At 40.8% G+C, this 72,089-nt stretch overlaps 1 protein-coding gene across 1 annotated transcript; it reads left to right on the top strand.

The window, feature by feature from the left end:
* Positions 1-16,950: 16,950 nt before the first annotated feature.
* On the top strand, positions 16,951-42,390 carry HMGA2 (high mobility group AT-hook 2). Its single transcript, XM_015832039.1, has 4 exons — positions 16,951-17,070; positions 19,469-19,555; positions 41,179-41,229; positions 42,361-42,390. Exons 1-4 carry the CDS (start codon positions 16,951-16,953, stop codon positions 42,388-42,390), a joined length of 288 nt encoding a protein of 95 aa, XP_015687525.1.
* The last annotated feature ends 29,699 nt before the right edge of the window (positions 42,391-72,089 follow it).

Raw genomic sequence — 72,089 nt, 5'->3', positions numbered from 1 at the left:
AATAATAATAATAACAACAACAACAACAATAATAATAATGACAATGACAATGACAATTCCAATCAAGCTGCAGGACCCCTGAAAGGCATATTACAAGTATTTTTTAAAAAATGAATTGTGGCTCTAATAAATGAGTCCATAAAGAATTTTTCTTAACTGTTAATAGGTAAAATAAATGGATATCTATACCAGGCTGAGAGCCCCTTTTAGTGGATAGATAACACAGATGTCAACTTTCATAACAAATACTTTCTTGTGGGAACCAAGGTCAAGCTACCTAAGTTTGGGTGGGCTGGAGCTTCCGTGAGAAAGCTGGCCAAAGTAGTTAATTGGGGATTGTGATTTATGACATATTACAGGGGTGAGAAGTTCAACTTGTTACATTGTAACCTTGGAGGAGGGAACTTTCAGTTTTGGTTTCACTTTTGTTCATGCTGATATTATGTAGCCATTAAAAGTATTCTTTGAGGAAAGCAATTGCCTCAAGAGTTCTTATTTCTACTGGTCTCATCTATTGGAACCATGATATTAAACCAAGACTGCAAAATTCACTAACCCACGGGGTCCTGAGCCTATCCAAACCTTGGGAGGATGACAAAGACTCAGGGAAGACACGGAGATGGAGAAGAAAGGGGAATCAATTTCGAGCCTCGGAGCGGCGGCGGCAGATGGGACGCAGGCTTTGGTGGAGAGTGTGCTCCTGGCAGCTGGACTGAGATGAAAGTCCCATGAAGTCCCGTTGGAGAAGCAGACTCAGAGGGAGGAAGCAATCATCTTCAGGGGGACCTGGTGGTCAGACACTGCCCTACCGTTCAAGAGCGCGCTGAAAGCTGCAGAGGTTGAGTTCCCACTGATCTCATCACAGGGTTTCCATTCACCTGTAGTGATGAAAGCAAAATGACCGGACGCCTGGGATGAATCCGGAGAGTGGAAGTATCTGACTGCGATCCACAGCCACTTGGTGGAACATCTGAGGGAGAAGCTTGACCGTGCTGCTATGTACTGTGTTATTGTAAGCCACCTCAGCAAAGGGGAGGAGGTCAGCCCATATTGTTTGTTGGTAGTCCACACAACACCTAATATATTGTTCTACCATAGAGTTAGCTTTTTCAGCAGCCCTACACCTACACCTCCAAAAAGTTAATGGATCCTGAATGAAGGTGGGCGGTCTGGGAAAAGGAGGCTTTCGCAGTAAGATAAGCTCTGCTCACATGGCGTCATTTCCTTGAAGGGAGCAACTTACCTTTTGTATGGACTGATCACAAAAAACGAGAGGCACTCAAAAACCCCTGTAAGTTATCTCCTAAACATGTTTAGTGGGTGCAGTATTTTAACTGTTTCAACTTCACACTAAAATACATCTCAAGAAGAAAAAATTTCCTAGCTGACGCTGTCTAGATTGTCCCTATACAAAAGCCGTTGAGAGGAGATTGTGAACTCCATTATTCCGCAACTAGAGTCTATCTGTCAAGTAACAACGGGGGCCATCACAGGCAAAATCAACTGAACCTGATAGCCCGATTCCTGGTTCCTGACAAATAAAACCATACTGACTTGTCAGGACAGGTTGGCCTGGAAGGGGTCGAAGCTGTATCTATCAGAAACCCTCAGAGTTTAGGCCCTCCAATGCAGCCATGATAGCAAGCAAGCAGGTCACTGTGGCTACGTAAAAACCTTACATTTAATTTATTGGCAGTTTTGGTGGCCAGGACTAAAGAAAAATGTTGAGAATTATGTGAAAAGCTGTGCAAATTGTGCAACAATGAAAAAACCTCCAGGTAAGCCCCCTAGATCATTGCAGTGAGTTGCTAACCCTTCCCAACCCTGGGAAGAAATTGCAATGGATTTTATTGTGGAATTACCGGAAAGTAGGGAAAATACGGTAATATGGACTGTGATTGACCTTTTTACTAAACAAGCACACTTCACCAGTCTTCCCTCTGCAAATAAGCTGGCAAGAATGTTTTTCAAACATATCTATGGATCTCCAAAGCAGATTACTTCCGATAGGGGGGTGCAATTCACTGCCAAGTTCTAGAGAGACTTTCTGAAACTTAACGGGTCCATGCAGGGTTTGTCATCGGCTTTTCATCCATCTACTAATGGGGCTGCTGAAAAAGCTAACTCTATGGTAGAACAATATATTAGGTGTTATATGGACTACCAACAAACAACATGGGCTGATCTCCTCCCCTTTGCTGAGGTGGCTTACAATGACACAGTATATAGCAGCACTGGACTCACTTCTTTTAAAATAGCTACTGGTAGGGAATTAATTCCCATGCCTGAACTCCCTCAGGACCCTCCTGCTTCTCAAATTTTAGATTAATGGGTGACTTCTTGGAAAACTGTTTGGGACAATGCGAAAGCGGCTCTAACAAAAGCCTCAAAATTTTACAAAGAGCAAGCAGACAAGAGGAGGGCTCCCCAAAGACAATTTTGTATGGGTGAAAAAGTTTACCTCTCCACAAAATATCTAAGACTCAAGCTTCCTAGTAAAAAGTTGGGACCAAAATTCCTTTGACCTTTCCCCATAGTGCGGATTATAAATCCAGTTACTGTGGAATTAAAGCTCCCTCACCTTTTAGGGAAAGTTCACCCTGTGTTCCACTGCAGCCTATTACTACAGAGAGTCCTCACTGAGACCTCCTCCCAAGCAGGCACCTGGTCCTCTTGTTGTGGAGGGGGAAACTCATTATGAAATAAAACGAATCCTTGGTTCAAGGTTGTACAAGGGAAAGTTACAGTATCTAGTGCAGTGGAAAGGTTACCTATTATCAGAGGCCACCTGGGTAAAAAGTACTGATGTAAAAGCTGACAGATTAATACATAAATTTTATGATAAACATTCGAATAAGCCTAGGGGTGATTCCTGACTCTAGCTCCTTTTTTACATACAGGATTTCTCTCTTATTTAGAGGATCCAACTGTCAACCTTCAAACGATTCTGGCCACTTCGTTTTCGGTTGCTACAGCAAGGGGAGGGGGGAGATGTGTTCTTTTAGTTTAGTCATAATACTTTCTTGTGGGAACCAAGGTCAAGCTACCTAAGTTTTGGCGGGCTGGAGCTTCCGTTAAAAAGCCCGCCAAAGTAGTTAATTGGGGATTGTGATTTATGACATATTACAGGGGTGGGAAGTTCAACTTGTTACATTGTAACCTTGGGGGAGGGAACTTTCAGTCTTGGTTGCACCTTTGTTTGTGCGGATATTATGTAGCCATTAAAAGTATTCTTTGAGGAAAGCAGTTGCCTCAGAGTTCTTATTTCTACTGGTCTCATCTATCGGAACCATGACAACAGACAGAAGGTAGATTAGGCATTGACATCACTATTTGTTCCATATGGGTTTCTGGTTTTGTTTTACTGCCAATAGTTGTATTACACCTGCTAAAGACTTAATACTTCTTTGGGGAATTATTCAAATTAAAAATGCCAAAGGCTGGTGGGACAGCCACCATTTTGTAACTCTGTTTTGGTAGCAAAAACTGCTGGAGTTCTTGAGTCTATAAAAGTACAGTGAAGGGCATGTCTCTTGAATTACTGTTGCTTATCTCTGGCGTAAGTGGCAAGTCTATACTGCACAGAGATGCTTCTGGAAACCTGTTTCCATATTTTGCCTTTTCTTAAGTCACAGTCCTTTTCTATCATTAGTTCTTTCATTCCAACCAGCGGAAAAATATGTCTATATATCCATAAAGTGACATTCTTCAAACAACTCCACTCTAGAAATCTTGCCTTAAACTATAGCTGCCCGTGTCTAGTAAGCTTAGAAGAGACAAGCAGAAGCTGCTGTTTATCCCAAAGCAGTTTATTTGCAAGGGCGTTAAATAGAAGCCATGATAAAATGAAAGGAAAATTAACCACTGTGTTGGGCTGTCCTTGTTATATAATTAATGGGGGTGGATAAAGGTACAAAGTGAACCTGAAGCAAAATTTGTACTAGAGCCACACCTCATTGATGTTTTGTTGCTTAAGCCGATAATAATGATGTGTTTATTTCACATCTGTATACTTCAAAGTATTATTGCTCATATTATTTTAAAATCACAAAGATGATACATTGTGTTGTTGTAGTACAAGATGTTCTTTTTAAAATGGGCATAAGATAGTATGCATATTTCCTAAGAATGTATTTTAACAACTACTGAATTATTATACTGTATAAGCAGCTGCTTTACTGTTGCCTTTTGTTTACTGGTAAAACATAAAAATATCTTTAGTGTAAATATTAGGAAAAATACATTGTGTTACTTAATAGCTCAAATGGATGCCATATGTTTACCTTTGTTGGTATGAGTCTTGGGGAGTACAGATAATGAAGGAGCCTCATCGTGCTGCATTTGAATTCCCAGGAAGCCTTTGTGGTGACGTGGGGATGCCTCCAAGCTATATTAAGAAGTAGAAATGGTATTTTTGGCACAAGTTTTGAAACCCATCATTGCGTTAGAATGTTCTAACATATTTACTTACTACTGTCACACAAATAGGAAATTTTGACATCTTCCAATTTCCAAAGCAACTTAACTACTTAACTTGGCACACTGGTAACACACATGTGTATTCCAAATTGAAATCATTTCTCTCATCATTCTTTACTGAATCTTGTTACAATCCAAGCTAAAGAATGATGACAGCTGCACCTGCTTACCTGATTCTGAGGGTCACAAGGAAAATAGCAGGGGAAAGCCTTATTGCCATGCACCATTGTGTTCTTACATGTTCCAGGGAGACAGCAGAGTAATGAAGAAACGGAGAAAGGGTGCCCTCTCCTTCTCTTTGCTGCCATAGGTGCAATTAGTACTTGTCAATCACAGCTACCAGATAATGAAGGGGGAAGTAGAGGGGAACAGGATTATGGACACATTCAGAACTCCAAGGAAAAATGCAGAACTATGCAGCACATTGATTAGCCAGTTGTTAAGAGAACATAATTCCTGCACTTCCATTTCTCAGGACCTGCCATTTTTCCTGCCTCCCCCTTTGGCATTTTCTTATGCAATGAATAAATACAACTTAAGACTTGCCCAAACTAGCATACTGCAGTTTCCCCAAGGCATCTAAAACCTTCTCTTCAGCCATGTAGCAATACATCCCCAAACTGACTTTTTCAGGGCAATATTGCAGTGGAGGAAGGTTTCAAAACAAAACAATGTTTCTCCTTCTGAAACCTTCTTTGAACAGACCTTGATTCTAGGCTGATTGAAACTCTGAACTAAGTACTCCAGACTGGTGTTTGCAATTCATGGCAATACTTTGTTACTTATTGAAAATAGTTAAGTATGCACTGTGTGGTACTGTTTTCTTCCACTGCTAAAAACAAGAGAATTGAATGTACAGACCTGAAATGACATGATACTACTCTGGTCTCAATTTTTGGTGGGAGTTCGATTCAAGACTTAAATATGAGCCAGCAGTATGCCGCAGCTGCCAAAAATGCCAACACAGTTCTAGGCTGCATAGGGATAGAATAAAGATCACATGAAGTGTTAATACCACTTTATAATGCCTTAGTAAGGCCACACTTGGAATACTGCATCCAGTTTTGGTCATCACGATGTAAAAAGAGACTCTAGAAAGAGTGCAGAGAAGAGCAACAAAGATGATCACAGGACTGAGGACTAAAACATAAAGAACAGCTGCTGGAATTGGGTATGTCTAGTTCCGTGGTGGCAAACCTATGGCATGCGTGCCACAGGTGGCACGCAGAGCCCTCTCTGTGGGCACGTGTGCCATTGCCCCAGTCCTAGGCCTTCAGTCCTGTCTATGAGCAACCTGCATCAAAATCTCTCTGGGCAAGTGGCTTTTTAAGCTGGGTTTTTATAAACCCTTTTTGCTTTAGGCCTCCGCCACTGTGTGCAAAAAAAAAAAAAAAATTAAATCAATCAATTTCAACTTCTTGCGGGGAAAAAAAAGATTGAACTTTATTTTTAGTCCCACACAGCGGCGGAGGAAGTGATGCGTCGGAGCTGGAAACAAGGTGCCGCGTGGGGATGGGGGGAGCGGCGGGAGCAGGATGCTCCATGTGAGGGGTGGGGTGGGGCCTGTTCATGGGGTGGAGAAGCAATGCAGCGGCGCTAGCATGGTGGTAGACCAGTTGCTTCCCTCCCCCTGCCAAACACCTGCCAAAGTCGCGCAGGGTAAGATTCCCAGGCCTGCTCCCGCCCAGATGCCCTCACCTCCCCCAAGGTTTTTTTTTACTAACCTGCCTTTCAGGTGCATTCTGTTTCTGTCAGAGAAGAGAACTTTGCAGCTCTGCCTACAGAGCCACCGAAGCTGTAGCTGAATGGGCAGGTGAGGGGAGAACCTGCCCCACTTGTTCCATGGTCGTTTTTGGCTGAGCCACATTACAGCGGCATTGGGCGCAATACGCAAGGCAGCAAACAGCCGCGCCATGCCGAAACTAGCCGTTTGCCGTCTACTGCGCAATACCGTTACCATGAGGCCGCGAAACAAGTCGGGTGATGGTAAGACACCGGTATACCAGTTCCTTACCTCTGCCCGGCTTGTTCCACGGCCTCATGGCAGTGGCATTGGGTGCAACGTGTGAGGCGGCAAATGGCTGCGGCCTGCAGCAAACAGCCACGTCGTGCCAAAACCAGCTATTTGCTGCCTCGCGCATCGCGCCCAATGCCGCTGCCATAAGGCTGCGGAACAAGCCAGGCGAAGGTAAGGAACCAGTATACCGGACCCCCCCTCCCCTACTCCGCCTGCTGCTGGAGGGCTGGCCTGGTATTCGCAGCGGGCTGTGGAGCCTCAGAGTGCACCGGTCTATTCTATTCTATTCTATCCTATCCTATCCTATCCTATTCTATTCTATTCTATTCTATTCTATTCTATTCTATTCTATTCTATCCCTATCCCTATCCCTATCCCTATCCCTATCCCTATCCCTATCCCTATCCCTATCCCTATCCCTATTCCTTTACCAGATCTGTTCATATTCAGAAATTCTCTTTTAATCAAATGGTGCCCACTTTCACAGCAAAGAGAAAAAAAATCAAAATACATAGACATAATTAACACAATAGTAGTATTAAATATCACTAAATGGCAATAATTCAATGACATTGTAATAATAATTAAACAATTGAGTAAGTAAGAGTTTCCTCTGTGACACTCCACAAAAGCAAACATTAGATTTTGAACAAGCAAGATAGAAAGAATAGTGACTCTTTTCAACTTTGGTGTTGGAGAAGATGCTTGAGAATACTATGAATATCCAAAAAACCAAACAGATAATCAAATAAATCCTGAGCTCTCACTTGAGATATAAATTATCATATTTTGAACATATTATTGAAGACTTCCTTGAGAAGTCCGTAATACTAGGAAAACAAATGTCAAAGCAGCAAGATGGATGGAATCAATTCCAATTCCAATAGGTATACTGTTGGAAGATCTGAAGATTTTTTTTTTATTTGTATTCTACCTTTATTATTTTTACAAAAAAATCAAAGGGCAAACATATCCAATATACCTTCCTCCTCTTATTTTCCCTAAAATAACAACCCTATGAAATGAGTTGGGCTGAGAGACAGCAACTGGTCCAAGTCACCAGCTGGCTTTCATGACTAAGGCAGCACTAGAACTCAAGGTCTTCTTGTTTTTAAACTGATGCCTTAACCACTAGACCAAACTGTCTGTTACAGTGAGGACAATTCATCAAGAGAAGGTTAATCTGCATGGTATCTAAGAGTCAACATTGACTTGACGCATAGAATCTACAAATTAAAATATTGTATATGATACAACAGATGTTAATAGAAACGTAATTCTTTTCATATTCCCTAAATACATAAGACTTTTATGTGTTGTGTGAACAGATTAATGTATCTTTTTAAATATTTAAGGGGTATAAATTCTTTAGAGTAGAATGCAGGTTGCTTTTTATATTTGTGCTGAAATGGGTCCCCCCCATTCAATTGTATTCAATTCTTGGAGACAGCCTGGAAAAGTCCCTGCAGTTTTCAGAAATGGTTTTGCAATTGCTTCCTTCCTATGACTGAGAGAAAGTGACTGGCCCAAGAACACAAATGTGGAATTAGAACCATGGTTTCCTGGTTTCTAGCCTGATGCCTTAATCACTACACCAAACTACAGGTAGTTCTTGACTTGCAACTGGTCACTTAGTGGCAGTTCAAAGTTACAATAGACCTATCTGGGGACTACTTACAACCTGGATTTGAAGTTCCCATGGTTGCCCTTCCCAGTCATGTGACTGAACTTTGCACACTTGGCAACCGGGCCACATTTATGGACATCTGCAATGTCCTGCAGTCACGTGACCTCATTTTATGATCAGCATTTGTTTCCAGTTTTCAGCAAAACCACATCCATAGGGAACAACTGGTTTGCTTAACCACCCCTTCAAAAAAGATTGTAAAGTTTTACAACTATTACAACTGGCAATTGTGATGAGTAGCCTCAACTATGGTTGTAAGTCAAGGACTACCTGTTCTCTGTACTAAAATAGCAGTTATTTAATTTAAAAAACAAAGTAATTACTAATAGAGATATTTTATGGATAAAGCAAGTTTTATGAAATTGTACAAGAAATATACTAACATTTAAGAATATCCCTCACATAAAAGCATTATGTATATCATCTATTTTTGTAATGACCTCTGGTTACAATTTTCTAACTTAATAGACACCAGAGTCACTGTTTTAAATTTCTTCAGACCACTTAGTGTAAAAAATAGGATCAAATATATCCTTGAAAGGTCTCTTAATATAGATACTGCAAGTGCATCTGAAGAACATTAATCCAGAATCAGAAAGAAGAACCACTTTCATAGCATCAGGTTCATTCTAGAAATGAGTCCATGTTGAGAAAGCCTATAGATTTGTTCACTACATAAAGGTCAAAACAAGTTGCCTCATCAATCTGAAGAAGAAAGCTACAGTAAAGTAATCTGCCAATAATATTTTGGCAAACAGGGACTAGAAAGATGACTGTTGAACATAATGAAGAGAACTTGCTTTGAAATGAAAGATTCCAAGTTTATACTCTGGAATCTCTTGGAAGGTACAAAAATGCTGAATAAAAGTGCTTCAAGTAGACTATTTAGGAAGTATTGTCTAGCTCAGTGATGGTGAACCTTTTAGAGACCGAGTGCCCAAACTGCAATCCAAAACCCATTTATGTATCGTCGGGTGCCGGGTGGGCATGGCCCATTGGGTGGGTGTGGCCCATTGGGTGGGCATGGCTGTGGTGGTAACAGCAGACTGGGTGGGACTAAAAAGTTCAATCAATCAATTCCAACTTTGTGAGATCTTTTTTTCCCCGCGAGAAGTTGAAATTGATTGATTGATTGAACCTTGTTTTTTTGCACTTAGTGGCGGAGACCTAAAGCGAAATGGTTTTATAAAACCCAGCTGAAGGCCTAGGACTGGGGCGATGGCGCGCGTGCCCACAGAGAGGGCTCTGCGTGCCATCTGTGGCACGCGTGCCATAGGTTCGCCACCACTGGTCTAGCTAATTCATGTTTTTTCTTTATGAAAAGAAAAAAATCTTCTTACCTCTTTCTGCACAGAGAAATTAGTGATTATCATAGGATGGCACTTTTGGAGGATACTGGGGACTCTTTGCATTAGTCTCACTCATGACATCAGTCAGCCAACCTAAGCAACTGGAGGCTGATCTGACTTCTCCACCAGGTATGGTCCCCTTCTCTTGTATATTTTGATTAGCACAATAACTAAAACAACATATACACTTAAGCTTCATTCAGCAACAAAAACTGGGCTTGGTTTTATGCAACAGTATTTTAAGCAACAATATTGAAAAAAAAACCAAGAAAACAGACAATATTAAAAATGGAAGATTTCACTTTCAAAACTCAAAACTTGAAAATCCCTTGTGATCCAAAGAAGTTAAGACATCAGGTAAACTTCTTTTCAGAATACCGGTAACTTTGATAAATCAGGCATTAAGCTTTACTAGATATTGATATTGATAATTATTTTTAAAATTAAGCATGGGCAGAAGGCAATGTTGAATCACTTCTAGAAAACTATATAGACATGTCTAGGTAGTCTCCAGCAGTCAATCTGGACATGAAAGAGTTTTGCCTTTTTGTGGGCTGGAGTCTTTGAGGCTGGTAGTATCTGTTGATGCTGTACTCACAATAAATATAATTGTTCAAAAAATACCTATAACATCATTGGAAACAGAAATATCAGAATGCTGTCTTTCACTATCAACTTGGATAACCTGTTCAGAATTCCTCGCTCCCTCCCCTCCCTCTCTCTTTCTGTTCACTTGTGTACATCCACAAGTCCATATTTTCATTTTAAAATATTTAAGAAGGTACAACATTAATACCAGAATTGGTTAAAGATTAAAAGTTGCTCTTTAAAAAAACTTGCAATGGTTAGTAGCTTAACTAGTGCATTTTGCACAATACATTTTTCAAATATAATCCCATGTAGATCATATTGGAATATTCAAGACAGGAAAGTAACCGAGACATGGACATATACTGACACCATATTAGACTAGTGCAGGAAGAGTTGAAATTGTCTATTGGTCATAATTGTACAAATGCCATCCAGTGATTAATCCAAATTAATCCAGTGATAGCTGATGATATAAGACCATGGTGGTGAACCTATGGCACACGTGCCACAGGTGGCACGCAGAGCCATCCCTGTGGGCACACGCACCATCGCCCCAGAGGGACACGGGGCTGGGCTGCTCCCCTCCCTCTTTCCACATGCGCCAGCACTTCCACTCTCTTTCTCTGCACCAGGAGTCAGGGAGCAGCTGCAAGAACTGGGCGGGGAGAGGTGAGAAGCCAGAAGCGTCACAGAGAAAGCGGTGTCGAGCTCAAGGGCCAGGGAAGGAATGGGGAAAAAGATCACTCTTGCCACAATCTCCCTTCTGCTGGTCACTGGGACGCCTGGCGGCATGGCTTGGCCTAGCTATACCAGGAAATTCCAGCGCCCCGGACTTGCAAGTGAGTTTTGGCACTCCCCAGGTTTTAGTGTGGCAATGGGACAAAACTCAGCAAAATGTTGAGTTCTCTTTCCGCAGGTTTGTGGTGCTTTTGTGAGAATGGCTGCTCCCCTCCGCCTTCCCATCTCCCCTTAGCTAAGGGACGCTTTGGCATGAGCAGCTGGGGAAGGGGAGGCCCAGTTTCTTTCAGGGGGCCGAATTAAGCACACGTTGGAAGGGGAACCTCTGAGTCGGGGGCAGCCAAAGTTTGCCCTCCCGCTTGGGAGAGGAGCTCCTTCCTTTCTGCACGGAGTGACTCCTGTCTCCCGCAGCAAAACTCTGCAGGGGTGAGAATCGCGGAGTTTAGGCAGTGAATAAAATGTGCAAGATGATCAAAAGCCCTTTTAAAGATTTTAGGGGGGGCGGTGGAGGGGAGGAAGGCGGTACAGAAAGTTTCGGCAGGGCTATCTGTGTGGGGAGTGGAGGAAGAATGGCAGCAGCAGGGCAATCCATGCGGCAGGTGGGGGGAACGGCGGTGACAGCAGGGTGATCCGTGCAGCAGGTGGGGGGAACCTGCCCCAGTTGTTCCACAGCCGCTTTTGACCGAGCCGCATTACAGGAGCATTGGGCGCAATACGCGAGGCGGCAAACAGCTGCATCACGCCAAAACCGGCCATTTGCCACCTCCTGCCCAATGCCGCTGCCTGTTGTGGCTCCGTCTTGTGAGCCCCTCTTATCGGAGGAAGAAGGCTCCGAACATGAAGGAGAAGAGATGGCCAGGCCTCCCTCTCCAGGACCCTCCTCTTTGGCAAGGCCTCAGGTGTCTCCCGACGGAGAAGAGATTGACCAGGAGCCGGGTGGTTCTGACACTGGCCAGGAGCCAGGTGTTTCTGAGATTGGCCAGGAGCCAGGTGTGTCGGATAATGAGGAAGAGAAGTTGTGGCTGGATCCACGCCAGTGTAGGAGCGACAAGCGTGCACAGCAGAAAAGGAGACGTGCCAGAGATTAAGCTGAGTCACTGGACCACACCCCACAGGCTATAAAAGGGTGGTGGTGGCCATTTGGACCTCTGTGACGGACAAAAGCTGAATCTCTGGTGAAGTAGTTTGCTGAGGCTTTAAACTGTGTGTATTGTTTTTTGTTTCTGTGTTTTTGGAGTAAAAGGTCTTGGCAGGCAGCTATGGAGCTGCTGCCAAGTTTCTTATCTGTAAAGTGGTGTCTGGAGAAGTCTTTAACCCTCGGCTGGCTGTTTGGGTGTGTGGGTCGGACGGGGACAGAACATTGCCATGAGGCCACGGAACAAGCCGGGTGGCAGTAAGAAACCGGTATACCGGTTCCTTACCTCCACCCAGCTTGTTCCGCGGCCTCATGGCAGTGGCATTGGGCAGGAGGCGGCAAATAGCTGCTGCCGGAGGCAAATAGGTGCATTGCGCCGAAACTGGCCATTTGCCGCCTCCTGCCCAATGCCGCTGCCATGAGGCCGCGAAACAAGCCGGGTGGCGGTAAGAAACCGGTATACCGGTTCCTTACCTCCACCCGGCTTGTTCCGCGGCCTCATGGCAGCAGCATTGGATGCGATGCGCAAGGTGGCAAATGGCCGTGGATGGAGGCAAACAGCCACTTCGTGCCGAAACCGGCTGTTTGCTGCCTCCTGCCCAGTGCCACTGCCATGAAGCGCCTCTCTGGCTCCTGGGAGTTGTGCTGGCATCCTTTGTGCCGGGCATCCTTTGCGGTGAGTTTCTGGAAAAATTTGCAACGGGGGTGGGTGCGACGCACGAGGTGGCAAGTGGCCACGGCTGGAGGCAAACAGCCACGTCGTGCTGAAACCGGCTATTTCCCGCCTCATGCCCAGTGCTGCTACCATGAGGCCGTGGAACAAGCCGGGTGGGAGTAAGAAACCGGTATACCGGTTCCTTACCGCTGCCCGGCTTGTTCCATGGCCTCATGGCAGCTGCATTGGGTGCGACACGCGAGGCGGCAAACAGCTATGTCATGCTGAAACCAAGGGGCCGGCAGGCTGTGGCTGCTGATGGACACAGCCCCCATGCGCTCGCTGTGTGCGGGGGCCGATGGTGTCAGGCAGCAGACGGCCCGGCCCCTGCCTCACGGCAATGGCACCCCTGCCCTGCCCCTCCTCACCCCACAAGACGAACCTCCTGCCCACTGTCTCACCTGCCAGAGACCCCCTGGATCTCCCAAAACCCTGCCTGGCCCCCACAGGCGTCCCTCCCCACGAGCAACATTGAGGTGGCCATGCCCATCCCTGCCACGCCCACCCAGTCTGCCATGACCACCACAGCCACGCCCACCCAATGGTCCACACCCACCCAATGGGCCACACCCGGCTGGCACCCGATGATACATAAGTGGATTTTGTGTTGCAGTTTGGGCTTTAAAAGGTTTGCCATCACTGATATAAGAACACTGCCAGGTGATGGTTCTTTTTCATGGTGACAGGATGCTAGAATACTGATAGTTTCTTTGGCATTGGATGAATTAGTAAATATAATCATCATGCCAGTGGAATTTCATATTGCATGAATAATTTTATGTAGCTGTGAATGGCATGGGGGGACGAGATGGAATCTTGTAGATCCAGGTGTCAAACAGAGTCCCCCAGCATCACTTTCTGGATGTGGTTCAACAAAGATCACTAACACTTCAACCCAAAGTCCCAAACCTAATCCCATCACATGATCTAGAAGGCACTGAAACAAACTAGTATAACCAGGAAAACAAGCGGAATTCTGCCCCTTCCACTCTGTAGTGTAGTTAATTAAAGCTAGCATCATAGCACAGCAGAACAGAAATAGGCCAGATAATCAATATTAGTCAAATGTATCTAGTGCATCCTTCTCAAGAATGTAATATTTAAGTTTGGTTTAGAATTGCACAGAATTCCCCAGCTAAGGGAGAGTTGCTTCATTATATGTCTTTTAACTGTTTTTTTAGGCATTCATAGGAATCAAGAAAACCCTATCAATTCCCTTAACTATGATAAGGTTAGTAACTGATAAACATAAGAAAGAAGTGACCAAAAACCAGGCTGTAATTTTTCTACATGTTCAAGCCGTGAAAAAAACAAACCCCCAAATGAGAGGACAAGCAATTTCTGAGGTTGCTTTCCTAGAAACAGACCCCAACGCTGGCATTGATTATTTTATGTGCAAAGAATTATGTGTGCTGCTCAAAATAAGCCACCAATTGCTTTTGCTCCCTTCTCATCACATCTGAGTGATTGAGATGTATTACCATATAGAAGAAACATGCTGGCCTGCTTTGTATGGCTATATGAAGGCAAACAAGCCTTCTCTCTTGCTCTCATTATCATGGAAAAGGACTTCAGTTGGGAGTTAATCCCTGCTTGATCTGACATGTCTTGAGAATTTCTCCTTTTGCACTCCAGCTATCATTCCACTTTTTGATTATTCTCAGTTCCCTTGTAAATTAAGGGATTGATCTGATTCAGCAAGAAAGAATAATGTTCACAGGAACATTAGGACATATGTGTAATAAAAAAAGTATAAAATAGTATAAAAACTTTCATGGGAGGAAGAATCATATTTGAGATAATGATCCCTAAATAATGTAGTGTAAATTCAAGATAGTGAGAGCCAGTTTCATATAGGAGTTAAAGACATTGGGCTAGAAACTGGGAGACTATGAGTTCTAGTTCTGCGTTAGGCACAAAATCAGTTGGGTGACTTGGGTCAGTCCATCTCTCAACCTAAATAAAAGCAAGGGCAAACCACACCTGAAAATGTCAAGAAAACTGCAGGGACTTGTTCAGGCAATTGACTGGAATCAAGACTGACTTGTAGACAAACAAACAAAAATGATCCCATAATTTGGGGAATGGAACTATTTTTACATAAGTCATACTGAAACTCTTTGTCGTTAGAATCTTTTATCTATATCAAAGGATATGCTAGTGCTGGTAAACCACATATGGAAATCACAACAATGGCCATAGACTAGGAAAAGATTTACTAATATTCCAATACTAAATGAGGCCTGTATTAAACAATGCTTGTACTACTGAACAATTGCACTTATCTCACATGCTGGTAAGATAATGCTCAAAATTTTGCAATCCAGTTTTCAACAATATACAGAATAAGAACTGTCATTAATACAAGTTAGATTGAGATGAGGCAGATGTTACATTGCTAACATCTGATGGACAATGGAAAAGGTAAGAGTTCCAAATCTCTCTCTCTCTATATATATATGCATAAAAATTAAGAAAGGAATGTGCCAAGGTTGTATACTACTACCTTATTTATTTAACATAAAGAACATAAAAGACATGTCAGAGTGGTAGAAACATTTTGAATATTGAATAATTGATCAGAACGCAAAAGATGCGGTTGAAAGTAGAAGTCTGCAAAAACTAAAGATGGTAACTCAAGACCTGGATTTGAAAAAGAACATGCTAAGAGAAATGATAACAATATGCATACAGGAGTTCAAAACAGAGAGGTGAATTATTGCCAAGGAAATGGACAGGCAATGGAGGGAATTAGGTGGATATATAATTGTTTTATCTAAATCAAAGGAAATGTTACTATTGTGGCTTCTGCTATTATTATACATTAGCCAGGGAGGCCTAAAATTGTGCTTGTATTTGAGTTTTACAGATTAGAAGTGAACTTATTCAACCATTTTTGCTGCTTGATTTTGATGATTTCACTGAAAAAAAACCAGTACTAGATAAATATAACTGAATGCCATTGGTAGAGAAAAAGTGGATTAAAGGATTTAACAAAAGGCAAAGAAAAGATGGTGGCATGTATTCGAATGACATTTTATGTGCTAATTATTTCACATTCAAATAATTTTTCTGGAACTATATACTGAACTTTTGTTTTAGTAAAGCTGAGTATTTCTCCCAAGAAAAATGATCCTGGCAGCAATTTGGAGGGAAAAGCCATCTGCATGAGGAAACCTGATTTATTTGGTTCTGTTCAACCAATTCAGCCATTTTATACTTTAAAGTTGGGCAGCACAACTTTGGTCAGGTACCATCTTTGAAGGGCACATTCTTTGAGGTGTGATTGCTGTTTTTAATGTATTACAGTATTTGGTCTAGGTCCAGTCATCTATTCCCCCCCCCCTTTCTCTGGTTTTGTCTCCTCCTCCTCCAGCTCCTCATGGTGTCCTCCCCCTCCCCTCTTGTTGCCTCCGGTTTCTTTCCCACCCAGGGCAAAAGAGTTTTCTTTCTTTCTTTCTTTTTTAACGCAGGTTACATATCGCGGACAGGCATCTCCTAGCGTTTCCATTCTCTTGCCGGCTGTTATCTTTCGTCATATCATTACGGAGGCAAAACGCATAAACCTCTCGGAGGTTTTCTCTTTCTCCCTTTCTCTCTCTCTTGTGTCGGTGTGATCTCCCAACGTGCACGATCCGGTTTCAGCCCAGCCGAAAGGCGCGCTGGGTTATACACTTTTCCGAGTGCCTTCTCTAACTCGGGTTCTCGCTGAACGCAGCGAAGTCTGGGGAGCCCCCACTTGCTTTGCGCTCGTAAAAGGAGCGTTCCCGCCGGCCCGCCCACCGACCCACTGTTCCTGCTCTCTCCTAGCATTTCAAGCGCTTCTCTTTCCACTCCCTCCACTTTTGCTCAAAACAAAAAAGTCAGCAGCTCCATCTTCCTGCATTTCCATCCATGCGCTAAATTGTAAAAAGGGGAGATTTCCCCCTCCGCCTCCTCCTGTTGCCGCCTCCGCCAGCACCAGCCTCACTGGCCGGCACTGCTGCTGCCGCCGCCGCCACCACCATCATCTCCCTCCTCCTCTGCTTCTTCTCCTCCTCCTCCTCCCTTTCTCCTCTCCTTTTGGCAGCACCAGGACGTCCGGCGTGGTGGTGGTAGAGATAGCGGTGCTGCCGGTCCTGCCGTGGGGTTGCAAGCGGACGGGGTCGCCTTTGAATCCTCCCGTTTTTCCAAGGTGCCTAACAGAGCGCGAGCGACCCGAGAGCCTGCCGAGAAGCTGAAAGGCAGCGAGGAGTCACGATGAGCGCACGAGGTGACGGAGCCGGGCAGCCTTCGACTTCTTCCGCGGCTGCCAAGGAACAACCTGCCACCGCCGAACCGCCGAAGAGGGGACGAGGGAGACCCAGGAAACAGCCCCAAGTCAGTAATTTCTCTAGCTAACCTAGACTAGAGCAGAGATATGTGAGAATTGGGCGCGCACGTGCCTTGCAAACTCCTCAGCATTGGCGGTGTGTGTTGGTAGATGTAAAAGTGTTGTGGCGGCCACAACGGGTTTCTTTGCTCTCTAGCAATTGTAACGAAGCGGGTCAGAGCTGCAAATCCCACTGGCAAGGGGAAGGAGCGGAATGTGTTTGTGTGTGTGCACGCGCGCGCATGAAAGAGGGAGAAATGTGCGAGCGCGCGCGCGTTTGTTTCTTTTGAACTGAAGAAAACTTATCTTTGCTTTTATTGTGTGGTTTTACTCTGTAACGCGGAGCGGCTCCGGTCCCACCAACCAGCGCTCAAGGGCTAGTTTCGAGCAAAGTTTAAATCTGAGCCTGTGAGCGGACTGAAAAGAAGAATGGGAGTCAGGGCTGTCTTCGCTACGTCTCAATCTTTGTGCCATGTGTCTTCTAGCTGGTCTTGCAGTGACTGCTGCCGCCTCTGGTACCATCCGACTTCACCCCCTCCCATCGTGGCCGGGAGGGGGGGAGTCAGACTCCCCAACTGTGTGATTCAAAGGGTGAACCATTGTTGGCTGCGTGTTTACTTTGCATTTTGTAGGTTTGACTTCCTCGAGGCTTAGTCTGGTCCCCCTCCCCTCCAGGAAACTGATTACTCTGTGTGAGAAATAGTGCTTCGTGGTTTAGGGCTGTGTGAGTGCTCGTGGGACATTTGAGACCTGGGCATTCCCTTTATTTTCCACGAGGTGAAATTCATAACTACTATGCGCTACATTTGGCAAAGTAAACAGGCTACGGGAATACCCGAGTTGTCCTTCAAGTCATGTGGAGAGATTCTCTGCGGATGCAACCAATTAAGGTTGCCGTTGTAACGCTGCCTAGCAGCATGGAGAACTTTTTCTGTTGTTGTTTGGATTGGTTTCCATTTCCTCCGAGGCAGCTATCAGCAATAGGAGTTGCCTACTAAGTGCATTTAAAGCTGACTTCCGCGGCATAATTTTTTTTTCATTCATTAGCATCAAACCACTTCCTTTAGAGCAAATCAGATGGTCGGCAAACTGATCTGAAACCTGAAATGTAGAATACCTCAAAGTGGGGGGTTCCCTTAAATTTGCGACGCTGTTGGGGGTGATCATTAGCTAGAACCTCACACTTACTCTATTTTTCTTTTCACATCCCCAACAGTAAAGCAATAAATATACGAAAGGAGGGTATAAACAAACACACACACACATTCCTTGTATTATGTTTGTTAAACTATCATTTCAGTGTTCCCCTCCCCCAGTCGTAGCAAAATTTCCCATCACCAGTACCAGTTTATTTTTAAAAGTGTGTGGTATTGGAAGATTCTGGTTTGAAAATGGAATATTTTATGAAATACAGTGTACTCAGAAAAAAATGCTTCTCTCCCAGTCAGTGCTGAACATTATAGCTATCTGGCTTGATTTTTAATTTTTTTTAAATTATGTCAGTTATACAGCAGTGCAGTAAAATTCTATGCATGCCTGCCCAGAAGTAAGCCTCACTAAACGCTGGGTTTTAGTCCCAGGTAAGTGTGTATAGGATTACAGACTTAAATTTATTTTGCAACCTAAAGAATGCAGCAGAGTTTTAAGACCATTCACAACTGCACTTAATTAGTTGAATTTCATCCTGTAATCTAAATAAAATGTTTGATATTTGAAAGTGGATGTTTTCTTTCTTTTAGTCTATTTGATTCATTAAATAAACATTTGAATTCTGAAAACTGGAATCCTACACATTTAAACAGTCTTCTGTTTATGATCAAACAGAAACTATTGGGGAACAAAATATCTGAACAAAAACTGATTTTATATACTCTGAATCTTAGTCACACTATAAACTTTAAATTGTTTTCTCATCAGGCCAGAACATGCAGAGCCCCCACATACTGTACAATATATAGATTCCATTAAGCTAGACAAAATGGATTGTAAACTACAGAACAAAGCAAAGCTCATTTTGGTATCTTTCATAATAAGAGAAAAAAAATATGCCTTAAAGGTTCTTTAAGGTTGGAATCCCAGTCTCAAGTGATTACAAATGTATATTTAATAAACAATTATCAGGTGAGTGGGAAGAACCTCCACTAATTAGAATGACAAAACATAATCTTATTAGGTGTATTCGGTTGGGAAAAATGTATCTGATATACTTTTTCATTGTTTTTCCATGGAGCTCAAGCTGCTAGGGAGAAACATTTTAATTACTGCAGATAAACATATACTGTTATTTCCCATGTTTAACATTCTCTTTCACTATAAATTTGAGTCACTTGTTGACTTTAAGTTCTTTTGCTTGTATTTAGATTTGTGTTGAGTTTTTTGGGACAACAGTGTGTTTTCTATTTTTAGGAACCTACAGGAGAGCCATCTCCCAAAAGACCAAGAGGAAGACCTAAAGGAAGCAAAAACAAGAGTCCCTCTAAAGCAGCTCAGAAGGTGAGAGTAGTCCAGAACAAAAGATTTGCTTTCATTACCTCCTATTTTTTAGCTATTGTCTAAACAGTTTCACATTTAATCTTTGCACTGTGCGGGGTTTGGGCCATTTTAATAATATTTCAGGCAGGAATGTTGGAGGAGGATCTTGGTCACCCCCCCCCATAGTTTCTACATATGTTTAGTTTACAAATTCAGGATTTCACTATATATGAACCCTGTTTACTGCTGTTAAATAAATTCTACTATTGTTAGTATCTAACATTAAATGTTCATATTCTGGAAAAAATTAATATACCTAGGCAAATTATTACTCTGTTTTGTTAACTATATAGTTAAGTATAAGCTCAATAATACATTGATGGGTATCAGGATATATGTTTATACACTGATCATCATTATTATCATCCTCATCAGACATCAGGTTTGAATACCAGACTGTCGTCTATATTCCTTGCTTGAGTTAGGAAGTATATTTTGGGGAGGGGAGAAACACCACATTTTGAACAATTGCTGCATTCTGAATGTTGTCAAGAAAAGGAAGCATGAATTGACTAGTTCATTGAAGTAATCCACTTTGTCTCAAAACATTTTTTTTTATTTAACGGGTTCCAAACCATAATACAACATAATACCAAGGGGAAAAAAACTGTTTTTATTTTAAAAAATCATGGACAAATGCATAGTATAGTGGTTTGCTTTTTACAGTTTCTTTATAAGATACTGCTGACCTCAATTTTAAGTAATTTTGAAACATGAATCATGTTTGGTAGACCAGTTGCTACCATCAGTGGTTTTCATTTACAAATACATCAGAAACAAAAACACAAATACTGTTATTGTTATACAGATGTGGTATTCTTCTACTTAAAATTTGTTTTAGCACTTTTTTATATATGCACACCAGTTTTGATATTGTTAATAATGTTGATATTATGAATTACCATAGCAACCTAGATATATGCTTTTTTAACATATAAGGACTGACAGTGTTTTTGTATTTCTTTAATTTAGCTCCTTTGAGTTTCAGTACAGAATAATATAAAACTTTATATTATTCTTTTGCATTTCCCCATCCCCTTTTCTTCCCCATTTTTGCAAATGGAATTTAAAATACCAAATATATTTCACCGGCACATTTATTTTAAAAAAGAATATTGTAGAAACAGTGCAGACAAACACAACAAAAATAATCTGTAACTTTAATCCCCCCCCTAAACGAGAGTCCAGGTAAGGTGATACGATAGGGTGATATAAAATTAAAGATGATACTAAAGAAATGAATAGGTTTTATACTACTAAAAGTCATAATCCCACAGTCATCCAATAAAATGGATAGAAGGCAATATAAGACATGCAATGATTAGTCAGTGACATTTCTTGTAACAAGATGTAGTAGTGACTACTAATGGGAATAGCTTTAATGAAAAATTAAATCAGTCTTCTTTATTTCTTCCCAGAATTTCATGACCATTGTCTTGTAGGCTGGTAACAAATATTCCAAAATTTATGGAGGGTACCAGGTGGGAAAAGACTGAACTTACAAAAGGACACAGCTATCCATGGTGTAAATTACTTGATATTTTTTTTTGTAAATCTGTAAAACTTAAATTTCCCCCCAGAAATTTAATGACAATTTCTGGAGGGTTTTCACATTCTGCTATAGGTTTTCCTTAGGCCCATAGCTGGCCACTGGGGAAACAGAAAATTGAACTATATAAGTATCTTGCTGAACCATAATATCCTCAACTTATTACTGTAAAGGAGCCTGCCCATCATGGTTGTAATATGGGTCACCCACAAGATCAACCCAATTTTACGACTTTTTTTTGTGATGGTTTTTAAATAAGTGAATCAGTGATTTGTTATGGGCTAGGTTTGCGAAAAACTGGAAGTAAATGCCAGTTTGGGGCAAAACTGCTGTAAAATATAGTGATGTGATCTCAGGATGCTACAAATAATCGTAAAAGTAGGTCGGTCATCAAGCACCCAAAATATCACATAATTGCTGGGGGGTGGCTGGCCATCAGAACTTTGAAATCAGGTTGTAAGTATCCCTGGGGAGGTCTGCCATAACTTAAACAATCAGTAAGTAGTTGTAAGTCAAATTATCTCTAATGTATTTGATTTTGGTTCAGTGTGATGTGCAAAATCATTCTCTATGATTTTGTAAATCGCTGATGAATTAGTGATATTTTTAACACCCCTATATAATAGTTTACTCAACAAACGCCAGTAATTTAAATAATAACTTAACATGATATGTGAACCCAATTAGTGAATCTGCTATTACTCCACATCACAAAACTTATACTTCTAGTCTTTATAATAAGCAGTTATCATGTTTATAGCAAGCAATATTTGAGATTTATAAATTTAGATAATTAATCAGCTCTCAGGATAATCCTAACTATTGATTCTATTAAATTCAGTTTGCAGAACAAATAGGTTTAGGATTGTGCATATACATAAATGTTAATTAACATATTTCTATGATTATTTTATAATACTAAGTTGATTTAGAAAGAATTAGGAGTTTAGAGATGTTCACAAAGGAATGGCTACACTTTTGTTCATAAGTCAAAGATGTTATTTTTAAAATTGATGATTGTTTTAATAATAGAATAATTTTACTCTGCAGATGTTACCAGTTTTGTGTTAAAAATATACCATTTACTAGATGCTATGGCTCTTTGAAACACAGGAGTTGTATAATGGTTGTCACAGAAGAGGCATCTTTATTTCAACTAACAATGATTGAAAAAGATTGTATGCAAGAAGTTGTAAGTGGATTCTGCCAATAAATATCTAGATTTTCAAAAATCTTCTAAAACATATCTTCCAAAATATATTCTGCAATAATTATTGAATTTACAGTAGTGACTATTGGTTAAGTTTTTCTTTATGTGGGTTAAATATCTACTTGATAAAAGGACTATTTGCCTGTGTTTGAAGATTTATTTCTAAGAATGTTGAGGTGTAGATAATTAATTTTATATATGCATGGTTCTCTATCCTAATTATCCTCTATTGGGGAAATAGATTTGTTTTTATAAAAGTATATTTATATGAATTCAGTTTCTTTGCTCTAATGGAAAACCTATATATGTATTGTTTAAATAATTTATATTGTGCCTTTCTATTGTTAAAGCAGTTAATAAACAAATTTTAAAGTGTAACGGACAAATTATAAAGTATAGAAGTATACATAGATGTATAAATTATAGAAGTGCTTTATCTTTTTGGACCTTTAAAAATTATAACTCACTTTGGAATTTCAATGTATACAAAATAACAATGTGCACATTTGGTATATTGAATTCTTAGGAAAATATATTATTGTTAATTGTAACTGTATGCTTTTTATTGGTCTGAGTTATGGCTATTAAATAAGTTTAAAACACACATATATGTTTATTTCCAACCTAGATTTGAAAGCAGGAGTTGTCACTGCTAAAATTATTTTACCATAAAAGTGGATTCTGTAGGTAATGAAATATTGCCAAAATTTATGATAAATAGGTGGCTTCTTTCTCAAAGTAAAATAATTGAAATGTATTAAAAGATAAATGTATACTTTTAGAATTCAGACAGGCAAATAAAGAAGCTCATGATTAATTGTGAACTCTTACACTTCATAATTAAATCAATCTCTCTCTCTCTCTCTCTCTCTCTCTCTCTCTCTTTCTCTCTCTCTCTCTCTCTCTGTGTGTGTGTGTATGTGTGTGTGTATGATATATATATGTGAATGATATGGATCTTTGTTATATTTTACAGAAAATTCCATTAAATCTATTGGGATTGTTCTGGAATGCTCAATGATGTATATTTTAAATTTCTTGCTGCAGTTTTTTAAAGCTTACACAGCTTCTGGTAGACTTAGAAATCGGGCCTGGGAGGCATTTAAAACAAATTGAGCTTGTTAGGAAATTAGTAGTGTGAAACTTGACAATACAAAAATGCTGCAGGACCTAATGAGTAGTTTGTTTCATGTCTGCTGCACAAATTCCAGGGAATAACCCATAAAAACAGTAATATAAAACCCACAACTAAATGAATGTATAATTAAGAGAGCTTTCTAAAAGAACAGCAGCAGTATTAGCTCTTTTAAAGTTTTAAGTTCACGAAGGAATCAAATAAGAGGTAAAACAAGAAAGATGGGAAGCAGGATAGCACTGTTCTAATTCAGATGTTTCTGTCACTGAACAAATTCTTACATTGCTGTTCAAAAATGTAGTTTTTAAATATTTGAGGGAAATTGTTTAGCTTCTAAAACAAGTATAGATATCTTACGGGTCATATTCTACATTTTTAGATTTACAGTTCATATTCTTTGTGCTTGATAAAATACAGTTGATTTTTTTTAGAATGAAGATATACATTTGGGTATTGTGTTACAAATTGTTTTTTGGAAGTGAGCTCTCATAATATTAACTGTCAAAAATTAAAACTGTTTTGAGAAAAAATGTGGAGATTACATATGTCCATTGTCTCTGAAATGTGTATATGCCTTTTATTCACTAGTCAATTAAAATAAACAGCCTAAACTGTGAATATCACCGGCATATTATATTGTCTTTTCCATTCTTCAGTATCATCCACACTACCCACAATGAGACATTGAAGAAGAAGCCTAATTTGCAAGCATAGATCACATCTGTATGTAGACTGCCATTTATTTATATTTGGGCCAGGAAAAGAAACCAATCCCCTCTTTTGTGGTTAAATTTACAAACATAGAATGAAGGAAGATGCAGGGTTTTAGCTGCTCTAGCTTTTTTTTTTTTTTTTAGAACAATGATTTCTCCCTCCCCTAATAAAACACTTCTAGAGCTGCTTTTATTAGCATGTTTCTTTTAATTCCAAACATGCCTGTAATTTATGGCTTTTGCCAGGATAAATCTTGAGGTGCTATACAGATATTAATTCTTCTTCTGTTAGTTATTAAACAATACTTAATCTTGATATGCCCTTAAAAATGACACTGTACCATAGCTATGACCATGCTGGTAAATAGAAAATGAGTAGAGTTTCGCACATAGTAAAACAAGAAATAGAGTTTCGCACATAGTAAAACAAGAAATAAGATTACATTGACTTGTGCATAGTTCATAACCATATTCACATACTGGTGATAGTTATTAAAATCAATCAGAAATGTAATCTTATAAAGCAAAGCAAGCCATGTCTATTAAAGCAGTGATTTGATTACTTTAGCATGTGCTAATTTGTATGTAACTGTTGTATCCTGAGCCTGCTAGAGCAGAAAAGCAGGCTCAGAATTGTTGCAAACGGTCCCGGGCAAACCAAAAGCTGCCCGGGACCAGACAGAGCGGTGCCAGCCTTGTACGCATGCGCAAGGCACGAAAACGGTCAGTTCCTATTGGTTAACACTGTCTGGGTCTCAGGTCCTATAAAAGGCCTGTGTGCCTTTTGCTGCTTGCTTGGTTGTAGGAGAAGGTTAATAAAAAACTTGTTGCTTCACCATGTGTCTTCGTCAATTGCCAACGAACGGAATACACAAAAGTGGCAACGAAGGTGGGATCCCTGCAAGCAAAAGGAACAAATAAGAACTTACCTAGAAGGTTCTGAAGATGGAAGACGGCGTCCTGCACTCGCGACTCGGCCTGCCAGTACAGCATCGCTGGAGGTGAGCTCGGCAAAAGGACCCTTTCCAAAAATACTAGCTTGCAGAGGAGGCAATTAGCAAAGGCCATAAAGATTTACAATGTCAAAGATTGGCCGCTTGACTGACTTTGATGTCTCCCACCCTGAGAGATGGAATTCATACGTAGCAAGGGTGAACTACTTTAGAGTAAATCAGATCAGGGAAGATGGCCTGAAGGTGGCAACTCTTCTGTGTGCCTGTGGACAGAAAGCTTTTGACATTGCGGAAAATCTGATGGCCCCTGCACTTCTGGAGTCAGTATCGTATGCTGACTTGAAGAAGATGTTGAAGAAACATTTCCAGCCTAAATTGTCTGTCATCGCTTGGAGGCATGCGTTCGAGCAGAGACACCAGAGGCCGGGCGAATCTGCTGCGGACTTCATCGCTGCCTTAAGACAAGCGGCCAGGCCTTGTGAGTTTGGGGATCTGGAAGAGAGGCTGCGAGATCGTTTCGTGTGTGGCCTACGTAGCAGAGAATTGCAACAGAAGATTTTTGCAAATAAAGAAGTATCGTTTCAAGATGCTTTAAGAGAGGTTGCAGCTGAGGAAGCAGCGGGCGGCGCTGTGAAGGCTTTGCGGCTCGCCAGGAACCCTCCAGCCACCCTGACAATCTATCAAGAGGATGCCCGGAAAGATTCAGAAGCGGATCCTGAAGAGGAGGTGGACAGACTTCACCAGCCAGCAGGAAGAAAGCCGAAGGGACGTCCAGACAAGGCCGCAGCAGCTCTTCAGTGCTTCGGGTGCGGAGGACGCCACAAGCGAGCTGATTGCAGATTCCGCTCTGCCATTTACCGGGCATGTGGCAGGCAAGACCACATCGCCTCCGTCTGTTTGGGTCGCCAGAAGGTCCAACCTCAGGAAGTATTGCTTCAGAAAGGTACCAGGGTCCCCAGCCAACACAGGGTGGGTTTCTGCGCATCGCGCAGGAGTATTCTAAGGACAGGGACACACAAGCCCCTTAAGAAAAAACTTCGCATTGACGTGAAGTTGCAAGGGATTCCCTTATTGATGGAGTTGGACACAGGGTCCGCTCTATCAATCATTTCACTTGACACCTTCAAAAGGATTTGCAGCAGTAGTGGCCTTCGAGGTAAACTCAGGCCATCAAATTTAATACTCACTGACTTTCAGAACTCCAAAGTCAGTGTGAAGGGGGAGGCCACGCTCAAAGTGCAGCGAAAGGATTTTGAAGGTTTCCTGGATGTGGTAGTTGGGGGTGAACGCACGAGTCTTATTGGACTCGATTGGTTCGAGGCTCTTGGAATCCAAGTGACTGGGCTTCACAACTTGCAAACGTTGGGCCTTGCAGAAGTCTGCAAGGAGTTTGCTGATGTGTTTAGTTCAGAGCTACAAGGCCCCCCCCCATTACATTACGTTTAGACCCAACTATCACGCCCATCAGGGTCAAACCTAGAAGGGTGCCTTTTGCCCTCAAAAGCAAGATAGATGCAGAGCTGGACAAATTGCTCCAGCAGGGCATCTTAGAACCTGTGGACTCTAGTCCATGGGAAACCCCCATAGTAACTCCTTTAAAGGCTAATGGAGAAGTCCGCATATGCGCAGACTATAAGTGCACACTGAATAAAGTGTCGCAACAGCACACATATCCAGTGCCTGTTATAAGCCACATTTTGGCCTCCCTCAAAGGGGGGCGCCTTTTTGCGAAACCTGATTTGGCACAGGCCTATCAACAGCTACTGTACCTGTTGATGAGGCAACTGCAGAGGCCCAGACGATTGTAACACACAGGGGGGCCTTTAAGGTTAAGAGACTGCAATTTGGGGTTAATGTAGCCCCTGGCATATTCCAAAGTGTCATGGAACGCACACTTTGTGGTGGTATTCCTGGGGTCTTTCCCTACTTTGATGACATCCTCATTGCTGGGGAGTCATCTCAAAATTTAGCAGAAAGGTTAAGGGCTGTCTTGTTGCGTTTCCGCAAAGCAGGCCTTAAATTGAAGCAAGACAAATGTAAAAGTGGAGTCACTTCCACTGAATTCTTAGGATTCAGGATTGATGCCCAAGGCGTCCACCCTGCTGAATCCAAGCTGCAAGCGATTCAGCAGGCCCCAAGCCCCAAGTCCAAGAGTGAGCTACAATCTTTCTTGGGACTATTAAATTTCTATCACGCATTCCTCCCACATAAGGCTGCAGTGGCAGAGCCGTTACACCGGCTCCATGGCAGTGGACTAAAGTCCATGAAAGGAGTTTCAATGAGGTTAAGGTCTTGCCCGGAGGTTGTGCCGGTTGTGCCGGCTCAGCAGCGTGTTGTACAGCGGCTCGGAGGGCGCGCCGGCTCGGTGGCACAGCGGCCCGGACGGAAGAACGGCCCGGGCGGAGGACAGGGCCCAAGGGAGGCACTGGCCGGAGGGATATGCCGGACGGTGAGTGCCTGGAGGCCCTGCGGACCTGTGAGACTGGGCTTGGCGGGCCTGGAGGCCTACGCTGCTGGTTGGCCGACTTTGATTGCAACTCCCTCCCCCCCCTTTTTTATGGAGGGTATAAAGATCAACGAACTATGCTACCTTCTCCCAATCCATCTAACCCCTTGACCACCACCACGAGGACTTTTCCCCTTCCCAACTCTGCTGTTGGACCTCCTTCTAAGACTTGGGACTGTATTCTAGGAGGGAACTGCTGGCCCTGCGCGACTCCCCCATCGCGCAGGCATGGCCCAACACGATCCCGAGGGCCGGCCTTAATGAAAGGGTTTGGAACCNTCTCACCTACATCGTCCATATAGGACGACTCGGGAACTCAACTCCTACCCCGGGCAGCTCACCTATCCCCTTATGCCCAGGGGAAAGGTATCAAGCCGTTTGACAGCTGGTGCTGGCTGTCAAACCGGCTTTTACGCAAAACAGGCGGGAGGCAGCAAACAGCTGCGACCGACGAAATCGCCTGCCACCGGAAGTCCCATGAAAATGTTTTTCAATGTGTAAACAAGGATAAACATCTAAACTAATAAAGTAGGTATGAGAACAATTAGGAAATACTTGAACACCTAAGAAAAGGATTTGTAATACCCCTGTAATTGTTTAATGTAATTATGGATAAATGTTTAAGAAACATTAGACATAAGGGAACATGAACATACGTGTGCTTTTGAAGGTAAGTGATGCAATGTTGATGGGTGAAAGCCTGAATAATTTGAAGATAATAATATAGTTAGACTATATGATACAGTGAAAATTGTTTTTTTAAATCACTGTATCAAAATATCAAGATAGTTTGAAAAGAAAAGTGTAATAAATGATTGCAAGCTATATACAAACGAGGAAGAACTAGCAGAAGCACATAAATTTGGATATCTGGAGAAAAGGGATGGATAAATTTGAATATATGAAATTGCTGGTGAGAAGATAGTAATGGCTGCCCATCTCAGTCAATGACTCTGGATGGCTTACAATTCAGAAAATCTATTACAATTTTAAAAAAAATAAAACAATAAAAACAGTAAAAAGCATTAAAATTCTGTTTTAAGGAATTGCTTGCCAAAAGAAATTAGACTGGCTATGCATAAGAGCATGCTTCTGCTCATTTTGTTTTACGGAAGAGAGTGTTGGGCTTATAAACTCTGATTGACAAGAATAAATAAAAACAAAGAGATTGTTTGTTGTAGCTGCTGCTCCTGTTATGTTGCCCAGTTGGCTGTATAATTGACTGTGGATAGATGGAGATTCAAAGTTTTTGAGTGAAGCACTGTGGCTCAAATAGATATGAATGGATAAAGAGAAATGGTTCAAATGAAGGAAATCGTGGAGCCAGAGTGGAATTCAAATGGCTGAAAGTTTGTGAATGATAGCAGTGGAGATAGCAAGGAAGGAATGGGAGCCAAGTAGGTGGCTTCCTTCCCTGCACTGTGTGGCAACTGACACTTTTGATTGGGTCGTCAGAAAGAGGGAAGAAGGAAGATACATGGGATGGACCATCTGAACATTGTGGTTGATAGCAGTCTCCAGAGATAGACCAATGGCAGAAAAGACAGGAAATCAAGTAATACAGAGGTCTGCAGGTGAAAATTTCACTGCTATTATTACTGATCCTGGAGACGTTTTGCACCAACTGGTCAGAAGAGATGAATCGACAGATTTCCTGAGTGAGAACTGGAAGAATGGAAGTATGGCCCTATCTCAGATTTGAGAGATTAGGGAAACAAGTTTCCTCACTCTCTTATGGGGCCTAATGGGCTTGAGGAGGAGTGAACTATGATGTGACCTGGTTGGGCATAGAGGGGGGAGTTCCCCTTGTTGATCTGTGCCCACCAGGTTTCCAGGCATTCCATCAGCCGAGGGCCCGGGGTAGGGGCGGGGGGGTGGCGGTCATTATAAGGGAAAGCATGTGTCCAAGGGAGACCACTGTGCCTCAGATAGACGGTGTTGAGTCCCTCCTTGTGAAATGGGGGCAAGGGGTGCAAGTGGGCCTGTTGATAANGCCGCGCCCTCAAGACATGGTTGTTCCAGCTTGCGGGACTGGCCTAAGGGATTTTAAAGGGGTTTTAATTACTTTTAATTAGATCACAGTTAAATATTTCGTTTTAATTAATTTTAACAGGGGTTTTGTATTTTTTGTATTTTAATTGATTGTTAGCCGCCCTGAGTCCGAAAGGAGAAGGGCGGGATATAAATGCAATAAAATAAAATAAATAAATAAATAAATGCTGTATTAGCGCATTTCAATAAGCAACTGCCTGTATGCATCGCATGCGATGCATCTCCTTATGGGGTGGGAGCAGTACTTAGCCACCTGAAGGCTGATGGGACACAAGTCCATGTAGCATATTATTCAAGGACTCTGTCATCTGCAGAGCGGAATTACGCTCAGATTGACAGAGAAGCCTTGGCCATAGTGGCTGGCATAAAGAAATTTCATGATTTCTTATATGGCCACCATTTCACAGTCTACACAGACCACAAGCCTTTGCTGGGCTTGATTACAACTAACAAACAGACACCACATATTATTTCCCCACGTATGCTGAGATGGTCAATTTTCTTGTCAGCATATGATTATAGTCTAATTCACAAACCGGGCAAGGAGATGGGCCATGCAGACGGCCTCAGCAGATTGCCTCTCAAACAAATAGAGGCAGATCCTGCTCCTGCCATTAACATTCTCTCCATTCAGGAGTTGCCTGAATCTCCCCTCAATGCCAGGGACGTGGCTACAGAGACTGCCACTGATCACATGCTCACACACGTGCTGACGTTGGTGTTGTCAGGATGGCCTGACACGTGTCCAGATACAGAGTTTCAAAGCTTCTGGCAAAGGAAGCATGAACTTTCCACTTTCAAGGGGTGCCTGTTATGGGGTAGTAGGGTAGTCATCCCAGCCTCATTGAGGTCTAGAATCTTGCTCTCTCCGCATGAGGGACATCCTGGTATAGTAAGGATGAAAGCGCTTGCGTGCAGCCATCTTTGGTGGCCTGGGCTCGATAAAGCCATCGAGGCTCAGGTGCACAGGTGCCAAGTGTGCCAGCAGTCAAGGCCTGAAATGCCTCAGGCTCCAGTACATAGGTGGGAGGAAACTCAAACCCCGTGGTCACGGGTACATATAGATTATGCTGGGCCCTTTCAGGGGCAATTCTTCCTTCTCCTCGTTGACAGCCATTCCAAGTGGCTAGAGGTTGTTCCTGTTTCCTCCACTACTATTGCCAGGACCATCCAGGTGTTGAGAAGAATTTTTGCCTCACATGGACTTCCAGATGCCCTGGTCTCAGATAATGGCCCCCAATTTACCTCTTTTGAGTTCCAGGCTGTTCTTCAGGCCTACTTGATCTGGCATGCGACGTCTGCTCCGTTCCACCCATCGTCCAACGGCCAAGCAGAGAGAATGGTGCGCACCACCAAAGATGCTCTAAAGAAACTGACTTACGGTAACTGGCATCACAGGTTAGCAGATTTCCTTCTTGCAAACCACACCACACCTTGCACAGCCACAGGGAAGAGCCCTGCAGAACTCTGCTGGGGTGGCCGCCTCATCACCAAACTGGACAGGTTGCACCCAGACCGGGTGGCTTCACAAGTGTCACAACCGCGGGCACCTAGGAGACTTCAGGTGGGCGATCCGGTCTGGGCAAGGAACTATGGGCCTGGACATCTCTGGGTCACAGCAGTGATCTGCAAGTTCTCTGGACCGTTATCATATGAAGTAGCCTTGGATGATGGCCGTGTTATCCGCAGACATATAGATCAACTCCGCTGGAGGCTTAATAGCCACGTTTCCGCTCCTGGCTCTGCTCTGGAGGGGGAGGAGGACCATAATCTGCATTCTGGATTACTGGGTTCCAGTCCTAACAGTAGCTCACAAGCTGCTGAGACGGTCGCTGAGGCTGTCTGGGGGTCATCCCAAGGGTCAGTAAGTGCTCCAAACAGGAATTCCTTGGAAAGGGAGTCATCCCGCACATCAGTTCTTGCTCCAGACAGGGGGGTATCCACATTATCCAAACATGTCAGATAGTGCTCCAGACAGGGAGTCGCACCGGGGGTATCCACATAACTCACACACAGCCATAGACAGGGAATTCTATCAGGGGCAGTGTCACAATTCAGTTATTGCTCCGAAAAGGAAGTCAGTATCAAGGGGGTTTGCCATGGAGGCGGCTCCTGACTCTGGCACCCCTGGCACATGCACGGGGGCTTCGGAGTACTGGGGCACTTCCGCCACTCAGGCCACTCCAACTGCTGGCCTTGGGCTCAAGGGACAGAGTTTCCAAGGGGAGTCCATTGTGGACTCGGGGACTTCCACCCCTCCAAGGTATACTGGCTTGGACTCAGGGTCCAGCCAGTCAGCAGCTGGGTGGGGGCACCTGAGTATTTGGGGCATCAAAGTCCTGGCCTGCCTAGCCTGGCAGGCGAGCAGGTAGGCCAAGTGCCCATCCAAACGTCTGGGAGATTATGTGAGGTCTCTGTCAACATATGGGGAACCTTGCTGATCTGTACCTGGATGTGGGTTAACACTCTGAAAGGGTGTCATATACTATTATGATTTTGGATACATTTTGTTTAATTTAATAATTATTTTGTCATAGTGTCTTGCCTGTGTGCAGACCAGAGCAATTCCACTCTCCCTGCCTTTTGACCAATGTACCTGTGCATAAAGCTAGGTGTGTTTTATCTAGGGGGGAGGGGTGTTGTGTCCTGAGCCTGCTAGAGCAGAAAAGCAGGCTCAGAATTGTTGCAAAGGGTCCCGGACAAACCAAAAGCTGCCCGGGACCAGACAGAGCGGCGCCAGCCTTGTGTGCATGCGCAAGGCGCGAAAACGGTCAGTTTCTATTGGTTAACACTTTCTGGGTCTCAGGTCCTATAAAGGGCCTGTGTGCCTTTTGCTGCTTGCTTGGTTGTAGGAGAAGGTTAATAAAGAACTTGTTGTTTCACCATGTATCTTCGTCAATTGCCAACGAACGGAATACACAAAAGTAACCATGCAGGCAGCCTTTGCTCCATTCCAGTTTGACTGTGATTGGAGTCTTTTGGTAGTGCTATTGTGCAACTCTTTTCTTAGTACCGCGTTTCCCCGAAAGTAAGGCCTACCCCGAAAATAAGCCCTAGCTTGATTTTTGAGGGTGGGCCTAATATAAGCTCTACCCCAAAAATAAGCCCTAGTTTTGGGGCAAGGCACACACCTAAAAATCAAGCTAAGGCAGGGGTAGGGGTGTGAATGCCCCATGCGCCCCACACCCATTTACCTGACAGCCAGGCCTCTCCTCGCTGGCCCACTTCTTCTGTGGCATCTTCTGCAGCCAGGCCTGCATTTTGCAGTCACAGGCCTTTCCAGAAGGCCTGTGTAGCCAAGAACCATTGAATCCATAGCTTGGTTCTTGGCTGCAGAGGTCTTGCAGAACTGAGCTATGAATTGAATCCATAGCTCAGTGCTCGGATGTAGAGGCCTTCTGGAAAGGCCTGACTGCAAAATGCAGGCCGGAATTCAGCTGGAGAATGAAGCTGCTCCAGACGAACTGGACCTGCTCGGCGGGGCTGTCGGTGCCAGAGGTGAGTAAGACATCTCCCGAAAATGAGACCAGGTGCTTCTTTTGGAGGCAAACAAAAAATAAAAAAAATAAGACCCGGTCTTATTTTCGGAGGAAACACAGTAACTTAGATATAGGCTTATGAGTAAGAGGCAGATTTTATTTTTATAGACAGAATACAGTATACTTCTTTACCATGATTCTGAAGCTTGAAGTTGGATGCCAGTGGAACTGACTCATGCAAAATATTTTCATGTAGTCATCCTACTGCCTAGAGAGTAGTGGAGAATCTAAAATGGTAAACCTGGTGGTAAATGGTAAATGCATTATTCTGCCAAATGTTATAGTATAAGTTACTGATACATGATGATTGCAGACTCTGGAATCATGTCATTTTTAGTATTCTGTCTATCTGAACATGTTTAAATGATAGCAGCCATTTTCTTCAGCTATTATTTAGACTAAATCTTTGTAGAATTATGAACTGATTAAAAGAACATTAATCAGATCTTGTTTGCTTCCAAAAGAAAAACATAGGTAAACAGTTTAACTAATTAAGAATTTTTTCCTCTTGTCTTTTTGCTGTTAAATGGGAAAGTATGTTACATATTGAATGAAGTCAGGCTTCATCTAGTTCACCCATATGTGAGAATGTAACTCACCTTATGTTAAGAGAACAGAAAATACAGTGAATTGATTATGCAGGTATACCATAAATCATGGTTACTGTGTGACTAAACCTCTGATGAAGACATAAAGCTTAATACCTGAAAAGTGATTCATGAAGCTGTAAGTTTTAACATTTGAGACATTGAATATGACTGAAGAAGTGTTGATAGTCTAGGTTTAATACATTTGTAATTAAAAAAAGGAATTTTTGATACAGATAATCCTCAACTTACAATACTTCATTTAGTGACCTTTCAAAATTACAACAGCACTGAAAAAGGGTGACTTATGACCATTTTTCACACTTAACGACTGTTGCAGCATCCCCATGTTCACGTGATCAGAATTCAGACACTTGGCAACTGACTTATATTTATGATGGTTGCAGTGTCCTAGGATCACATGATCCCCTTTTGCGACCTTCTGACAAAGTCAATGGGGAAGCCAAATTCACTTAACAATTGTGTTACTAACTAAACAACTGCAATAATTCACTTAACAACTGTTGCGAGAAAAGTTGTGAAATGGGGCAAAACTCACTTAGCAACTGTCTCACTTCCAAAAAAAAATTGGATTCAATTGCGGTTGCAAGTCGAGGACTATCTTTAGATATCTGTATTTTGCTAGTGAAATTTCTTTCTTGTATCTATCTTTGATTTTAAACTACATCCTTGGTAGGGGATGACAAAAAATAATTTCTTGAAATACACAGTTTTATGTTTGGCAGTATTGGGGAAGAGGTGCAGCAATAGGTTCTGGCTTTTTGTTCAAAGAGGTTTGAAATTTGGAGCATGCTGAGGTTGCCTTGAGGTTTCCCCTGTGAAAATAATATCTTTGTTTTAAGATCCTACTTGAGAGAATTGAGAAAGAACTTAATGAATGCCTTTGCCTGACTAATTCCTTTGAACTCATCCACATTCCTCTTATAGAGTTATATCAGTTAGTTGTATAATAATGCTACTACTGAGGAATATACATATGGTTTCAGAAACATTTATTTGGATGCTTGTTGTTCTTACTTTAATGTACCTTTAAGAATGTTTGCATTGACTATGGTCACTTGGGAATAAAGTTCAATGAATTCATTGGGCCTTACTTTCAGGTAACACCAGTAGGATTGCTGGAAAGATATTATCACTCTGTTGTGAAATCTTTGTCTCCCTTTTCCTCTTTTTTTGAACTGGAATATATCATTATCTTTCTTATCCCTCTGAATAAAATCTAATCTGAAAACTACATCCTGTAATCAAAAAAGTTTTCCACCAAGAGACTATTCAGTGGTAGGAAATTGCTGATATGATTATTTTAGGGGAAACATTCCACTAAGACCAAATTCTCCTTCTCTTTTTAGATATCTTTATTTTTCAGTCATGATACTATAACAGTCATTTGTTTTAAATACTAGTTAAGGTGAAGCTCCAAAGATTTCTAAAGTCCATCTTGACAGATGACAGATGAATACATATTTGAAGAACTGTTTTGACTATTAAAGGAGAGTCTCAGGAATTTGTGCAAAAGGATAACACAATTATCACTCTGGAAAAGATATGCATTACAGTAATTGTTTTTTTAAAAATATGCATTCTCAACAGAAATCTGTTTTTTACATGAAAATATGAGATAGGATTGCGTCAGGTAAATTATCTGATTTGAAATAACATTTTTAGATACAGTACTTTAAGTGTTTTTGAGAATATCTGTACTGCAATGAATTAAATTAATTCAGTATATCCAGTTGCTGGCCTGAAGTGAGGTTGTAACATTTTAGTTTCCCACTTGTATAAATCAGAACTGTTCGTATTCGGTTTTTAACTTCAGTATTTTTTACAATAACGGAATGCAATGCAACACTGTTAGATTTGTTATTTGCATTCCTTTTCTCTCAAAGATGCATGGCTTCACAAAGCAGTCTTGCTTGTGTTTCTTTCCACAGTTTTTCATTGGAGAATAAATAATAACTTTTTCTTCACTGGAAATAGCAAGTGGTTTGAATATTTTTTTTAATTTCAAAGGACTAACTATTTCAGGATTTTCCCTGTAAGGCCACCATCTTCCCATTTATAGAAAATAAACATTTTTTTTAAATAAACAGCACATAGTTGTCATAAACAAACACCTTAAATATCCGTCAAGCCTAACCTTATTGTACAAACAATTCAGTGTTGGCAAATAGTAATTTAGGAGTTATCAAATTGTATTGAAATGGATAGTCAAGGATGGGCTATCAAATGTGGGCTGCTAAAATCCAGTTGATCATTAGATGGGAACAGTGTTTTCTTTTTCTCTTTGCTACCATTTACAGATCTTTCAGATTTTTGAAATTATCTTCTAGGACAGCCTACACATATTTTTCCATATAATATAGAAGGGAGTAAAAGGTAGTAATTCAGATTTTGAATAGAAATTGAGATGTACCTTAAAAATGCTTTCAGGATTAATCTACCTAGCTTGATTCTAGATGTCATGTCTAGACAATTGGACTGAGGAGTGATTGCTGAAATATTTTAAGCAATAATCACTGAGTTTCATGTGATAAATTGTTAATACAGATATGTTTCCTTATGCAGGTTGTTTGAATATGGTATCTTAAGAAAATGGCATTTATACTATGAAGTGCTATTTATGATTGAATATGAAGATTTTATAAAAACATTTTAAATGACATGTTATCCTCTAATTTTGTGCTGTTATATTTTCACATGTTTCTTCCTTACAATGGGCTATAGATATTTATCTATATTTATAGTATCAAGGAACTGTAGAAAACTGCTGCAGTATTTTCAAATGTTGTATCAGAATTCCTTTTACAAGGCATAGATTTTCAGTAGGAACTGAAAGAATGGGATGTTAAAGTACTAAAAGAAAAACAGATAAATAGGCATACTATTAATTACAGAATATAGGCACTACTGGGATTACATTTTATTTTATTTCTATAGCCTCTCATTTCAACCAATGACTCTGTGCTGCTTAAAGTTCTAAAAATATAAAAACAATCAAACATTTAAACTAAAAACATTCAAAATAAATATATACAGCAGCCAAGATAATTAACAAAGCTAAGAATTGGACCTGTAACCCATTTGCAGCCCAAGGCTGAGATATAGATAGTCCTCGACTCACAACAATTCATTTAGTGACTGTTCAAAGTTACAATGGCACTGAAAAAAGTGATTTATGATCGTTTTTCACAGTTACAGTCTTTGGAGCATCCTCATGATCATGTGATCAAAAATTAAGGTGCTTGGCAACTGGTTCACACTTATGAGCATTGCTGTATCCCAAGGTCATGTGATCACCTTTTGCAAACCTCTGATAAGTAAAGTCAATGGGGAAGCCAGATTCACTTAACAACCAGGTTACTAACTTAACAATGTCAGTGATTCACTTAACCGGGGCAAGAAAGGTCTTAAAATGGGGCAAACCTCATTTAACAAATGTCTCACTTAACAACAGAAATTTTGGGGTCAATTGTGGTCGTACGTCAAGGACTATTTATATATAGCCAAGTTTTTAAAGCCTTACAAAAGGTTAACAGGGTTGGGGCTATTCTAATTTCTAAGAGGAAAATATTCCACAGAGCAGGGGGGAAAGGCCCATTTTCTATTCCTTGTCAGCTGACTTTATTTGGCTGATGGGATTTGCAGCATGCCCAGGCAGCTAAATAGAATTGAACACATAGAGACTCTTGGAAAAAGATGGTCCCTCAGGTAACCTGGTCTCAAGCTATTTAAGACTTTAAAGGTGACAAACAGCGTTTGAATTGTACCTAGAAATATACTGCTAGCCAATACAATTCTCATAACTGTGTTACATGTGCTGTATGTCCAGCACCATTTATTAATGTGGAGTTGCATTCTGAACCAACTGAAATTCTCAAGTGCTTTTCAGGGACAACCCTATATAGAGTACATTGCAGTAATCTAGGTGAGAGGTTATGTGGGCATAGGCGATAGTGAACAAGGCCTCCTGGTCCAGGAATGGGTGCAACTGGTGCAGTACTGAAAGGTGCCACCTGCTCTTTGAACAGGAGTTGTGAGTCAAGGAGGATCCCAGATTGCATATTAGGTCTGTCTGAATAGTAGCGCCCATCTAGAACTAAGGAGTGAAGAACCTTGTCTCGGGAGGGTCCAAATACTACCACAGCCACCAGTTTTGCTACAGTTAAGTCAGAACTTGTGTTGCCCATCAAGTTCCACTGGAATAGGATATCCACAGTTTCACTCAGAGGGCCTGAAGTAGAGGTATAAAGCTGGGTGTCATCTGTATATTATGGCCAAACTAGCAGCTGAGAGAGCCCTATCCTCATGTTCCACATGCTCAAATTCCTCAAACTCCTCTTCCTCCTTGCAAGATGTAGCCCCCTCCACCTTCCTTGATTCTGTTTTAAGGCTGAAGTCTAATACAGAGCAAATGGGAGCAGCTTTGTCTGCCAGATGTACAGCATATTCTTCACAGCAACCCTGTAGGTGAACTTTGGTATTCTTCTTCCAAGAAGGGACCAAGTTTCCTGTAATGGCTACTGGGTGTGCTGCCCCGCTCACACACGCACACACAGCAGTATGTTAAAAGTCTTTATTGAGTGGCCTGAGCCCAAATATACAGCCCCCAGTACTTCCTGAATAACAAAAGCCCACTCACCCCTTCGAAGTCCCACCAGAGGCTCCAAGGAGCCAGCAAGAGGAGCGGTCTCAACCTCTGAAGCTAGGCAGAAGCCAGAACAAAGGCACTTGACAAGGCAAGAGTCCCAAAGGCTTGAATTAGTCACCTGGCAAGGCACAAGGTCAAGGCACAAACCAGAGGTCCAAATTATCAGTCCAAGGCAAGAAACACAACAAGGCAGGAATATGAAGTAAGACAACATTTCAGCATCAACCTTCTCTTTGGACAAGCTTAAATAGTTAATGCTGGTACAGCCCCTCACGATGGGCGAGGCTGCTGCCTCATGAGTAGCCTGGCTGACTGGCATTGTTCCTGTCACCCCTTAGCCCTGGATACCCTTTGTTTGGGGAGAGGAGGTAACTCTTCTTTCTCATCTGCGCTGGCCACTGGCAGCTGTACTGGCTTCCTATCTAGAGTCTCAGGCTTTCTTGCTGCAGCTGTGACTCCCTCTGCCTGATCTCAGCTGGCTGTCCATCCAGTCGTTCCAGCTGCAGTTGCTCTGTCAAGCTGAAGCCTGCTGCTTCCTGTATGCATCTCCAATAGCCCCTGGACTCACTGTTCTGTCTCCCCAGAGGTGCCACGGACCGGCTAATCCTTCTCCAAACTAGATTCTGGAAAGGAGATTGGAGGCATGTACAGAGATGCGCCCGGTAAATCAATCACAGTGGACTATCGGGAGACCCAATAAGGGTGAAGAAATAATTACGTTTTGCCACCCCTACCACCATAAGGCAGACTCTAATAGCCTGCATAGTTGTCTTTGCTCTTTGTCTTTTATCAGTAACACTCTAGCTGCTTTAGTTCCCTCAGTTCCATCGTATACTATAGGGAATATCGGGAACCATGGAGAGGCCATTTAGCCACAATCCAATCCAAAGCTACCACTGCTCTACTATTCCATTTGGTCACTAAGACTTTAGTCAGTCCGAGTACCAGCTTCTTCAGAATAATCGGATACATTGGTTGTTTGGGGTGGGCCCAAGCAACGAAGGAGGGTGGCACTCAAGAATTGGAAACTTATCAATTAGTGATCTGCCTATGGCAGAGGAGAAATTAATATTTCCCCCAAATCCATAAAGCTCTGCCATTGCGCTGACCCAAAAACCAGATAGGTATGTCACCACTACGATGAGTTGGGCCCTGGACAATTCGACAAATGGCTACTAACTTCTGAGCTACCTCTGATCCTGAGACCAGGGATGATGACTGAGGTTCTCCAGGACCATGAGTCCAGGGAACACCAGCCCAGCCACAGAGTTGAGCAGCTCAGGTAGGGAAGTCATTATGCAGCAGGAAGGCTGGTACGATAGCAGCAGACCCAGCTGACCCTTCGTGCTGCCCAACATAAGAAATAGCATCTCACATCTGGTAATGTGTGGAGCAAGGCCTCTGAATACCTCCAAAGCATCCCAGACAATCACCACCAGCCCATATCACCTTTCCTGAAGTCAATAATATTAACTTATAGGGCTACTGTTTATTAAGTAATACAGGAGAAGTGCTGCTTAAATCTTAAGGCTGTAGTCCTGTGTGAATATTTAATGGTTATCATTGGAGTCAGGAGGTGGCTTCACATATTGCCCTTAGTCATGATATAATTAATTAAGTTTTGCTTTGGTATGTTATCAATCCAACCAATTTGTTTTTTTAAAAACATCTGTGTTACAATTTATATGAACCCACCAAATTATTATTTATTGAATTGCAGCTAAGCAAGCCATGGCTTAGCATGTTTATGAATACATCCATTATAGAAATTAAACATTGGCTTATATGCGATTGTACTATGTGTAAACCCAGCTAGAGCGCTTATTCAAACAAGTAGTATAGTTTTGTACAATGTGTAACTTTAAAGGAAATTTCCTTTTGAATAATAACAGAATATAAATGGTATAAGTATTCAACATTTTAAACTGTTTTTTATCCATGTTTGCAAATGAATTGGAAAGGTAAGAAAAACTGAAGTGTTCATGCAAGATACCATATTAATTCAGTTAAATTCATTTTTTTATTTGTAGGATTTGAATTAATATTAGTGCTTAGCACCAAAATCATATTTAGAATTGGAGAGGAGGAAGATGGATTGAAATAACCTTTTAAATAAATGTATCTTTTGAATATGCTCTGAATAGTGTAACATACAATTTATGTATAGACAGTATGTTTTCTGAACTTCCTACATTCCTCTAGTCCCAGCTTTTTTGTTAGCAACCATTGCTAACATTTTGAGTTTGTTTTGGCCCACAAACAAAGAAAAGTTCTTTAAACAGATACATCCAAAGATATTTTTTGTCAAGAATGTTGATTTGCTTTCCATACATTCTTATCAATAGTCTAGACACATGAAGATCACAGTGAATAGTCTATCATTTTTTTAAAAAGCCATTTCCTTCCTTAAACAATGAACTTTTCATTCTGTTTCATGAAAGGATGGGCTCAGCCTTTCTCCATAAGGGAAAAAGGGAAAGAATAGGGAATGGGGGAGAAAGAGTAAAATAGATAATAGCAGTTTTTTTTCTTGGTGGTTCCCATCTAATCAGTAAATAAATAAAAATAACAGTGTTGCAGGAAGTAGGCACTAGTTACCCCAACACCAGGGTTGTCTAATAATGTAATTAGAAATAATTTGGATCTATATCATGTATCTTTGTTTTTACAGAAAGCAGAAGCCACTGGAGAAAAACGACCAAGAGGCCGACCCAGGAAATGGGTAAATACTACTTTACATTTGTAACTATGGCTATTTCATCCTCCAAACATAGTATTAATATAGATGGTTATGTCATTTTTATTTGTTTAAATTCATTGCTATTTTCTACTTAATTCATCTCCTAGTGGATCCTAACCTGGCTTTAATTATTGATATACTTAGTCAATAGCCTGGATTCACACCACATTCTAGCGGCACTGCAGGAGGCCAGTTTCAGAAAGCTGCAGATAGCAGACAGTAATATCTGAAGTGGAAGAGAGAATGGTAGTCCCAGTCTTAGAGTAAATCATCTCCCATCTTCCTAGTATATACATATACATTCTCTATATTTGTAGGTTAACCTTGCCTAATTGCCTCATCAAATTTGTTGTATCACAACTGCAAGACGTCTGTTAATTATACTGGCTGGGAACCCTAGGATCTGTAATCCAAACACATTTGGGTAGAGTAGATTAGGAAAGATAGATGTTTGTAGGGAGCACAAACAGCAGTCCTGTGTGCCTGATGTTGCAGCCTTTTTGTGCTCCTGGTTGCTATCACTTATTCTTTTCATCACTATCCCCAATCATACCCTAACTTTCTTAGAGCTCTTTGGTGGGCAAAGCATGCTCCTCTTTGTGGCTACCACATTGGTAGTAGGAGGAAAAGACCAGATTTTTTGTTACCTCTTCAGCAAATAGTACGGGTAGTGTACAGATTTTGCGATAATAGATACTAGATTGCACATGTCATTGTATATGTAAATATAGGTACATAAAGTGGTCTGTGGGAGCTGATTAATGTTTTTTTTGCCTGGACCTCTGAAAACTGCAAGCACTGCTCAATGAAGGTGTTGAAAGAAGGCTCATGAAGAGTAACCACGGTTTCCTACCTTTAGACTCTAAATTTGCTCAGAGACTTTTCTTTATTTATTGAGTGGAAATAGTTGTGTGAGTCTATATCAGCATAAATGAACCTCAGCTCTTGCTTTTTTTAAAAAGAGAATGAGATAGTTCGTTGGGTAATTCAGTTACAAAGGTTAAAGAGGGGTTTATCAGACATCAGAAAGTGATTATGAAAGAGGATAAAATTCAAACAGAGTGTATGCAAAGATAAGGTTAATAAACAAAACTCCTTTGTTTCTTTCCATAGTGTCCAGGGACAACTCTGCCTCAGAGTTAAAAAACTCATACCAAACAAATCATTGGTTTATATTATTTATCCTCTTTGGGCTATCTCAGAAAAAATTGGCTTAAGCAAAGTGAACTTGGGTTTTCAAGCCACTCTTTAAATCAAGGTTTACATCTTCACAACAGTGCAAAATTGTTGCATAATTTTTAAAGTAGGGATAGTGTAGCTAAAGCTGATGTGTTTATTAAGTTTAGTTTGGGTTCATTCTCTCACATGCATCCTAACATCCTATCAGTAGAGTTTAGAATTTTGCTTTGTCAATGCTTGATTCAGGGCATATTAGTCATGTCAGAGCCATTCCTGTCACTATAGCTTCTTTTGCAGCAAAAACTATTGCCCATTGTCCAGGTAGGGTGGGGAAATCTAAAATAACATCTCAACAGGCAGGTAACAGCTCCACCATTCCTCTTATAAAACGAAGAGGAGCTTATAGCTCTAAAAGAGGAAGTTTCTTCAGGATATCAGATAAAGTGATAGGACAGACAATAACAGTACACACAGATTTTTCCCTGACATCTCCATGTTAAAACTTGATTTATCAAAAAGTAAGAGTCAAAATGCTGCAATTTTTCTTCCAAGTTGAAGCCAAGAATTACAAATCACTGGGAGAAGAATGTCTACATTAATATGTAGACTCCTAATCATTGTTAAGCTCTCTGCCAAGACTTCAGCTATTGTTTTTTTTTACTTGTTAATCTATTTACCAGAGTTTAAGAAGGTACATATAAAACTAATTAAAATTAGATTAAATCTTACTTAGTTTTGTCCCAGCCAAAGCATTTTTTGTTGAGAGTACAGTCCTTGTTATGTTACTCAAAGCGGAAGCACAACTCCCAGCCTAAAAAAACCCTATGTGCTTGTACTCTAGACCAGGGCTTTTCAACCTTTTCACAGATTGTACCACTTTTAGGACATGACAATATTTGAGTACCACCAGTGCTTAGCAAGGTGTCAAAAACTTGATGACTAAAAAAAAAGGGGGGGGATTTTGGGTTTTACTGATTAGATTCATTTATAGAAATGGCTAGTTTATAATATTATGGAAAAGTAAAAAGTTGAGGTTCAGTGTTAATGCTTCTTTCTACTGCAGCAGAGGAAGCCTGTTCTTTTTCCCTTCTCCCCCTCACTTTCCCCCCTCTTTCCTCCCCACTGTGTCCTACTATTTGCTTTTGTATTTTTGTATTTTATTCTATAATCTAATAAAATATTACAAACCGTAGAAAAAAAGGAAAAAAGTACCAGTTTTAATTTCTTTGGTGGCTGTTCCTTTGCTGAATCACTTTCCCTTTGCACTGACAAATATATGATGAATTTATCCATGTTTATTAATATGCACCACTACCAGCTAGCTCAGCGGTCTTCAAACTTGGCACTTTTAAGACTTGTGGACTTCAATTCCCAGAATTCCTCAGCCATCATGGCTGGATGAGGAATTCTGGGAGTTGAAGTCCACAGGTCTTAAAGTTGATAAGTTTGTAGGCCCCTGAGCTAGCTGGTCGGCCCTTCTTCCTCTCTCCCTTCTGAGCTCTTTCCACAGTGTAGTAAGAATGCAACCCCCTCCCAATCCCTTCCCTATACCCTTAAAGACACAGGAATCAAGTGCAAAGCAAGAAAGGCTCACAAAATAAAGCAACACATAAACTCTGATTTTTTTTCTTTAAGCTACCTCTGGCATGTCATGGGTCACAATGTTGCAATCTGAGATTGAAAGGCTCTGGCAATTGCAAAAAGCTTTAGCCTTAAATTAAGCCTGTTTACCTTCAAAGAAAACTTTCTAAAAGCCATAGACAGACTCAAGATAAGGGGGTAAAACTAATTACATTTATTTAAAGGGATTAAACCTACGGAAGTCAACACTTTGAACTCACTGCTAGCCTAAAATATAGATTAAAATATTCCAATAACCAAAGCACACAAAGGAGCCTCTGAATTACAAAACACTGTAAAAACTGTACAAAAATCCTTATGGTAACCCAATCAAGCTGCCAGCTGATCCAGAACTAAATAAACCCACCTCCTTTCCGACATGCTGGCTTTTCATTTCATCAGTGCTGATTGCATTCTCCTGGCTGGAGAAAATGAAACAGGGGACCTTTTCTTCCAGCAATAGCTGCTGCTTCTTCCCTGTCCCTGTTTCCTCCCTGCCTGCTGACCTCTCCTTCTCTTTCCCTGTTGTCTTTTTTTCTCTTTCCTGCCCAAACCACCTCCTTTTATAGCCTCTCCTCTCCCCCCCCCCTTTTCTTCAGTTCACCTCCAGCTCCGCGCTGCTTCCGGAAGCGCCAATCATCTGGAGCCCTACCGGCTCCTGGGGCTTCTGCCGAGCCCAGACAGTCCTGCAGCTGCAGCTGCCTCTCCTTCAGGCTTGGGTTGCTTTAGCTCATTCCCCTCCCCGCTACACTTGGCTAGCAGTCGCATACCACCTGCCAGGTGGCAAAGTACCACAGGTGGTACACGTACCACCGGTTGAAAAGCCCTGCTCTAGACTAGAGATGAGATGAGATAACACATATAGAATGGGACTGTTCTCCTATTTTATTCTCACCTCAACAATCATATAAAGTATATGATACTGTTTAATAGTCTGGTTTTAAAAATAATGTTTAACAGTATATTGAAATATTCTTTCTGGAGAACAAAAGGACACTGTATGAATTTTGTAGTTATTTTGGTTTGTACCAATAAATGGAGAAAATATGCTTTTATCAAACTGACAGATGCAGACAGACTTTTCTACACAATGATGATGATGATAATTTGTTAAAGTTATATGCTGCCTGACTCCCTGTGACTCCAAATGGTTTACAAATTATTAAAAATCTTTAATACAATAAAAAAATACCAAAGCAGCACAAAATGAAAGAACATGGCAGAGAAATAAACTGGGGGAGGGGGGGAAGAGGAAAAAGAAGCCTGCTTTAATATCATCAGCTGTAATCTTGAAAATCCTTTGTGAACTACAGTATTCCATTTATAACATAATTTTCATACACAATCATGCTGAACAATTATTTGAATGGATCAGCTTTTTGAAATACATACTCTTTCACATACATTTATAATATTTTTACAAATAACTTAAGGCGGCAAACATATATCACCTTCCTCCTCATATTTTTCCCATAGCAACCGTGCAAGGTGAGTTGGGCTAAGAGAGTGTGACTGGCCCAAGATCACCCAGCTGGCTTCTGTGACTAAGGTGGGACTTGAACTCACAGTGCCTTGCTTTTTAGACTAGTACCTTGGCCACTAGACGAAACTGGCTCTTATTGCCACACTGTAGAATAGAAATAGCTTATCCTCATGTTGGGCTATCAATTGATGATGTATATCAATTATTGAGGAGCTGTATTCTACCTTTTTATTTTTTTCTTTCTTAAATATTATGATGCGCCCAGAGAATACGGGGATAAAAAATTATGCTATTGTATACGTTAGTCTGAATATATAACATATAATTACATGAGCCTGCCTTGAGCAGTGGGCTGGACTAGAATATCTCCAAGGTCCCTTCCAGCCCTATGGTTCTATGTTCTGTGATTGAGTAAATCTCATTAATATAGTAATTCATTATGCATGTCAGAGCTCTCATGAGAATATGTGCATCTAAAATTGTTTCTGCTGAAAGAGCTTAGGAAGGAGCTTAGGAAGGAGCTCCCTATTTGTATTAGAGTATACAAAGAGTTCTTTTTGCCTCCAAAAGAGGTATCAGGTCTTATTTTCAGGAGGGGTTGTCTTTTCCACTCACCTCCAGCATTGACAGCCCCGCCCATATGGCCCACTTCTTCTGGGCCATAGGAGCAGCTTCATTCTGCAGCTGAAGAAGTAGGCCAGCGAGGAGAAGCCTGGCTGCAAGGTAAGTGGGTGCAGGGCGCGTGGGGGAGCTCCACCCCCCCACCCCCGCCCTAGCTTGATTTTTAGGTATGTGCCTCGCCCCAAAACTAGGGCTTATTTTTGGGGCAGGGCTTATATTAGTCCCCCCCCAAGGACTTATTTTTGGGGTAGGTCTTACTTGCGGGAAAACACGGTAGTAGAAATGTACACAAATCCATAATTGTATTGTAAAATGTATTATTTTTCCAGTAAAATAATATGTCTTGAAAATATGCTATGGGAATGAGTTATTTGGCTTCTATGCTTGACTGAAGAACATCAAGGCATCTTACAAAAACTCAAGTGTCCATTCATTATGAAGAGCCAATAATGTACTAACATTTGGCTTCAATACATTAGTTTCATATAAACCTATTACTGTATTATTGAAAAGGTAAGCATTTTGGTCTTACTTCAGACTAGATGATTCATACTAACTATTGATTTCAGTGAGATACAAATATATAGTTTTAAATGATAACCCTGCCTCCTCTCAAATTTATTTAGCTCTGTGCAATATTGTCAATTGCATATAAATTTCATAGACTTTCAAATATAAAAATTAGATCCTGTTTCATATATAATAAGTGGCATGTAGTTTAATTTTGGATAGTAATTGGAAATAAAATACTTCATTTTATTTGTTATATATAATATAGAGTGATTTAGCTGTATTACACATTTTCAACAATTACTGATAGAATTATATAGAGGGTTGGGTTACCTATCCTAAAGTAAAAATGTCATTTTTGTTTCGTTTGCAGTACTATTACCTCTATTTAAAGCAGCTGAATTAGTGACTCAATTGACAGTGTTTTTATACCTTCATAGCCACTGCTAATTTTCATTGGTACCTAGATTGTCTGAACTGAAAACTGTTCATATCTCCTCAAAGTTTTTTTAGGAGTGGTTTTCATCCTTCCTTCCTTCCTTCCTTCCTTCCTTCCTTCCTTCCTTCCTTCCTTCCTTCCTTCCTTCCTTCCGATTCAGAGATCTGTTTTCAGTTATATGATAATAAAAAGACAAGTTGCATGAACTCATGGTGTTCTATACTTATAAATCCAAATGTGACATTCAACCTATGTTAATAACTTATTGGGAATTAACACATTTTAAGCATCATGTGTTGAAAGTCTGTGCTGGATTTCTTTCATAATGGTTATTTCTTGCTTTTAATGGCAAAAATACCTCTTGTAGGTTAGGCACAAAAATTCATGAGCGCCTGATCGTTTCTAAGTAAAAGCGATATCTATTAAAGTAGATGATATATAGAGAATATGGAGTTCTATTTCTAGTCCAATACAAATAGGCAAGGTAAGAGAGCCAGTTAAGTCATCAGGCTAGAAACAAGGACTACATTAGAATGAGTTCTAATGCTGCTTTAGCCATAAAGGCCAGCTGGATGACTTTGGGCCAGTCACTGTCTTTCAGCCCAATCCAATACACATGATTGTTATGGCAAAAATAGGAGGAGAAAGGAGTATTAGGTATATTTGCTGGCTTTGACATTTATAAAAATAATAAAGGCAGAAAAAAATATGAATAAATAAAATCTAAATAAATAACAGTAAAGAACAAAGATGCAATTTAAAACAATGTACTGTAATCTGATATACTTTAAATCCATTTTAAATGTTAAATCGAGAATTCCCAGCAAGTGTCTGGATGAACAGCAGGTTGAAGAAGAGTCTCTTGAAGATTACATAAAGTACAAAGGTTTAGTTTTTTGAAAGTTATTTTGGTGCATTAAGTGCATAAAATGACAGTAATATAAACTTGTTTTACAATTAAACATATATAAGATGAAAGCTCTTTAAATGATTTCCTATATGTCATGTAGAGAAGGCATTACTTATTTTCTTTGGTTTTTTAAAAATTAAAGGATATACAGCATGAAATATTAATATTCTCCAGCATGAGGATGGAGAATCCACGAATGGGTTTACTTTGTCTTCCTGCCCAATAGACTAAGTCTGACAAAGTTGCCACGCCTCCTGCTGGGCTAGTACCACCCTAGTTACGACTTAGTCTTATGCCCAGCAGGACACGATAGTTGTTGGCTCCAGTGTCAGACCTTTCTAGCAGGTTGTATGAACTTTCCATTTGTGGACTCTCTAAATTTTTTCATCGCAGTGCTGCGATCAGTTCTGCGATAATCCTCCCAACAGTGTTCTTCCCTTCCCCAATTCATTACAACTTGAGGCCACAGCTGCCCCAGGCTGTTGTCAGCGGCTAATTAGAGAGCTGTGCTGACGGATATCAGCAATCTGGCTGAGTGCTGGCTTCAGGAAAGTGCATGGCCGGCCGGCCGCAGCACAGCTGAGCAGCGGGCTCCACGGGGCGTGCCGCGGCCATCCACAGGCCAGTTGAGCATTCGACCTGAAGCCTCCGCCGCTGTCCTATTTTTGGGGCACTCATCACAGCCACCATTTTGCGTGCCGTGAGGACAGCCGCCCCATTAAATTTGAAGCCGATTTTCTCCATTTCTGTTCCACCGGCAGCTCAATTAAGGCCAGCGGCTATCACATCAGGTGTTCCCTTAACGTTTAACCCCTGATTGACACTCACATTCCTGAGGAGTCAGGGCACTCCTAAAACGCCCTCAGTAGGCAGGCGCCATTTTAGGTCCATTGGCTTGCTCCGCGATCTGACAATGGAGGGATTCAATTTCCTTTCCAGACTACAGCAAACCTTACTCTTCAGGGAGGTCAAGCCTACTGTTGCCCAGAGGAGTACATAGGAAATTGAGCCCAGAGGCCTCTCTCTTTTGTCTTTTACTCCTTTTGCCTTGTACTACAACTCTTAGCCCAGGCCTCAACCGGATCCCTCCCTCACTTTTCACAATATTAAAGTGTGCTGGCCCGCCTTTTGGCCCTGCCACCACCACCTAGGTTTAGTGCGCAGGCACTTATCACTAAGGTGATTTGCCGCCACTGTGTGAGATATGTGTGTGCTGGCACCGACCAGTTATGGTTTTGCCGCCACCATACGCCTGACCACTACACTGTGAGGGCGTTTTCAGGCGTTTCACAGCCATCAGGACCATTACAGGTGCGTGAGAGTCCATTGAGTTGGTCCAGCGGCCACCTTTGTCTAGAGCAATCGCTGGCTCTTTCCAGCATCTGGGCACACAGTTACACCCAGCGCTCTGCTCCCATACCTTGAAATCCTTCTCAGAACAACACTGAGAGATCTCTATTGTGATGGAAGACAACGCAGCACCTCAGACTGCGCATGGTGCTCCTGGTACCGGCTGAGGGTTCGCTCTTTAATCCACAACTCCCCCCTCCAGTTCCCTAGTCCAACGGGCATGGTCTCCGGAAGGGGAGGCCAGACAGGGGGAGGTGATGCCCCTCAACCAGGGACCATGCCCTCAATGGGTGGCTCCTTTGCCCAGGACTCAGCCGGGGCCGGAGGCCACATTCACGCCCACAGCAGCTGGACCCCGTCCCATTGACTCTCACGGGGTGTGGCCAGAACAGTTTCAGGCCTTAATCACCCAAGCATTTGCCCAGGGCATGGCCTCCTCATTCCACCAGAGGCCAGGGCCTGAATTTGCGGCACCAATGGCAACATCTTACTACCAAACAGAGCCCCCAGAATATCTGTGTTCTGTTTCCTCTGCCCGGTTCTCTCAAGACAAAGAGTCATACTCTGAGGAATATGAGTCAAGGGACATACAATTATCGGAAGATGAGGAATCATCTCCGGAACCTTCCCCCTTTGTAGGCTTATTTGACCCAACGTTGTTTAAGTCACTACTGCTCAAGGGAAGCAGCTCTGCCAAAATTAGCTCTGATCAGGAGCCTCCACCGGTTCCTACCACCAGCCAAGACCCAAATCCACTGTTCTCTGAGCCTACTGTAACCCAGAGGCATATCCCTTGCCCCCCCTCTTTCTGAATACCATTAAGAAACAATGGGGAACTCTTGGCACCCTCCGCACTGGGGGGAACAGACAAGAAGCTCTTCAATGTCCCCCCTGCCTTGTCGGAACTCCTGGAGGTCCCGGTTATGGGTGAATCCCTAACACTGCTCTTTTCCTCCTCCACCATATCAGGGGACATGGCTGAAACCTTAAGAGAGGAGGACAGCAAATCCGAGTTTTCCCTACGCAGGTCTCACCAAGTCTTGGCATGGTCGGCAAAGGCATCCACATCCACCTCTTTCTTCGCCAGAACCTCCATCATATGGCTTCGAGAGCTTCAGGCCATGATTCCCCAAGAACAGGTATGCGCCCACCAGAACCTGGGTAAGTTAGTGGCAACATCGGAATACATGGCGGATGCGTCACTACACGCCGCCAGGTTCTCATCCCGAGCCATAGCCTCAAATGTAACAGCTCGCAGGCTCCTATGGCTCAAGCAATGGCGAGCGGACTTAAAATCGAAGTGGCGCTTAGCTACCGCCCCTTACCTAGTGGAGAACCGAGACAAGTGTAAGGTGATGTCCCACCTTACCAGACGGGCGGACAGAAGGTCTAACCCGTACTTCCGCAGACAGCCTTTTCGTTCGGGATCAGGCTCGGAGTGGACTCAGCCTCCTCACTCCTTTCCTCCCAGGCCTGACCGCCAATTGGAACGTTCCGGTCCTAGGCCCAGACAACAGTTCCAGTCCAAGTGGCCCTTTCGAGGCACGGGAGGCCGTCCCTTTAGAAGAAATAAGTGACTCCAGGGAGGCCCCCCCCATAGGTGGCAGATTGTCCCTCTTCATCCACAAATGGGATGCCACCACTACAGACGCTTGGGTACTCAACACCATCAGGTACGGCCTGTTTCTAGAATTTTTGTCCCAATAATCACTAATTTCTTTTCTTGGCTAATTTCTTTGCAGAGGAAAGCCCCTGAGCAGGCTATAAAATGAGCCTGCTTTGTAAAGAGATCAATGACAGTCTATATTACCACATTCCCCCTACTTTCCGGTAATTCAACAATAATGTCCATAGCTATCTCCTACCTGCTGCAACAATCCAGGGAGCTTTCCAGATCGCTTTTTCATGGCAGCACAAGTGGCACAGCTTTTTACGAAGCTTTCAATATCCTTTTTCATCCCTGGTCTTCAAAATTGCTTCCGGACCAAATGTAATGTCTTTAGGAACCCAAAGTAGCCGACTTGCTTGGTGTCGTGACTGCATTGAAGTGCCTGGAGTCTGAGGGTATCGGGCAGGTACAATTTAGAGCCCTTCCAGGCTAAACCATCCCGTTTGGGTCAGTACGGTCTTAGTTGCCTGGAACCAAGTGTCAGTTTTTAACTCTTCCTTAAGTTTTTTTTTATCAAAGGCTCGGTAGATTACATGTGCGCTTGGCCCCTAGTGATTATTTGTGATGCTGATTGTGGCAGTGGAATAATAGAATTTACAATCTCCTCTTGGTGGCTTTTGTACTGGGGCATCCTAGACAAGGCATCAGCTAGGAAATTTCTCCCCCCAGGGAAGTATTTCAGAGTGAAATTGAAATGATTAAAGTATTGTGCTCAATGGGCTTGTTTGGGTGACAGCTTTTGAAAGGTCCTTAGTGCCTCTAAATTTTTATGATCAGTCCACACTTCAAAAGGCACTTTACCCCCCTCAAGGAAATGGTGCCAAATTAGTAGGGCCCACCTCACCGTGAAAGTCTCCTTTTCCCATATAGCCCATTGCCTTTCCACGTCAGTTAATTTCCTGGAGATGTAAGTGCAGGGTTGTAGGTCTCCTCTTTGATTTCTTTGCAGAAGGACTGCTCCCACTGCGATATCACTTGCATCAGCCTGAATTATGAACTGCTCATCAGGATCAGGGTGTTTGAGAACAGGTTCAGCAGCAAATAGTTTTTTTAGGTTTTTGAATGCCGCTTGGCATTCCATAGACCATGGCAGGGGCTGACAGGGTCAAGGTTCCCCCCCCCTTTTCTAGTTTTCAGTAGTTCAGTAATCAGTTATTGTAGCAAAAGAGGGAATGAATTGCCGATAAAAGTTTGCGAACCCCAGGAAGATTTGAAGCTGTTTGCAGGTTCGTGGGAACTGCCATTCCAACACTGCTTTGACTTTGGCTGGGTCCATTTCCATCCCTTCACTGGAGATTCTGTAACCAAGGTAGTTGAGGGGCGTTTCACATTTGGAAAGTTTAGCATAAAGTTTTGCTTTCAGTAATTTTTTTTAGTACTTTGTGTACTAATCTGATGTGCTCCACCATAGTCTCTGTGTAAATAAGGATGTTGTCAAGATAGACTAGGACTCCTTTATACAAGTGATCATGCAGCACTTGATCATGCAGCATGAACACAGCACGGGCCCTTTGGAGGCCAAAAGCATAACTTTGAACTGAAAACTTCCCAGAGGGCTGTTGAAAGCTGTTTTCCATTCATCCCCCTCTTTAATTCACACCGGGTAATAAGCCTCTCTTAAGTCCAATTTTGTGAAAAACTTTCCCTTCGCCAAACGGGCCAATATGTCTTTCAGGGGGAGGGGATACATATTCTTCACACTGACTGCATTTAACCCTTTAAAATCCACGCACAGCCTCAGTGACCCATGTTTCTTCTCTTTAAAAAGCACAGGGGCAGCCACGCATGACTTTGTGGGTTGAATGAAACCCCTGGCCAGATTCTTGTCAATGTACTCCCTCAGTTCTTTTAACTCTTTGGGTGTCAATGAATACATTTTGGCTTAGGGAGTCTGACACCCGGTAGGATTTTAGTCGCACAGTCAGTCACCCGGTTTGGGGGAAGGATGTCACATTTCTTTTCACTGAAAGCTTCTGCTAAATCTCAGTACTCATTTGGTATAAGTTGGGTCCCTGGAATGGGTTCTATGGCAGCTCTCACAGATTCAAGGGTCAGTTCTTGGTCTTCAGTAGCGACAGCTTCTCGCACCTCCCTGGGTGTGTGAGGGGGAAGGGGTCCTGTCACTAACCTTAAGGTCCTCACTCCATCCTCCCACCAAATCAAAGGGTGCCACTTATCAAGCCAAGACAATCCGAGAATTACAGATTCAGTCATTTTTGGGACCACTACGAAGCGGATGATTTCCCAGTGCTCCGCCATTTCTAAATGCACTGTGGTTTGGTTAGATGAGTGGCAGAGGTTCCCCCCATAAGTGACCCGTCTGCCTGTTCAAACCTCATGGCTAGGGGCATGAATTCCTAGTTTTAGCACCGTAGGGAGATTGATTATGCATCTGGTACAGCCCGAGTCAATTAAAATATTTAAGTCCTTTTGGGCTCCTGTCTTGGGTACTATGACTTTTGCGGGAAGGGCAAAAGACGGGATGGGTAGGCTCACCATTGGGTCATTTTCCCCCTCATCACTGTCGTAATGTGCTGGCATCAGGTTCTGTTTCTCCATGGGGTGGAGAAGAGGCCCGAACAGCTTGCTCTTGGCTGGCCCAATTTGATTTCTCCCGAGCAGAATGAGGCTTTCTCTTTCTCTTTGGTGGCAGGTATACTCTTGGCTTGGGGAAATGGAACTGGAATTGGACAATCAGCAGCTCAGTGTTCTAGTTGGCCACACCTGAAGCACTTGATTGGGGTCCCTGCTGGCGGCCGAAGGGCACTGATGGCTGCAGTAGCTTGGGGGTGTCGGACCACTCATCATCTCTCCTGGACCTGCCTTGGTCTGGGCTCAGAGGTGGTGGGCCTCTGGTGATGGTCCAGTTCGATGTCTAAGGTTATAGCCACATGGTACCATTCATGGAGCTGATCAGGAGCTCCTCAGTAGGTGCATGCCTGAAACAAATCACGGTCTAGCCCCACTTTGAAGTGGCAGATCAGCGATGGCTCCAGCCACTGTCTGAGCCTGCCAGCCACCTTCCGGAACTCTCGAACATAGTCCTTGGCTGGTCTCCCTCTCTGCTTCAGGTTATGGATGTCCTTCTCAGCTTGCAGAGCTAGGGACTCATCTTTGAACCTGGCTCTCAGTTCACCCATAAATAGATTGATGTTCCACAGTTCTGGTGCTTGTTCATCATGTAGGGTGGTCACCCACTCGGCTGCTTCCCCCTCTAGGTTCGCTGCCATGGCATTGACCATCCTGGCCCTGTTGGGGTAGGCGGGAGCGTAGCAGTTCAGGTGAGCCCACACTTGGCTCAGGAAGAAAGACAACTTCTCGGGATCTCCATCAAACATGGGTTTGATAGGAGGTGGGTCTCCAGGCCGTTGTCTCCAGTAGGCTTGTTGCATACCTGGTCGCTGGCACTGGAGCCAGGGGAGAACTACATCGTGAAATGATCTTGGCTGGGCTCCAGGGCTTGTAGGATGTTGACCTTTCTCGGGGCTCCGCCTGTGCACTGGACTCGATGACAAGACTGGCCGGGGTAGTGGTGAAGCATCCCGAGCCATTGTGACTGAGCGCGGGCTTCGCTGGGAAGGTAGGAGCGTTGGGGAGCTCCTGCGGTCTCATCAGGCGGTGAGCAGTCAACTCCACAACTCCCACTTCGAGTCGATCAGATTCCTCTCAAACTCTTGACGGATTGGCCATGGAGGGAGGTCAGGTACCTCCACTCCCCTGATTCATCCCAGCCAGTTTGTCGCTTCACCTTTCTCAGTATAGGTGAACAAAGGCCATGGGACAAAATTAGTGGGAGCTCTGCCTCAGCAGCTCTAGCAGCAGGAGCCGCACTCTTTGCCTGGGCGATAGCCTGCATTCTGATCACCATTGTCGCACTGAGGCCAGAGGACAACTCTCGTCTCCTCTCCATTTCTTCCCTGAGTCTTTGTCGTCCTCCTACAGAGTTAGGTAGGCGACTGGGGCTCAGGACCCCAAGTATAAATTTTTAAGGAGTCTTGGTTTAATGTCATGGTTCTGATAGATGAGGCCAACTAAAACAGAACTCTGAGGCTTGAGGTTTCCTTTAAGAACATATTTATTGACTACAAAGTATCATCACTGCCCGTCTTGTTCTGCGGCCTCATGGCAGCAGCATTGGGTGCGATGCACGAGGTGGCAAATGGCCGTGGCCAGAGGCACACAGCCGCAATGCGCAAGGCAGCAAATGCCTGTGGCTGGAGGCAAATAGCCTTGCCATTGCCTCAGGGCAAGACAAGGCGAAGCAGGGGCTGGGGTGGCTGCTGCCTGATACCACCCACCCCCTCACACAGCGAGCGCATGGGGGCCAACTGTGTCCATCAGCAGCCACAGCCTGCCGGCCCCTCGGTTTTAGTGCGACATGGCTGTTTGCTGCCTCGTGTGTCGCACCCAATGCCTCATGGCAGCGGCACTGGGCAGGAGGCGGCAAATGGCCAGTTTCAGCATGACGTGGCTGTTTGTCTCCAGCTGCAGCCATTTGCCGCCTCGTGCATCGCGGCTGTTTGCCTCCGGCCATGGGCTAAAAAAAAAGTTCCTTCAGACTTTCTAACTTCTTGAGATCTCGCGAGAAGTTAGAAAGTCTGATGGAACTTTTTTTTTTACCGATAGTCCCACGTGGCAAAGGCTGAGAAGCGAACGGAGAAATGGAATGCAGCTGAAAGACAGGTTCGTAAAAAAAACGCTTGGGGGAGGCAGGGGCAGGCGCGGCAACCTTACCCTGCGCGGGTATTGATTCAGGTTGCTCATGGATGGGACTGAAGGCCTAGGACTGGGGCGACGGCGCGCGTGCCCACAGAGCCATTAGTAAACAGTCCAACAAAAAAATCCCTAAGACTGCCCCCACCCACACAGATAGGCAAGACACCAGAATATAAACTGACAGTAAACAGCACTTCTTACTAGCACTGATGATGTTGCCTAGTTAGGGTAATGAAACATCTGCAAGAAAACAAGCAAGTCAGAAAGCACCAATGACGCCTCTTTTCTTTTAAGATAAAATCAGAGGATTAATGTAGCAAATGCCACACTTCAGCTCACAAGAAAGGATAAAGTTGTTTCAGATCAAAGAACAGGATTTGACAGAGGAAACAACTGTCCAAAAGGAAAAGAATCAAACAAAGGAGCAAGCTCAGTTGATGAGCATGACAGCCACGAACTAGCAGAATTTATTCTGTCTTGAAATTCAGAATCCACTCTAAGTTGAAGAAACGCATGCTTGAACATTGGGGAAGAAGAGGAGGAGGAGAGTAGTAGTAGTAATAATAAAACAGGACAGTGAATCTCTGGAGGTCAAATATTATGCAGATAGACCCTGCAATCAGATAAAGAGAACAGCTGTGACAGTTGATAGCTCACTGCTGAAAGCAGAAAAAAAATATTTGTTTACCTCACCCATTGGATTCTAAAATGTGCTATTTGCAAGGATCATAGATGAAGTATGCAACTTTCAAGACTTACAAAGTGCACAGAAATGCACTGACAGTTATTCCCCTTTGCTAATCTGTGATGCTGCCAAAGCTCCTATATCAGTTTAAGATAACATAAAACATTAAACATTTTGTCCATTCCCCTAATAATATAATCATGATAACATAACATAGGATATAAAAGGTAATATTACTAACATAGTATTAAAATGTACAATACTAGGATCTTTGCATATATTACTGATCCATATATGGACATTCTTTTATACTGAAACTATAAAAGTACATGGTAAATGTAATGTGGGATATTAAATTGAAAGAATATAACAATAGTACTCAAAGTAATAACAGAATTGGAAGGGACCTTGGAGGTCTTCTAGTCAAACCTCCTGCTCAGGCAGGAAACCCTATACCATTTCAAACAAATGATTGTCCAATCTCTTCTTTAAAACTTTCAGTGTTGGAGCATTCACAACTTCTGGAGGCAAGCTGTTCCACTGATTATACCATACCTTACATTATAATAATACCAGTCTATAAAAATATGGGAATAATCTTCATTTGATCTGCTAGCTCTTGCTATCTTGATTTCACATTTAACAAAATATCCCATGGCATTTGGCTAGGAAACTTAATATGTGCATGACAAGTGAATACATAGCTGGATTCAAAATTATAAAAGATTGCTCAACAATTCCTCACCAGTCTGGAAAGAGGTATTTGAACGGGGTCCCACAAGATTCGGTCTTGGATCCAAAAACAATAGCAACAGAAGGCTAATTATTTTTTTAGATTGCATCAGAAGTACAATTTTCAAGTCAGGGAAGTAACACATTTTATTCTGCTTTGCTTTGGTAAGATGTCACTTTGATTATTATGAAACATCAGAAAAGGGCAAGAAGAATGATCAGAGTGTTTGGAACTTCCTCTTCCATGTCTAGGTCAAACTTTAAACTGCCAGAATGAAGCACCTTTCTGGCTTTGTCGTTGGCCAAAAATAAGTCATTATTGGTACATGTTTCTGGTAGAAGCTGACATAACAGCAGATGGGCCGGGGTCTGCATCTCTCCACATTCATACAGCATGCTGTTATCTGCTAAGAGCCTCCACTTGAACATATTGGTTTTACTACTTAGACACTCTAACTCTCAACCTATAAGAGAGATCATATCCTTCAACCATATCTTCCTTTAATATTATTCCTTGCTTGAAAGTTCCCTTCCTCCATCTTTTAATTCAATTTTGTTCTTGTATACCTTCAAGAATGTTTTTCTTGCCATAAAGCTTTTCATAGATCTGAATTGGTGAGCTTGGGGCATATATCCATTCAGAGGATGCCGAGGGTCATTCTCTTGCTTAGTTCTCTCAGCATCTGCCGCAACTTCTCTCCTGATCTTAGGTGGGGCAATGAGGATATATTTTCTCAATTGGTCTAGATTTGAGACTCCCTGTCACTAAGCGTACTGCTTCCTTGACAGTGATATCAATGTGTTTCACATGTAAGATGTACCCTACACTGCAGTAGCATACTCTGTTGCAGAGATGCTGAAGGCCAAAGCTGGTGTGTGCAATGTAGATGGTTGAGCTCCCCATATGTAGTTTATCAATTTCTTGATGATATAGTTCCTCAAGCAGACTTTAGCCTTAATGCTCAGGCAATGCTGTTTAAAAGACAGCATACTGTTGAGTGTCATGCTGAGATACTGCGATGTTGGACAGTGCTGTAGTTGGTTCCCTTGCCATGTAACATCCAACTCTTTCTTTGCATCTTAATTTCGGAGGTGGAAAGCACACAATTGGATCTTATTTGGGTTGGGCTTTAAATTGTTGATGGTGTAATACCATCCTAATTCTTTAAGTGCTACCATAAGTATTCTGCTACCTCATCAAAAGCTGATCCTTGTGCTGCCACTGCTGTATTGTCCACATAGATGAATAGACGTGTGTTGTCAGGGACTGGTTGATCATTTGTATATATGTTATACAATGTTGTAGACAATACACTTCCTTGGGGCAGCTGGTTCTTCTGCATCCTCCATCTACTGTTCTTATCATTCAGTGTCACATAAAATCCCAGTTCTGGAGGAAGCTGTCAATGGCCTTGGTAAGCTTATTATCTCCAGTGATATTATTTAACGTGTAGCAATATCCTATGGTTAACAGTGTCATATGTTGCAGTTAGATAGATGAAAGCCATTCCATTACCTTTCTTTTGAAACCATGCTCAATATGTTGTGCGAGGTTTAGGATTTGGCCACAACATGACCTCCGCTGTCTAAATGCTTCCTTATGATCTTGTCATCAGTAAATTTTGAGATGCAGTTGAGAATCATCTATTCCAGTGCCTTGCAGAGATGGCAGAGGAGTGATATTGGTCGATAATTTTTCGAATTGTCTGGATCTTTGCCAGTTTTCAGTAAGACAGCAACTCTAGCCTACCTCCACAAGCCGATCTTAAACTCGGCTACACAATTGGAATTAAGCTTTTTAGAAAGAAATGGGAATGTTTAATTCTGAAAAGAGAAGGCTAAAGATACCTCAATAGCATTTTTGTAGCATTTGAAAAGGTCTCACTAGAAGAAAACCTAGGTATGCCAGTATTGCCCTAGAAATTAGGACACAGAATAATTTATTTAACTTATTGGATAGCAGATTCTAACACATTGTTGGGAATTTTTACTTAATGGTAAGCACTATTTGATAATGGAATCAATGATTCAGAGAGGAGGCTCCTGACAGTGAGGACCAGTGGAACAGCTTGCCACCAGAAGTTGTGGGCGCTCCAACACTTGTCTGAGATGGTATAGGTTCTCCTGCTTGAGCAGGGGGCTGGACTAGAAGACCTCCAAGGTCCCCTCCAGCTGTATTCTATTCTAGAGTTCTATTCTAGATGAAAAATGGCTGTTGAAAAATTACTGGTTTTAAAGATAATTGTATAATTAGTTGAAAAATATTTTAAAAAATGTCCCATCCTGGTTTGCCTCTGGTTTAAATCAATAACTTAGGGATGTTCTATCTTGAATGGATGGGCGTACAGTATTCTTTTGTGTCTGGAATGCCTTGATGACATCCATATGAAAAGGAAGTGAATTTATGCTGGAGTCTAATAATTTGAAAACATTTTCAACTATGAAAATCTTCCTATATCTTTGAATCTTCTTGCTTTTATGGATTTATATTTGATATTTTATTTTATTTCAGTAAGGCTTTTTTGTATGTGCACACAATTAATGTCCCTTAGACTTTTTATTGGCTATATACATGCATAAATAGAATAAAAACAAAAACATTCATTTGAATATGTTGTAGAAAATTGTGTAGGTTCCAAATGGAAGACCTCAACTTTGAAATTATTATACTAGGCATCATAACACGTAAAAATTTTTTAAAAAAAAACAAGTGTTATTGATTTTTTTATTTTTACAACTAGCTGTACCCGGCTACGCGTTGCTGTGGCTCAGTCTGGTTAAATGGAAAAGAAAGAAAAGAGAAAGCGCACGTTTGTAATATGTTTAATTTCACAATGCTTGTGGGTATACAATATTTTTTGTTGTTCCATTGTCTGTGCAGATATAGAGATTGTCTGGTTTGCCGACTCTAGAACACGCAACATATAATTGTCCATGTGAGAAGCAATCTGTGTCTAGATCTAAACCGCACAATTCTAAAGATTGGCTCTTTTTTGTTTTTACCTGTCACAGGTGTGACATCTATATAATAGTAGGTATATAAAAACACGCGCGTATTCGAATGCAACATTGTGTCAAAATTTCAAAGCAATCAGTGAAGAACTTTCAGAGATTTAAGATTTTGAACAAACAAACATTTACATTTTTATTTATATAGATAAGGTGCTTGAGAAACATCGTGGTGATGGGGTAATCAATCATCCAAAAACAAAATCATACATATATAACTCAAGTTAAATCATTAGAAACTCCCTCTCTATTTCCCTCAAATAATATAATATATTCAAATTAATGTATTTTTCAATAAAATTCAATCAATCAGAACAATCATCAATAACATTTCATTTGTATAAATCCAAATCCTGTTTTTAAGCTTTACTATTTACAATTACCATATTCCAATTTGGTTTTTAAATAAACATATTATTAACACTTCAGGTGTCCCTCCTTTCCCTTTTTCCTTAGCATAATCCTTATCTATAAAATACACATATTATTTCAACCATAACATTCTTATATTTTCTACAAGTATTCTACTTTTTATTCTAGTAACTCATTTATTAATACCATTTCTTCTTTTATCAGAAATCCCTCTTATTCTCCTTCCATTACCAAATAGCTATTCTTCCTAGAGATAAGAATATTACTCCCAAAAATACATTTCTACTCTATTTTAAATCTATAATCTATCAATCTATATCTCTGAAAAACTCTTTTAACCCACTCAATAAAGTTTAAATCCAGTCCAAATAATTGTTATATCCACAACAAGCATATTAATACAGAAAAGCATCTTACTAAGTTCACATATTTGATTAATCTTTATTCAATCAAGATCTCTAAAGCCTTACATACCCGTCAAGTAAAGTTTTAAATCACATTTTTAAATCTAACTCTGGCTTTCTTTCTGTGCCAGTCCGGTTTCCATAATAGAACTTCTACAGTATATCGTCAAGTCTCAATATTTGAGTGAGGGTACTTATCAATACTTCAATCTGGGCCAAGTTCTCTTTCCCTTCTTCCAATATCAACTGTATAGTGTAGACAGTTTGTTCCGTGTTATAGTCACAAGTTGATTATCCACAATGTCACTATTCTCAGTAATTCATATCTGAGAGTCAGTTCCTGTTACTTTTAACACTGCAAGTGTCTCAGTTAGAGTCGTTCTTTGATCTTCAAAATTCTCCATAAATTGTAGATTAACATCCATTTGCTCAGTTACTTGTTCCTCTGTCTCTTTAAGTTGTGTATATTGCTGCATATAGGCCTCTCTAGAGCTAGTCCCTTGACCTGTAGATTGATCCATTAGGGTTTGAGATTCAATTTGTGGTTCAGAGATGTCACCTTTAATGTTTCTCCAAGATTTCATATATACTGTTGCTTCTAAAATTGCTTCTAATATAAGTTCATAATCAAGCTGTGGATGAAATTCCTCCATTTCAGTGGTGAGATAGTCTTTTACTTTTTTAGAGGAGGTTATATTTACTAACAGTCAACACATACAAACAGTCAGCACTTATCCACCTCCATCATTACTAGTAAGCAACTTCACCACCCAGCTGTTTCAAATCCTTTATCTTTTCGCTTTTATCATCATTTGAAGGTCAAACCCAACCTCAAAAAACAAAGAGGAAATGTAGTTGCAGTAATACTTTTCACCACAAGATGCCCTCGGTAAGCTGTGAAATCTCTTTTTCGGCTTCCAATAAAGTTTTTTTTCTTCAAACAATAAAGATTTATCCCTTTAAAAAAATAAATCCAAGAAATAGGAAAACAATATTCTCCAGCTTAAACAATAGATATAATAATAAAGTTCTATGATAGGGCTTTTTCCAGGGCCCCAAAGTGACCAAAAATAAAAATAGTCAATAAGAAGTTAACTTTTTTTTTCTTTTGTTCTTTTGTTAAAACTCTTTTTCCCTGGTAGACAAAGGCAGCTCTTTCAAAGCACAGAAATAATTCCAGAAGGCTTTTAACAGGAGAGTAATTAGGGCAAAGAGAGAGAGGGAAAGGTCTCACCCAGATCATCCACGGTGGTTTCTTAACGCTTAGGTGTTCTTTTGACTTTCGGCTGGTGCAGCTAAATGATCGGCCATGTTACTGGCCGATCTTTTCTCCGTTGGCCCTGAGGAGCTGCCTCGGACCGCGGAAGGAGCTGCCGCCTCTCCCCGCGATTGACAAGAGTCCTTCTCATCGGTAGTCGCCCCTCCAGGGTGACTTTTCGACCCGATTAAGGGTCTACCGGCAGAGGGAAAGCAGCCAGCGAAGAGAAGAGTGTCTCCGTGCGACTGCACACATTGCAACCCGGAACCGGAAGCCACCTGGAATTTTTTTAAAGGGGAACATCTTAAATAGTTTTCATAAACTATTATATGTCAATGTTGAATTCAGCTTAATTCAGAACTCAGGAGGACTTTGCCATGAAAATTACAATCCATGCCAGAACTCCACAATGGAACATGTGAAGTCATAATTAAGATGGCATGTTCGATGGGCCCATTTAGTGCTTTTCCTTCTTTGAATTTTCTAGAGAAATTGAAAAGCAACCCATGCTCCAGATAAACTATAATTAACATTGAACGAATATGTTTTCTCCTCTATTTTCAGTATTATAAGCTATTTAACAAAAGATAAATAATATTTAATAACATATAAACATTATTGTATTGAAACAATAAAATATATCAGGATTCATAACAGCATAATTAAAAATACAGAATTAAAAAAAGATTGGTGTCTAAACATTGAAAGGATATGCTTTTCATCTGTTTGCATATGAATTTTCTAAGAAAAATTGATGTATTTGAGACTTTGATTTCAATTGAGACTCTTGTTAGTGGGCTCTGGCTTCTCCTGTACTAAGCTTACAGGGTTACAGGGTTTAATTTTTTTTCAAGAAGGTATGAAACAAAATAATTAAATGTAATATTAGCAAACAAAATTGATGCTATTGAAGCTATAACCAAGTCTCTGCATAAATAGCATACTGTATCATTACTGTATTTTTGCTGTTTTATTTTACAATAAGGTAACAAAATCTGTTGAGCTAACACCCAAAATTTCAATTAAATTATATCTCAATATTTGATTCTACCACTTAGAACAGCTTGCAAATATTTTTTGTGCAAAAAAAAACCTAACTGGCAAGTCTTCTATTCCTCTTTTACATATATCGTACATTTTTATCATTCAAGCTTCAAAACATTCCTTTGCCTGTTCAGGAATTACATGTTTTAGGTAGGAATCATGGGGTGGGGTGGGATATGTTTTATGTACGCTTCATTAGCATAGCATTGGCACATATAAATACTAGGGCAAAGCACTGAGGTAAGAATGTATATAGCAATAAGTTTAAATGATAATAAGGGGTATGTAATGGAATAATAGGCTAAATTTCAGACTTCAGATAATGAAACATTTCATTTTTCAAGAAATAATAATAAAATAGGTTCTAATGAAACAATTTTTCACAATACTCAACTTGTATCATCTTGAATTTTAGAATAAATATAAAATGAGATCTAAATTAAATAACTAAGCGTATTAATCAGAATAATTTATAAATTTTTGGAAATGTTAGCATTGTTTTCTACAACTAGGTGCCCTTTCATAATTCTGGAATTGTAGTTAATCACATCAAGAGCTGCAAAATGAGAAGGCTAGTATTTAGGCATTATTGATAAATGCAGTATTATAGTATATTGTTTTTAGCAACCTTTCCATGCATCCATACAGCAGAGCTGAGGAATAAAATTGAATTAGAAACAATAGCTAAATAGTTCATATATTCTTAGTTAATATTTACTTGGCCATTTTATTACTCATGGAATCTGCCCGGTTTTATCATACCTCCTCCAAGTGATTGTAAGGACCAGGTGGAAACCTGTTATTTAAAGTAAAGTTATTCTATTTCCATTAAAATACAGGATGATTAATTGATTGAATTGCTGAGCTCCTCATTGAAAATAAATAAAAAGTTCAAGGCTCTTCAACTTTTAAGTTCAGTCCATGAGCCAAACCATGTACCTCACAGGAAGCTTGTGATTGATCACCATTTCTACCCTCCTCAAATGTAGCTAAATGGGCAGTGCCCCTGGCATGTTTAGAATGAAAGCTGGAAAGGAAGGATTCAATCTTTTTCTTTAGTGTCACTTTATAGTGAAAGTTGCATATACTTTACACTTTTGGTTTCCTGTCCCCCCAAAAAAAAACTCTTAGGAAAAGCATAGGTATCAGAAAAGCTGATGTGTTCAAAATGCCTTGTAGAATTTGGCCAGTGATTGGGGGAAAAAAAGTCAGAATTGCATTTCAGGATTACTGTATCATGTGTTTACATTGTTTCATAGAAAAACCAATGGACTGGTAAATCAGGAGAGGTAATATAGATCTTAGGCAAAATCACTTGCTTTATGCTCGTGGCTGTGTTAAAAACTGAAATAAAATCAAGTAGAAGAAATAAAGAGAAAGTAATACATACAGTATGACTTATGTCCTTCTCACAAGGACCCAGTAAATTCCGTGCTATAAAAACTTTGCTCAAGCTGCCTTCATCTTTTTGCTCCAGCAATAAGAAAACAATAGAGTGGATGGTGGCCATTGATATTTCCACTGAATGTAGGAATTTGGCATGTTTGTCCCATCATTTTATGACCCTACAATAATGGTAAAGAAGATAGTAGATGCAGTAAAGATGCATTAATCTTTCTAAATCATTCATTTGAGTGGTCATAAAAACCTCTATAGCAGCAAAAAGTGTAACATCCGATCATGTTTCCATTTATAACAACTTTTTGGTATTAGAACATTAAAATTAATGTGTTCTAAAATTCCATGGATTTCATCATTTACCTAATGTATCAATGATTAATATTTATTTTTAGTTGGTTGGTTTTCATATAAGTGAAAAAGTACACGTGAAGTTCTTGTTTATGATTGCTATCAAATGAAACATTATTTGATTTCCATGGCAATCATTGTGCATAACAGTTAATCAGATGCTAAGAGGATCAATACAAGTGGCATTATTGTTTTTGAAGTTTTTGAAGTTTCCAATTTCTTTCTGATATAGAGGATGAACAATTTCACTGCGTGCTAATAGTCTTTCTATAAATTCAACCTGTTTTGTAATTTTGTGCACAAAACCTAAATATTTTTCAATGAATAATAGAAAATAGCCATTCTATAAACTGTGACCTGAGAACTTTCTAATGAATGAATGTCACTAATCAATATTTTTTTTCAGCAGTCTGTTTGATGAGATTCACAATCTACTGAAGTTACTTCTTGGAAATGAAAGTATTCAGTTATAGTACATTTCAGGACATTCTTAAATTTATTAAAAATCATATAACTTTAAAGAAAAAATATCATGTATCCTGAAACCAAGGTCTTAAAAATTGTAAAATATAATAATAATAATAATAATAATAATAATAATAATAATAATAATAATAATAATAATAAAAATTGGAAGGGACCTTGGACCTTGGTCATCTAGTCCAACCCCCTGCTCAGGCAGGAAACCCTATACCATTTCGGACAAATGGCTGTTCAGCCTCTTTTTAAAAACCTCCAGTGTTGGAGCATTCACCACTTCTGGAGGCAGGTTGTTCCACTGGTTAATTGTTCTAACTGTCAGGACGTTTCTCCTAGGTTGCTTCTCTCCTTGCTTAGTTTCCACCCGTTGCTTCTTGTCCTGCCTTCAGGCACCTTGGAAAATAGCTTGACTCCCTCTTCTTTGTGGCAGCCCCTGAGATATTGGAACACTGCTATCATGCCCCCCCTCGTCCTTCTCTTCATTAAACTAGACATACCCAATTCCAGCAGCCGTTCCTTATATGTTTTAGCCTCCAGTCCCCTAATCATCTTTGTTGCTCTTCTCTGTACTCTTTCTAGAGTCTCAGCATCTTTTTTACATCGCGGTGACCAAAACTGGATGCAGTATTCCAAGTGTGGCCTTACCAAGGCATTGTAAAGTAGTATTAACACTTCACGTGATCTTGATTCTATCCCTCTGTTAATGCAGCCTAGCACTGTGTTGGCCTTTTTGGCAGCTGCAGCACACTGCTGGCTCATATTTAGGTGATTGTCCACTAGGACTCTGAGGTCCCTCTCACAGTTACTACTATTGAGCAAGGTACCCCTTATACTATATCTGTGCATTTGGTTTTTCTTGACTAAATGTAGAACCTTACTTTTTTCACCATTGAATTTAATTTTGTTAGATAGCGCCCAGTGTTCAAGATTTGTCAAGTTGATCTAGTGAAAAATCAGCATCTACAAAAACAGAAATTTGAAAATTAATCAGTTTTGCTTGACTTAAAACTCATTGCACTCCTGCTACATAAATGTAATTATCAGTATTCTCAGTTTTCTTTGGATGATGGCAGGTAAAAGAAATCTCTGATGAAGAAACAAAAATTAGGGGTGGAAGTTGCTTGAGCTCATTCCTTGTAGTGCTAGATCAAGAAGTGATTTATTAGAGCTGCTAAAGCCTGTAGACCATACATCACCTTCCTGGTTGGCTTTGTTGGCACCTTGTCACATTCTTGTGGGCTTGAGAAATTCATTGTTCTTGTTTGAACTGATAAGAACAACAACAACAAAAAAAGGATTTTCTGCCTGAGACCTTGGGAAAAGTAGAAGGGGTGGAATGTTGACGTGAACAGCAGGGCTGCACTTTCCCAAGCCTTCCTTTCAGTTGGGGTTTTTTTTTTTTTTTAGTAAACAGACGACCACCAATCTTAGGTGTTTTCAATTTTACCCTTAATAAAAGGGTGTTTCATTGGTCAACGAACAGGTTAATATACACAGGTTTTCTGTAGCATGATAAAGAAAGATTACATTGATTCTTCTTTAGGTCTGGAAGTTGTAGGGCAGCCCAAGATTTCCACTGTTATGGAGACAAAAGGGAAAAGACAGATAAAACTAGCAACTTAATAAGTCAAATTGGTCAAATAAAACAACTCTCCAAGTCTACTCTTAAGCTTATTTATCCATCAACTTTTAAATTTATCATTCAAAACTTAAGGAATGCTTCTGGAAATAAATTCAAAAAAGAAAGAAAGAAGAAAGAAAGAAAGAAAGAAAGAAAGAAAGAAAGAAAGAAAGAAAGAAAGAAAGAAAGAAAGACAAGGTTCTTTTGTCTGTTGTCCTGGGTAAAATAATGGAGAGGTAGTTTGAGCAGACAGGAAAAGTAATGAAGACATAGCATTCCTTGTGCTACAAATAAGGAACAATGTTATACTCACTGGGAGCCAGTTTTTGAACTCAGTGGTACACATTGTTTGAGTAGATACAGGATTATGCTGTTAGACTTGTCATGTGCCATTTGATACAAAGCTTTGATAAAATGTATTTACAAATAATTGATCTACTTTTAATTTCTTATGTAATGTCTTGTGAAGCCATGATATATTTAATCATGATTTATTATGGCTATCTTAGTTTACACAGCACACTAAGTTTAAATCCTTGTTTAAATATTACAGTGGAAAAAGTTCATATACCAAGTTAAGCAAAAACCAAGAAAAAAAAATGACATGATACTTAGGTAAAACCAATCTTACCGTAGTTATGTCTCCCATTTTTCATACTGTATAATTATTTTTAAATGGTATTTAGGTTTGTCTGTTAGCAAATAAACAGGAAACAAAAACACAGGTTTATGTTTAGTGTTCTTACAATACCATCAAGAAAAGGAGTTTTATCTCCACTTATGGATTAGTTGTCATGGCTTGAAGTAATCAACATTTAAGATAAGGATTCTAGACTGCAGTAGTTAAACAATCAACACTTGTCATTGTTACTTATCAGGGCTTAAAGAAGGCTTTACATTTTGACTTCATTAAAGGTAAGAAATAGACCAAAAGGAAAACAATAAGAATCATAGGAAGGGTCAAAAGGTTACACAAAAGTGAAGAATCTGTTTCTAGGCATGGCTATGTCATATTCAGGAGTTCACAAATCTATCCAATTATGTAACAGTAGTAATAATAAATATAATGATTTACAGGATTAAAAAATATATTAAAAGTTCAGATGCTATTTTATATTCTGCATTATCCTAGATATAAAAAACCTTATTCTTGCATTTTGCATTAATTTATGAAAACTTATTTTAATAGACTACCACAGTCTATTTCTGTATTGTAGTTAGAATCTCTAAGTTAGAATCCCAACTTTTTCCACATGCATACTTTATATATGCTAAGTTCTAATTAAACTGTATGAAACATTCTTAAGTGTGTGCCAATATTAAACATGCAAGAGCTTCCTTTTGGGTTTTTTGTTTGTTTGTTTGCTTTTAATTGTACACAGCCCTAAAAGGATAGCTATATAAATCAACTAAATAAATAAACAAATTGGAAAGATTATCAATAGCAATGTTTGTCTCACAGCCTCAAGCTGTCACAATGAGTGGTATTTCTGGAAGACTTTATAACCATAAATGTTGCAAGTCTGCCTACTTAGAGCAGTATTGAATAGTTCTATTCAAAAATAGTACTCAGCACCTGTTAGCTTCTAAAAATTCAGTATTAATTTATTCAGGAAGGGTTGCTTTTTGCATGAAGTCTGATGTTTAGCTAGAAAGCAAAAAACGCAACCAGTGAAATTTCTCTGCTGAAAACTAGTGACCCTTTTTCACTTCTTGATTTTCAGTGTTTCACAATATGTTCCATGCTTCACCATGGGAAAAATGTTATCCTGCATAACAGCATTAAGGAAGGAAAGGCAAGTGGATGAGGGCGGAGGCAGGTCGGGGACTGCCGAGCGTTTCCGATAATGTATTGAGTTGGATTGGTTTTTTTGTGTGTGTGTTTGTGTTATAAATGCATCATATTACTTATTGTTCAATTATAAAAATTAATAAAATTTTATTTAAAAAAAAACCAGCATTAAATGTTATCATACATGGTGAAGATCCTGTTATTTCCAGCTGCTGGCACCTGCTATCTTTATCTTTTAATTTTTGATTAGCAACTACCCTGAGTTTGTTCTAAAATGGGATTCTATATAAATGTTATAAAAAAATACAAGACTAGTGATTTTTCTTCTTTTTCTTCGTTTGCCATATTCTAGGCTTATAGGGGAGCACAGGTATTGGAACAGAGTAACCCTTTAATGATCTGGCAGGCAGTAGCTTTGTTACTTCTCTATAAATTGCTCTTAAGCAGGGGAGGTGCTAAAATTAATTGAAATCTGCTATTATCATGAAAATCAATTGAAATCTGCCGTTATCATGAAAAATATCAAATGTTTTCTAAACTCTCTTTAGATACTTAAAAATGTCCTGAAAAAATAATTTTAGATTGAATTTAAATCACATAATAATGTTGTTTCCTTCACTGAAGAAGTATGGTATAATGTGCTATAGGACTGTGGAAGACTAGTGACACCTGCAGGATCCTGCTGTTTTTGTCAGAATGAAGACAGACTCCTGGAGTTCCATGCCCTATTGGCTGTGTAATGCACATAGGAAAGGGGCAAGCCTTGCAATTTTACAATGTTGGTGTTGCCAGTTGACCCTTCTTGCTCTCTTCTGTGGAAAGCACTATATAAGAGGCAAGAAACTTAAGTTCTGTAATGGCGAAAATAAAACTAAGGTATGTGCCAAATTTAAAATAAAAAGCAGTGGTGGTCAATTGATTATGTTCCATCAAATCACTGTTGAAACTTAGCAACCGTATAGATAGGCCTCCTCAAGAATGATCTGTCCCCATCCTAGCCCTTTAGGTCTTCCAGTGGTGCATTGATTGCCACTACAATTAAATCCATCCATCTTCCTGCCGTTTCTTGTCATCTTCTCTTTCCTTCAACCTAACCCAGCAATATTAACTTCACTAGGGAACTGGATCACTATATAATATGCTCAAAATACGATAATTTGAACCTGGTCATTTAAATCATTTAAGCCTTGAGTGATTTTTTCCCTCTATGATCCACTAGTTTTCTTTCTTGGCTATTTTTTGAGAATCTTGGATAAGGGAATGTTTCTCAGAAGTGTCAATATTCTTTCTATCATGCTTGTTCCAAATTCAAATTTCACTTCTATGTAGTATCACAGGGAAATTTATTGTCTACATGATTCTGATCTTTGTAAGTATAAACACATCCCCATCCTTTCCAAGGCCTTCATTAGCACCCACCAAGTACTAATCCGCAGTGTATTTTTTAACTGCTGGTTCCATTACTTTTATTATACAATCCTAAAAGAGAAAACTATTCATCACTTCAATATCTTCATTGTCAATTCAAGGGTTGGTTGCTGAACATTAGAATAAATTAGCATATTAGTTTGATCTTCATATTTAATTGTAAACCCATATTTAACTGTGTTCCTTAACTTTTGTTATTAGACCCTCCAGATCATTTGTATTTTTTGACTTTCATAGTACTATATCAACACAGCACAAGTAATTGATACTCATCTTTTTCGAATTCAGCATCCTTCGATATGTATTCAGCATATAGGTTGAATAAATAGAGTATACACTCTTATCTCACACCTTTACCAACTTTGATCTAGTGTGTTTTACCATGTCCTATCTAGATTGTGGCTTCCCGAGTTGTTTTGGAGTTCCCATAACATGATCAACACAATCAAAGGCCTTTCTATTATCAATGAAGCACATACAGGTAGTCTTCGACTTACAATCATTTGTTTAGTGACTGTTTGAAGTTACAGTGGCACTGAAAAAAAGTCACTTATGACCACTTATGACCAGTTGTAGTGTCCTGGGGGGGTCAGGTGATCTCCTTTTGTGACCTTCTGGCAAGCAAAGTCAATGGGGAAGCCAGATTCACTTTACAACTGTGTTACTAACTTAATAATGGCAGTAATTCAGTTAACAACTGTGGCAAGAAAGGTCATAAAACGGGGCAAAATTCACTTAACTGTCTCACTTATCAACAGAAATGTTGGGCTCAATTGTGGTCATAAGTTGAGGACTACCTATGTTGACTTCTGGATATTCTTTGGCTTTCTCAATATCCATCATGCATCAGCATTGTTCCTTACCATTCTTTGAAATCAGCTTGAATATCTGGAAATTTTCTTTACATATAGGGCTCTAATCTATGTAGACTGATTCTTAGCATTATTTTGCTAGCATGTGTAATTAAGGATGTTGTACATTCTCTTAAGTCTCCCTTTTTGGTCACTTTGCAATGAGATGAGCAGCAAAAATAAAATAAATAAATAAACAAGTAGTTATATAAATTGAACCTTCCAAATGTTTTGGACTACTGTGATATTCTTCAGATTTGCTAGCTTGTTTAGAATCTTCTTTTTCTGTTGTTTGACATATTTCTAGCCTTTTGACTTGGTAATGCCTAGAATGCTGATTTGACTTCATCTTTTAGTATTTAGAGGTTCTGCTAAAGAGGCAATAGCTTTTGATTTTCAGTGAATTAACTACTGTTTGCCTATTGACATCCTATAACATATCAGATAGAGGTTAGAACCTCCATCTGAGTACAGATTTCTTTTGGAAAACATTGTTTCTCTATTGCAAAAACAATGGTAGTAGTAGATAAATGACTATTAATATAAAAATGTGATTGTGTTTTTTTCCTATGTACTTAAGACAAAGAAGCCTAAGCATGTTTGAATGTTAGTGTGTTTAGGAATATTTCCCCCCAAACTGCAAGATATCTCCACATTCCAGCTTTTGTCTTTTGTTTTTCACACTGTTTCTTGTTAAAAAGATTTATCAGTAAAAATGTTAGTAAGGTTGGTAGCTTGGATTCTCTTGCTTCTTTCTCTCTTTCTTCATTTTCTCTCTTCCTGTGAGAGCTGTTTTACTTTGCTTTCTAACACTGAACTTAAACTCGGCAGTGTATCACTGCACTCTGCTGGAGATACTCTGAGCCAGAGAAGACTTCTTTGGATCTCTTAGATGGCTTTTACAAGGGCATGTGTGAAGG

Source organism: Protobothrops mucrosquamatus, unplaced genomic scaffold, assembly GCF_001527695.2.
Source record: "Protobothrops mucrosquamatus isolate PMUCROS unplaced genomic scaffold, P.Mucros_1.0 scaffold_23, whole genome shotgun sequence".
Taxonomy (NCBI): domain Eukaryota; kingdom Metazoa; phylum Chordata; class Lepidosauria; order Squamata; family Viperidae; genus Protobothrops; species Protobothrops mucrosquamatus.
The sequence above is the reverse complement of the archived record's forward strand: the minus strand, read 5'-3'. Positions and strand labels throughout refer to the sequence as shown.

Excerpts from the sequence above, each read along its gene's own strand:
- HMGA2 (XM_015832039.1), top strand. The coding sequence starts at position 16,951 with ATGAGCGCACGAGGTGACGGAGCCGGGCAGCCTTCGACTTCTTCCGCG. Across the intron at positions 19,556-41,178 it reads CCTCTAAAGCAGCTCAGAAG|AAAGCAGAAGCCACTGGAGA; the intron begins GTGAGAGTAGTC and ends TTGTTTTTACAG. Across the intron at positions 41,230-42,360 it reads GAGGCCGACCCAGGAAATGG|TGTCCAGGGACAACTCTGCC; the intron begins GTAAATACTACT and ends TTCTTTCCATAG.